This window comes from Solanum lycopersicum, chromosome 10 (genome assembly GCF_036512215.1).
Source record: "Solanum lycopersicum chromosome 10, SLM_r2.1".
Lineage (NCBI taxonomy): Eukaryota > Viridiplantae > Streptophyta > Magnoliopsida > Solanales > Solanaceae > Solanum > Solanum lycopersicum.
This window is the reverse complement of record NC_090809.1, coordinates 54,768,141-54,840,229: the sequence shown is the minus strand read 5'-3', so window position 1 is coordinate 54,840,229 and position 72,089 is coordinate 54,768,141. Positions and strand designations below refer to the sequence as shown.

General features: G+C 31.8%; 3 protein-coding genes and 2 pseudogenes across 3 annotated transcripts; all 5 read left to right on the top strand.

The window, feature by feature from the left end:
- The first annotated feature begins 19,537 nt into the window (after positions 1-19,537).
- On the top strand, positions 19,538-20,208 carry LOC138338926 (mediator of RNA polymerase II transcription subunit 20a-like). The gene is made up of 3 exons (XM_069290013.1): positions 19,538-19,585; positions 19,701-19,820; positions 19,987-20,208. The coding sequence occupies exons 1-3, from the start codon at positions 19,538-19,540 to the stop codon at positions 20,206-20,208; spliced, it is 390 nt and encodes a 129-aa protein (XP_069146114.1).
- A 3,502-nt stretch (positions 20,209-23,710) lies between these two features.
- Positions 23,711-47,896, top strand: LOC101245597 (mediator of RNA polymerase II transcription subunit 20a-like). The gene is made up of 5 exons (XM_004248818.1): positions 23,711-23,724; positions 23,818-23,960; positions 24,256-24,434; positions 24,550-24,639; positions 47,675-47,896. Exons 1-5 carry the CDS (start codon positions 23,711-23,713, stop codon positions 47,894-47,896), a joined length of 648 nt encoding a protein of 215 aa, XP_004248866.1.
- Positions 47,897-53,724: 5,828 nt separating this feature from the next.
- LOC138338925 (uncharacterized) lies at positions 53,725-54,270 on the top strand. Its single transcript, XM_069290012.1, has one exon. It carries the CDS (start codon positions 53,725-53,727, stop codon positions 54,268-54,270), a length of 546 nt encoding a protein of 181 aa, XP_069146113.1.
- A 7,346-nt stretch (positions 54,271-61,616) lies between these two features.
- LOC101246192 (mediator of RNA polymerase II transcription subunit 20a-like) lies at positions 61,617-62,947 on the top strand (annotated as a pseudogene).
- A 781-nt stretch (positions 62,948-63,728) lies between these two features.
- On the top strand, positions 63,729-65,005 carry LOC101246485 (mediator of RNA polymerase II transcription subunit 20a-like; annotated as a pseudogene).
- The last annotated feature ends 7,084 nt before the right edge of the window (positions 65,006-72,089 follow it).

The window sequence follows — 72,089 nt, the reverse complement described above, 5'->3', positions numbered from 1 at the left end:
CCTCAACCTATGCCCGAAATCCCAAAGACAGACTTATACTATACTAACGTCCTATTGCCCCCTGAACTTATTTTATAAGTAATTTTCTACCCCTCTTCAGCCTACGTGACATTAACTTAAAAAAAGCCAACCAGCGTAGGGCCCACAAGATAGTGCCACATCGGCCGAAAAGGGGTAGAAAATTATTAATAAAATAAGATTAGGGGGTAATAGGACCTTAGTATAGTATAAGTTTGTCTTTAAGATTTCGGACCTAAGTTAAGGGGATACTTGTGGATTATCACATAAAATTATTATATATATACATACATAATATATATATACATACATTATATATATATATATATATACATAATATGTGTGTATATATATATATGTATGTATGTATGTATGTATGTATGTATGTATATGTATATACACAAACACACATTATATTTATTGATTTCGAAATCTGATTTTTTAAAAAAGAAATTATTTGTAACTTTAATTATTTTATTTGTAACTTTTACTATATTTCATTTCGGGCAATGTTATCAAATTCTTTGCGATTATCTTATATATTTTCTTCGTTTCCTATACCTAAACTTTAATTAGTGCATCATTTCTTTTAGTTCATGCAAAAATAAAATCTTTTTTAATTTTTTTGACAGTTCATTGATTTTATTTTCCCAATAACATGCAACCAAACAAACATTATTATGTATTTAATATATATTTAAATAACATCCTATCCCTTCTAGTTTTCTATTTACCAAAAATCTCTTAAAAATTTAGTTTACGGGATACATTATGAGTAGTACAGGATACATAAGTGATTATACATTCCAGTTGATAGTTATAGCATTTAAGAAGAAAATAATAACATAAATTTGTTTTTAATAACTATAAATCCCATAATTCACACTCGACAGCTTGTAAACTTTCAATATCATTGCATAACTGATTGACAAATTCAAATTTCAAATTAGAGTACCTTCATCAAACAAAAACTATCCTGATAAAGTTGATTTAGATTCTAAGAACTCGAAAAAAACAACTTTAGAAGATGAATATCTCAATTTTGTTACAGCATTCTGGAATTTAGGTAGGCGATGTTAATTAAGGTTGATGGAATTGTCGTTGCACAATCAATTTCATTTATGAATCTGAAAACATTGATATTAGCAGAGTTGAAGATCGACTGTGTTACAAAAGATATTGAAATTCGATACATCGTAGAGGGAAACTCATGTCCATTGAAAATAAAAAATGTTATGGGTGTGAAACTTTATTTAGAAGTAAAAAGGAATCTCCTGGAATCGGCATGTATCTGCTATGTATTTATACAACCAAGAAAATGGTTGGGGAGACACATATTTTTAATTGTTCATCCGGGGAAATCGTATGCGTGGAAGGTACACAAAGAGATACTGAAGCTCTTGCTCTGGTGGAATCGAGAATTTGTGACTTTGATTATATTCCAGAATTAAATGTTACAAATTACATAATTGATTCTAATAGTGATGTGAAGACAGAGATATTGTATAAGGATAAAGGAACACTCATCGTTGTAATGAATAAATATAAAATAAAGAACAACTTCAATTTTTGAGTGAAAAATCGGATAAAAAAGGTTTGAAATGGTTTTTTTCTCTAAATTTGATTTTTTTTCTTTTAGATTTTGTATATAATTAGTATAATTTTGTTTGTTATTGTGTTTGATACATAAATTTAAATAGTATGTGTATCGTAATGATAAGTTTGTGTGTGTTTGATGATATAAACAAATTGGTAATTATTATGATTATTAGTATTGACAGTTGATTTAGGTGTGTATTGATAAAATTTATTATGTGATAGATAAACGTTTTGTAAAAAAGTGGTTGTGTCCTTTGTTATGGCTAATACATTAGTTATGAGCAACTGTAACATTGATTTTGTTATATGAATTAATCTGATGAAAAAATTTGGACAGTTATATGTTGGTTTGCTTCAATGATTATTGTAGTTGGACTTTAAAGTCTTTTTTAGAAAGAAATCTGATGTATTCAAAGTGTGATACTTCAATAGTGAACATACATGTCCGATGCGGGAAAGGATACTAACAAAAGTACAAAGAACAATTGAATTTATTAGTGGTGTGAATGCCCCTAAATTTGTATGCCTCAAGATGTAATTGAAGATATTTGTGCATTATATGGGGTTGAGATATCATACCAGCAAGCATGACGTTCTAGAGAACGTGCACTATAAATGCTCAAGGGTAAGCCATCAGAAGGATATAAGCAGATGCCAAGACACATATGGATGCTAAATAAAGTATATCAAAATTCATATATAAAAATGCAAAAGACGGAAAATAATCAATTCATGTATCTTTTTATAGCCCTAAGACCGTTGATAAGAGGGTTCAACTACTGCATGCATGTAGTTGTAATGGACGTTACACATCTTGGCGGGGGCTTATAAAGGTACTTTTGTATCAGCGAACATACTTGATGGTGTAGGTACGACTATTGTAATACTAATGTATTGTAAATCTTGTTTTATATTTATACTTATTGTATCTTAGTGTAAACGTTATTTATCATAAAGTTAAATGTGTGTTGCTTTGTAATTAGGTTGCATATTGTCATTGGCATATGGTGTTGTGGACACTGAAAATGACTGTTAGTGGACATAGTTCTTCGAACAATTAAAAAATGCATTTGGCGAGCATGAAAACGTGTGTATTATATCAGATAGAAATGAAAGTATTATGAAGAGTGTAACCATTGTGTTCCCAAATGTACCTCATTGTGCATGCATATGACATCTTTGGAAGAATGTATGTTCAAGCGTCAAAAGGAGTAATAATACACTAACTGATATATTTTACTCAATGGCAAAGTCATACGGAATGGAAGATTTTGATAAATTAATGCCTAAAGTGGTGAAAGTTGATCATAGGGTGTATGAGAAGTGGTGAAGAGTTTATTCGATCGTAAACGAAGGTAGAATATGACTTCAAACATCGCAGAGTGTATCAATGGTTGCCTTGTTAATGCACGTAGGTTAACTATAATAGACTTCTTGAAGGAAGCTAGACTTCTATTTGGTAGTTGGAATTGTAAAAAATAGAGAAATAACGTCATATACAAAGGACACATTGGGTCGAAGATTTGAGGATATATTGATTGTAAACACATCTAAAAGTTCAAATATGAAGTTATTTATAAATATTCCTAACTTTTGTTTTATGTACTAGAAACTCGAAATATTTTCACTGATAAGCATTGATTGGGAAATGATATATAAATGGCATATTATGTAATGTATCACTAACTTATTATTAATTTCAGGTTGTTCCATCGTCTGAATATATTTTCTCAATTTATGAAGGCGGAAGAAGATAAATTGTATGCCTTGAGCAGATACGTTGCGCACACGCAATTGCAGTTTTGAAGCACAAAAATGTTACAGATATGCACCCATATTGCTCCGATTATTACAAGCCTGGTGCATTAGAAAAAACATACGAGATTGTAATGGTTCCAATGCCAGATAAGGAGGATTGGACCGTTGCCGACTATGTTTTGGATGAAATTTTCCGGCTACCTAGGTATAGAAGGTTGGCTAAAATACCAAGGAAGCGAAGAAAGAAAAATACGGATAAGAAGATAACAATGAACAAGAATTCTTGTTGGCAATGTGGACTAGAAGGACACAATAGGAGAACTTGTACTTTCTTACCGAAAGAGAATTAAAATAATTTTTTAAAATAGGACATTCGTGTTCATGATTAATAAATTCCACTTATATGTAATTTTCACTTTAGTATTTGGATTGAATAAAGTGTATTGGTTACACAATTTATTTGTTGTTTAACTAAATGCATTTTTTTAGAATTGTGTGGCAAACTTATACTAAATATAAAATTATTCTTATATTGTTAAATAAATAAACAAATCTGATGTATAAATTATGAAAAATAATTAATGTGTAAATGAAAGAAATATTGATTCAATACCATAATCATGATTTAAACAAATTTAAGTGTCTCAAACTTGGCTTTTTCAAGTGTGTACTATATGTATCATATACACTACATTATTATATCATATACAATATATAATAGTAAAAAAACACACACTAAAACTATTAAAACTATATTAGATACAATTATAATTTTGATATATTTTTCCTTAGCACTATTGTTGCCTTTCAATTTAATAGTATGTTGTGATTTGTTTGTTGATGTATATGATGTATCATATAATTCAAGTGTCTGACACATAAATGCAATTGACATACATGAATAAAATTTCAATTACAAATATACATAAAACTTATGTATCATATACATTATTTCATAAGTAAACTATCAAAATACTTAAACTCAAACGATGATGATTGTGGAGATTAATGTTATAAAGCAAAAAATGTATCTAAAGCAATATATTGAAAGCACGTAACGTTAATAACTAACAAAAACTGTAATACAATTAAGTATGTAGAGAAACACATAAAAAATAAATTGTCTTCAAAACGAAAAAACATGAAAAATTGGCCATGCTATCTCTACTAAGTACTTATTTATGTTAACAAAGTCTTGTTCATTTGGTGTTGTAAATTGACCCTTAGGCTTTGGTGGATCGTCATTCTCACTTGTGTGTTCACCCTTGACCTTGTCGCTGTCGTATCTCCATAACAATGTTGCGTATCTATTGCATAGATTATTTGCAAGATGGCCATCAGTATCAAGTGGTATAACAAGTTGGTCACTCAAAAACTCTACAAATGTAGCTACATATAATCAGCAGTCCCCACAACAAAATGCAGAATATAAATTTGTAAAAACAACTTACACATATTATTGTAGTCCAGAATTTAAATACTTACAGACTATCGTCTTCTTGTTGCATGATGCCTTCAGCGTATTCAATGTTGAAAGGATTATGTAACTCTAAAAGTGTAGCACTTTGTTTGTCCTTATATGCATCAAGTGCTGGCCATTTAGTCCGCTCAGTTTTTACAAAGAAATCACTGTCAAGGAGGTAAGAAGGTAGCATCCTTGACGATTTTGTATCTCCTTAGAATATACTCGTTTTCTTATGCCTACAGAAGAGTAATATACGCGCATCAACCTTTGATTCAATTCAAAAATAGTTAACACCCAATGAAAATTTCCCTCATAATTAATTGGAATATAAACATCGTCCACAAGATGCCATGGCAATCAAGCTGATATTGAAAATCTTTTCTTGATGATTATTGACCTCTCATATGTTGATACTGCTCTCGTTCGATCAATGTGTTCTTGGGTACTAATATTATTATCAGCCTCATTGTTATAATACCTTTCATGAGTACTATTGATATGTTCACTAGATAAACAATTGGCAATTGTGTGTCTGTATTGATTCATGCTGCGAAGTTTTGATTTTTTACGAAAGTAGTAAAAAATAACATCGATGTGCTACAAAAAAAATTATAAACGTCATTATACATTTGAAAGAAATAATAATAATAAAATGTTAGATACTGAAAGTGGTATATGATATTGATATGTCTACAACACATATTAATTGAATGTACCATATACATTAAGACCCTATATATGATACATTTGCAGACAAATGAAATTTAAATATATATGACAAAATTACTTGATTAGTCCAGCAGTTTTAGGGCTGGGACATGACATAAAATCAATTTTTATTTGACGGATATGCAACAACATAATCCATCATTTCAAAATCCAAAGAAGAGGCTCTTGCTTTGTACTTACCCTCTGATGGTTTCCTGTATTATTAAGTGTAAAGAAAATATGTTATTTAAAAGTGGAACAAGAGTTTGTAATTTCAATATTGAACAAATCAATAAAAAAACATATAAAACTTACTTTTTAGCATGAGTTTTGAGAAGAAGACACGTAGTAACTCACTCAACAAACTCATCAATCAGATATGAAGGATCTCGGTTTGTGATCTCACATCCTTCAAATGGAAAATTTGGATGAATTACATCCTCTATGGCCTCTTCTCCTTTTTCACATGACCTAAATGAAGTTAAATAGGGAGATTTGCAGTTTTTTGAAGGCATCCTGATACGTGCATGAGGAGTATTTGTAACGCTTCGGGCAACAATCTTTGCTATTGAAATATCAATGGGTAATTAAGTGTCCGAAAGAGAATTTTGATTGTCGGTTAACTCCTGTGAATTTGCAGCATTAACTAGTTTAGCATGAAATAGACAATCTTCCTAGATCAACAATAAGTGTATTCATGACTTCTCGAGTATCAGATGATATTGTACCACATGTTGCAGAATCCTATAAGATTTAAATTGATAATTAAAAAGGTTTGATAAACCATATGATATTTAAATGATATATGAAACATAAATTACCGATGTATCAAATATAATAGATCTGGCCCAGACTCATTGGTGTTGTGTTGAACATTACTGAAGCATCTTCGTTCATTGTTCCTTCGAATAAATGATGAGGCATTTGTGATGATGGATCATCCTGAATAACAACGTACTGATTAGTGTAGGATACATTATAGTCTAAGTATTCTGAATCATGCAACATGATGTAATGTCCATCCTCTATAGCCTTTATTTGATCCCCATCGTACCATGTTACAGTTCCTACATGTACCAATTAAATGTTAGAAGTAGAAAAAAAGCAGTGATAGAAGAAAGAGACACTACAGACTCCTTTTGGCCTTCTAGAGTAGTAGTTTCCAGAGATGCATATCTAGATACGAAAAGTTCATTCTCATATTTTAACGTCTACTATGGTGATATAACATCAGAAGTACACATGTATGCATCTGTCAAAAATGTGTTCTAGAGGCTTGGAAATTATCCCAAATGAAATAGCCAGCGAGTATGTCAATATATCAAATAATATGACACTATAAAATATATTCTCCCTTGGCGATGATGCACCAAACCACAAAGGAGCGTAGAAGTAGCAGTAATGACGCCTAGTTCAACGTCTTTTTTTTTAAAGGAGTGCAACAGAAAGACATGATGACATCCTTGTTGTAGATAATAGGCAAGGTAGCTTAGTATCTAGAATATGAACATATATTGATGTGAGATTATGTAGATATACCATCTTTTAATTGTATCTCGATCCAGTGTTGAATTCGAGTGCAGAGCTACGTAACAATCTACATGTGAGATTATGTAGATATATTATTTTTTAACTGTAATTGGACCGAAAAAACATACACCAGCGAAATTTGTTGTGATAATCAAACTTCTCTTCCTATTACCTGAAATCCGGTTTATCATAAAAGAATCAGGTTGGATGTCATTTCTTCGGGAGAAGATTCAGGAAAACTTGATTTTCACTGGTTTTCTGAAGGTTGAAGAGCAACTAGCTGATTTGTTCACAAAAGCATTGAATGGAGCTCGAGTTAACTACATACGTTCAAGCTAGCCATGATCAATATCTATACTTCTACTTGAGATGGTGTGTTACAGAATATTATATATTGTAAATATATTCTCTTACCTTATATATATATATATATATATATATATATATTGTTGTCAATCTGTGTTAAGAAAATCAGAAATTACTGGTTATAATAAATCATTCAGAAACACGAAGTAACTGAGATTTTTAGAACCAGTAAATAAGATGAACAGAAATTTATTTGTAAAAATAATTTAATCTATAAAACTTACAAGAATCTGGAATACTCTTTTTGATAACTTAGGAAGAAAATCAAGTCCACTGAATTCACAGTGTCCCCTTAAGGAAATTATTCCCCTCTAGTATCTGAGGTTTGATTTGAAATATAACCTCCTAAGGTAAAATGATCTTAATCAGTAGAGTAATGATACCAAAAACTCTACTGTCAGTGAATCAATCAACAGCAGGAAAGTACACGAAGAAATATGTGTTTTTTAATAAGAAGGAAGATCAGAAAATTCGTTAAAAATATTCTGAAGACTGAATGGTATTTATAGGCAAGAAGAATATATTCTGAAAGGTTGCAACCCTTTCAAAATTGACACGACCATTAATGAAAGGTTGCAAACTTTCAAATGGTATTGACTATTCCTGAAAGTTGCAACCTTTCAGAACAGTCATGGCGGGAATTTTTTAAATATAACGGAATTTAAAACGGGTCACGCGCGTGGATCCGAGTTGAGTCGGGTTAACTAAAAAGTTGAAAATATTTCGGTTAATTTTTGTTATCAACTAATTAATTGAAAATAATTTTTGGCCATTTAATTAATTAAATAAATAATTAAAATAAATTTTTCCAAAAAATTATCTCTCGATCGATCATTTGCAAAAGCCAAAGCCGAAGTCGAAGCGAGCGGCAACAACGACGGCGCGAGGGGGGTCCCTCTTTCCAACCCTTTTAACAATTAATAGGAGTGTTTATTTATTTAAACTCTCCTATTTTCATTTCCATTACCGATGAGGAACTATTGCCTTTTTTATTAAAGCATTAGAGGACTTTTCAAGTTCTCATTCTTTCAAGTTCTTAACTTTTCAAATTCCTCTCCTTCCCTCTATTTCCCATCAATTCCTTCTACATACCCAACAATCCCCCACATTGATGGGGAATAGTTATAACATAGGAATGCATGGACAATTGTGCACTTTACAAGCAAGGATTAATTGCATCTGGATAAGTAGGTTTCCCCTTGGACTTTTCGTAGTGAACATATGTCGGATATACTTGGTCAATCGGTAGATGTGATATCTTTGAGCCGTCGAACTTTGGTGTATACCTAGACAACCATATGTCACACAATTAACCCTTTACTGTTTATGATTCTTACGGTTGTGTTCGTTTCAGCCATGAACACCTCCTGGTTTCATGAGTGTATAGAGAATAGGCTTTTGACATAAAATTCTCTTTGAAGCGGCTTCCACTTCACACTCACATAGGTGATTTCTAACCGTGTCATCTCGTAGATACACTATTTGGTCAAATCTACCAAACTTAGCAAATCATTAAAAACTTTAAGCTTTATTACCTCATTAGCAAGCCTTAAAGTCTTAACCTTTTCCTGAACATTATCTTCATCATGAGAATAGATTGAGTTAATTGACAATGTTGAACCGTCAGCCACAATTTTGTTTTTCTCCTTGAATCTAGCTCTTGGGATCTCCAGTATGCTAGATAGAGTTACCATCATGCTTACTTGTCCTAATCCATAAACCCATTCCCTTAGATGATCTTTCAACTGCCTCTCTCACTAGGCCTTTCATTAGTAGATCTGACACATTATCGCTTGTGTTTACATAGTCAATTGTGATAATTCCACTAGAGAGCAGTTGTCTTATGGTGTTATGTCTACGTCGTATATGACGAGATTTCCCATTGTACATAACGCTCCGTGCCCTACCTATTGCTGCTTGACTATCGCAATGTATGCAAATTAGTCCAACAGGTTTGGGCCAGAATAGAATATCCTCTAGGAAATTCCGGAGCCATTCCGCTTCTTCACCAGCCTTATCCAAAGCAATGAATTCAGATTCCACTGTGGAGCGAACAAAACATGTCTGTTTGAATGATTTCCAAGAGACTGCTCCTCCACCATGTATGAATACATAACCACTCGTGGATTTTGCATCATCTGACCCAGTGATCCAATTTACATCACTATATCCTTCAATCACAGCAGGATATTTATTATAATGCAAAGCATAATGTTGTGTCCATTTTAGATAACCTAACACACGTTTCATAGCCATCCAGTGAGTTTGATTCGGATTACTAGTGTACCGACTCAGTTTACTAATAGCACATGCTATATATGGTCGCGTGCAATTCATAATATACATCAAACTTCCCAACACTCTAGCATATTCCAATTGAGAGTCACTTTGACCTTCATTCTTTTTAAATGTACAACTTATATCAATTGGAGTTTTTACTACATTGAAATTCAAGTAATTGGACTTATCTAATACTTTTTCAATATAATGAGATTGAGATAATGCTAGTCCCTGGGAGTTTTGATAATCCTGGCCCCTAAGATCAAATCAGCAACTCCTAAGTCTTCCATATCGAACTTGATGGAGAACATGCGCTTAGTAGCATTTATATCGTCAATTTCTTTACTCATTATTAACATGTCATCAACATACAAACAAACAATGACTTCATGATTCATAACATTTTTAATGTAAACACATTTATCACATTCGTTAATCTTGAATCCATTTGCCAACATTATTTGATCAAATTTAGCATGCCATTGTTTGGGTGCTTGCTTGAGTCCATAAAGTGACTTCACAAGTCTACACACTTTCTTTTCTTTACCAGGAACTAGAAACCCTTCAGGTTGTTCCATGTAAATTTCTTCCTCTAACTCTCCATTTAAGAAGATTGTCTTTACATCCATTTGGTGGATTTTAAGATCATGCACTGCTGCTAGTGCTATTAACATCCTAATTGATGTTATCCTTGTCACTGGAGAGTATGTGTCAAAGTTGTCCAGACCTTCTTTTTGTCTGTACCCTTTGACTACCAGTCTAGCCTTATATTTGTCAATAGTCCCATCAGGTTTCATTTTCCTTTTAAAGATCCATTTTGATCCTAAAGGTTTATTTCCTGGAGGAAGATCAGTCAATTCCCAAGTGTGATTGCTTAAAATTGATTCAATCTCACTATTGACTGCTCTTTCCAATAAGTTGACTATGACAAAGACATAGCTGCTTTAAATGTTTATGGCTCATTTTCAAGCAATAGTGCTACAAAATCTGGTCCAAAAGAAACAAATTTTCGTTGTCGAGTACTTCGCCTAGGTTCCTCACTAGTTAGAATATTTTCCATTGATTCTTCTTGTGGTCGTTTAGGTCTTTCACTTGTTAACTCACTTTCAGTTTATACGAATAAATGTTTTCAAAAAACTCTGCATTATCTGATTCAATTATCATATTAACATGAATCTCAGGATTATCAGATTTGTGAACCAAAAATCGACAGGCTTTACTATTCACAGCATACCCAATAAAGACACAATCTATTGTTTTGGGTCCAATTTTAACCCTCTTAGGTAAAGGAACCTCTACCTTGGCTAAACACCCCCACACTTTGAAATATTTCAAGTTGGGTTTTCTTCCTTTCCACAACTCATATGGAATTGATTGTGTTTTTTCGATGGGGTACTCTATTGAGTATTTTATTAGCTGTAAGGATGGCTTCCCCCCAAAGATTTCGCGGTGAACCAGATTTGATCATTAAGGCATTCATCATTTCCTTTAATGTTCTGTTCTTCCATTCTGCCAAACCATTTGACTGTGGTGTATAAGGTGCAGTAGTTTGATGAATAATACATATTCCAAACATATCTCTGCAAAAGGAGATTCATATTCTCCACCCATATCACTATGAATCATTTTTATCTTTAGATTCAATTGGTTTTCCACTTCATTTTTGTATTGCTTAAATGCATCAATTGCTTCATCCTTACTATTAAGCAAATATACATAACAAAATCGAGTGCAGTCATCAATAAAAGTTATAAAATACTTTTTCCCACCACGAGATGATGTTGACTTCATATCGCATATATCTGTCTGAATTAAGTCTAAAGTTTTAGAATTTCTTTCAACAGACTTGTAAAGATGTTTAACAAACTTACTTTCCACACAAATTTCACATTTCGACTTATCGCATTTAAAATCAGGCAATACTTCTAGATTAACCAATTTTCGCAAGGTTTTGTAATTTACATGTCCCAAACGGGCATGCCATAAATCACTTAACTCCAATAAGTAAACAGAAGTGGATTTTTTATTAATATTGTCAATAACCATTACATTTAGTTTGAAAAGATCCTCATTAAGGTAGCCCTTTCCTATGAACATTTCATTCTTACTTATTAAAGCTTTATCACTAACTAGGACACACTTAAACCCGTTCTTAATGATTAGTGCAGCAGAAACTAAATTCTTCCTAATAGTAGGGACATGGAGAATATTGTTTAAAGTCAACACTTTGCCGGATGTCATTTTCAACATTACTTTCCCAGTTCCTGCAATCCTTGTTGTTGCTGTGTTTCCCATGAATAAATCTTCATCGTACTCAGCAGGAGTGTATGTTTCAAAGGCTTCTTTTGCAGAGCAAATATGTCTAGTAGCACCTGAGTCGAGAAACCACTCATTGGGATTTTCAACTAAGTTACACTCTGATATCATTGCACACAAGTTATCTGCATCTTCCATCTTTTCCACGATGTTTGCTTGACTTTTGCCTTTGCCTTTGTTTTTGTCCTTTCTTGGAGCATGACAATCAGAAGATCTATGACCAGCCTTGCCACAATTATAACAGTTGCCTTTGAATTTCTTCTTGGCCTGTTCTGACTTCTGCCTGTTGGACTTCTTTCTCTTTTTGTCTTTGGTAGGAGCTTTTTCAACAATATTAACTCCAATGATTGTTGAACTCTTACGCGACTTCTTTTCGGCATTTCTGTTATCTTCCTCAATCTTGAGACGAATCACAAGATCTTCAAGCTTAATTTCTTTACGCTGTGCTTTAGATAATTCTTGAAATCATTCCACGAAGGAGGCAACTTCTAGATCATTGAAGCCACTTGAAAAGCTTCATTTACTACCATATCTTCAGCAATCAGATCATGGAGAATAAGTTTATGTTCCTGCACTTTTGATCCAACAGTTTTACTATCTACCATTTTATAGTCTAAAAACTTTGCGACCATAAACTTTTTCAAGCATGCATCTTCTGTCTTATATTTCTTCTCAAGTGCATTCCACAACTCTTTTGAAGTTGTTATTGCACTGTAGACATTATATAAGTCATCCTCTAAAGCACTCAAAATGTAACCTTTACATAGGAAGTCTTATTGTTTCCATGCTTCAACAATCATAAATTTTTCCCTGTCTGGCATATAATCAGCAGGTATTGGAGTATCTTCACTTGCAAATTTCTGCAGACCAAGAGTGGTAAGCCAGAAAAATACTCGTTGCTGCCATCCTTTCAAATTCACACCCGTGAAATAACCCGATTTCTCTGCTTGTGATACAAGAGTTCAGGTTTGTGCACCAACAGTCACTGTAACACTAGTGTTTTTCCATTTCTAATAAAAAAAATTGATACAATATAAGTAAGCACTAAATTATAATTGCAGACTTAAGGGAGTATAAAATCACAAAGATTTTTGTCTCCACCAGAAACACAAATTTAAATAATTTCTTTAAGATTGTTGCCAATCTGTGTTAAGAAAATCACAAATTACTGGTTATAATAAATCATTCAGAAACACGAAATAACTGAGATTTTTAGAACCACTAAATAAGATGAACAGAAATTTATTTGTAAAAATAATTTAATCTGTAAAACTTACCAGAATCTGGAATACTCTTTTTGATAATTTAGGAAGAAAATCAAGTCCACTGAATTCACAGTGTCCCCTTAAGAAAATTATTCCCCGCTAGTATCCGAGGTTAGATTTGGAATATAATCTCCCAGGATAAAATGATCTTAATCAATAGAGTATAGATACCAAAACTGTACTGTCAACAAATCAATCCACAGCAGGAAAGTACACGAAGAAATATGTGTTTTTTAAGAAGAGGGAAGATCAGAAAATTCGTTAAAAATATTCTGAAGAGTGAATGGTATTTATAGGCAAGAAGAATATATTCTGAAAGATTGCAACCCTTTCAGAATTGAAACGACCATTAATGAAAGGTTGCAAACTTTCAAATTGTATTGACTGTTCCTGAAAGTTTCAACCTTTCACAATAGTCATGACGGGATTTTTTTTAAATATAACGAAATTTAAAACGGGTCACGCGCGCGGATCCGAGTCGGGTCGGGCTAACTAAAAAGTTGAAAACATTTCGGTTAATTTCTGTTATCAACTAATTAATTGAAAATAATTTTTGGCCATTTAATTAATTAAATAAATAAAATAAATAAATTTCTCCAAAAAATTATCTCTTGATCGATCATTTGCCGAAGCCGAAGCCGAAGCGGGCGACGACGACGGCGCGAGGGGGGTCCCTCTTTCCAATCCTTTTAACAATTAATAGGAGTGTTTATTTATTTAAACTCTCCTATTTTCATTTACATTACCTATGAGGGACTATTGCCTTTTTTATTAAAGCATTAGAGGACTTTTCAAGTTCCCAACCTTTCAAGTTCTAAACTTTTCAAATTCCTCTCCTTCCCTCTATTTCCCATCAATTCTTGCTACATACCCAACAATCCCCCACATTGATGGGGAATAGTTATAACATAGGAATGCACGGACAATTGTGTACTTTACAAGCAAGGATTCATTGCATCTGGATAAGTAGGTTTCCCCTTGGACTTTTCGTAGTGAACATATGTCGGATATACTCGGTCAATCGGTTGATGTAATACACACACATACTTCTAAACATAGTGAATACAAGTTTTGTCGGTTTATGAAGGGTGATTAAGGCGTCATGCGGAAGCTTATAATTTGAAAATCATATGACGATAAATTAGACAACAAATAAACTCATATTAAAATCATATTATTAATATAGTTTGATCAAGCGACCTACATATTATAAAACTAATATTGAAAAACATATATATATTTAAAAAATCTCTCTATAAAGAAGACTCTAAATTATTACAATTGTGGATGCTACTGTATTCTTGATATGAGAAGATGTGTTTTCAATTTATAGAGTTTCATGTTCCAAATATGGAAGAAAAATATATTTTCCTTCATGTAAAGTAAAAATATTTATGGTAACATTTTATATTTTCTTTTAGGAATAAATAAATTTCAAATAAGGTAAGAAAATCAGGGCAAAACCCTAACAATTTCTTCCATTCCCATATTTCAAATAACATTATGGTACAGAATAAATAGTATTGTACTTAATTTGCTAAAATAATTGTTTTGTGTGAGGAAATCACAAGATAAGTATCCCGGTAAATGTTGGGCTTCTTAATATCAAGCTATAATGCACACTTTCTTGTTTAAGCAGGGCTAACCATTTTAAAGTGCTATTACTCTGCGTGAGCTCTTAGTTAGGATAGTTTGAGAATTGAAAAAAAATTACAGTATCTTCTTTGTGCTAAAATTAGTAGGGACTAGGGGAAAAAATTTTGTTCTAAATTTTTGGCTATTTATAAAGTAAGGAAAAGTTTTATGCATTTTTTTCTCGTAAGTCTAAGTGCCACAACAACTTTAAGATGAAGAGGAATCATTCAAATGCATTATGAGTATTTTTATGAGGAACCAAAGCCAGATAATAATCAATCCGAATTTGTAATTATAAGGAAATTACTGATACAAATACAATGTCTCTTGGCAAAAACAGTTGGGCTCATGTGAATCCATGGATTATAATATCGATATGCCTTTGCTTGTTACCTTCATCATAAGCATATTACTCTATACGGGTGCTAGGGCTTGATTAATAAGATATCAAAGGGGCCCGACAAAATATAATAGGCTACTACTTTAGGCTTATGCTGCTTCTTCATAAGCATATTACTCTTACTAGGTCATGTTCGAATTAACATGGACTATTAATTCCTAGCTATCTTTGAATTCATAGACATCACTAGCTTCTGCCATCACCCCAAAATCACGGATCACCCTTCCGAGTCATCAGCAGCTTCAGATTTGTCACCATCATTAGCTTCAAATTCGTCACTTTCAGTAGTGCCTTCACTAGCATTTTGTTCCTGGGAGCAGAGAATAATAAGGTTTCCAATTGAAAATACTGTACAAGGAAGTTGGTTCAATTGACAAACTTAAATAAGTATCTGAATATTACTATTACTATAAAGTTAAGATAGAAAGAGAGCACTAGATTAAATTAGTTATTCAATTAGTGGAGCAAGACAAACCTTAGAATTGAATCTTTGTTGTATCCATTCATTCAAATCATCTACTTCCACCCTGTCATCGTAGTTCACTCATGCAAGACCCGATGTACTCACAGATACTCCCTGTTGGATAACTGTCTTTATTACAGGGCACTCATCAATCTTCACATCTCTGAGAAAAGGAAATTCGAGAGCACACTTCGTTAGAAAGAAATGCCCAGCTTAGGCAGTCTTTCAAGCTGCAGCTCTTCCAACAGGAGAAATAAGGGCTCATTACTCATGATTTCTTCTCTTTGTTAATCCTCTTGTCTGATCACTTTTTCCATTGACACGCAATTTTCTGTCAATAGTATTCGTAGATTCTGAGCACCTCTGGTCACTGATGGAGAGATTATTTTTCTTTATTATGACTATATATAACATATTAAATATATTTATGTCATTTTAAAAAAATATTTTAATAAGATTACTCGTGAATTAATTTGAGCCGCATATCAATTCAATTTTTTTATGAAATGAAATGAGTTGGTGAAATAAAGTTGAGCTAATAGATGGATAAATTTTGATCCATCCAAACTTGAATGAATTCGGTGGATTGAATGGCTTGAGCTTTATTTTGACACCACTACTTTAAAATTTTGATTGAAGATCTTTTGATTGAAATGAGTTCTATTCATATGCACGCCCTTTCCTCCAATCTACCTTTAACAACAAATGCAACAATGACAACATTTTCAATATAACAAAGGGAAAAGAGTCTGATATACCCCTTAACATTGTTATTTGGAGCTGATATACCCCTTGTTGTAAAATTTTCTCATATATACCCCTACTTATAAACAAATGGCTCACATATACCCTTTTCCTCTAACGGAAATGAAAAAAAAAGATAATTTTAATCTAACTTTTAATTATTTTTTTCTACAATATATATCCCATATGAGTAAATTTAATCCTCGTCAAACATATTTTTTTGACTTTTTTTTTGTTTCAATGACTAATTTAGAATTATTATTTTGATAATCAAATTTATTTATGTTTCACTAATATTCTTGTAAAACTTATTATAGATGACCAAATTTTTTTCTTCGAATACAAAACTCAAATTACAATATAGACAAAAAAAATAGTTTAAATTTTTTTTCTTTAAAAAAGGAATGAAAGATAAAAACAAAATAAGAATAAGAAACTCAAATAATTATAATAAAAGAAGTCAAAAAAGAATTTATGTATTAAAAAAATTAAAATATACCTTGAACTTTGATAGAAGAATCATATATACCCCTAAATAATTTTTTAAAAAAAATTAAAAGTAATAAATATAAATTTAAAACTTATTTTTTTAACTTCCTTTAAATGAAGGGTATATGTGAGCCGTTTGTATAACAGTAAGGGCATATATGAGTCACTTTCATAACGAGGGGTATATCAGCTCCAAATGAAAAAAGTTGAGGGGTATATCAGACCCTTTTCCCTGTAACAAAAGATGAATTCTCTTTGTAGTTCATCACTTTCCAATAACTTCTTGATGATAAAATAACATTCATCAATATGTAAGTCTAAAAGATGAACGTAAAACATCTAAAATTCTATCGAAGATGAAATTGAGGTCTACTACATTTTTCCACATACAAAAAAGATTCAACAATTTATTGTCTTTGGTATTACAATACATATATCTAATTTCTTCACCAAATTTCTTTAATTGGTATATGCCATTTGTTCTTTTGTATAGAGAATTAGTTTTAATGTATAACTTTTTGGCATTATTAGGGACTTTCAATCATTTTAAGAGTAGGACGACTTAGCAATATTTTTTGCCAAACACACCAGTTTTTTATTATCGATTTCATTACCTCTATTCATAATTGTAAGAATTTATGTATAAAATTAATTTTTACACTTAAATTTACATATTATTAATTTTAATTAAGCTAATCCAAAAGGTCACTTTGTATGATTTTGAAGTTGAATGATCAGACATTAGTTGATCTGCACTTCCTGCCCGATCGATCTTTCACTGGTCAGAATTAAAAGAAAACTTATAAAAGGATAATTACACAAATAAATTCTTTTAATTACCATAATATTATGTAATATTCCGAATGCGATAGGTGATGTGGAAAATAGTTTAAACTCTTTTTAACTTAAGTCAGAAGTTAGTAATTAAAAGCATGCAAGGTAGATAACAACTTTTGAAAGAAATTATTTGACTCCCAATATTGAATTGTATTATATAAGATGAAATAAAGATAGTATATAATATATTTTACCATAAACAATTCATATTCGGCGTATGAGTGTTTTGATTTGTTTAATCCTTCAAAACATCTTTTTTTAAATTGGCTTATTAATTAATAAAAATAAATATGTAAACTAGGTAGTACCATTCTAGGGAATTTTTATTAAGAAATACATTTAAGGACAAATATAGATTAAGAAAAACTATTGACTCTACAAGGAATGAGAACACTATTTAAATTACTTAAAAAACACAAAAAAAAAATATTAAATCATATAAAATGAAACAAATATTGTACAAACTTTATTTTAATGAAAATAATTCATATTCATTCATGAAATTTTTGACGATTTTTTCATCCTTCAAAGCATAAATTTTTTTTCTTAGAGAAAAGGCATATTAATTAAGAGAAATAAATATATTAATATTGACTAGATACATCCAGACAAATATAATCTTGACTTACATTTTAGAATTAATATTTATTATTTTCTCTTTCTATGTTCGATGCTAATTAGGAAAAACTGTTAATTCCACAATATATTAAAGGGAAAAAAAATACTATTTTGATTATCTATCAAGTTTGACCATACAAGGTAACTTTGATGAAATTTTAGTAACAAAAGTCAAATATGACTTTGATTTTTTGTTCAAGATACTTGTCCACTATAATTACAACTTTATGCTTTCAGACAATTTCAAACTATAAAATAAAGATTTTAAGATTCATTTTCTTATATTTCCTTGTATTAGCAAGAACTTTTTCTTCTTTTTGAACAAATTTTTCCTTAAGAGGAAAAAGAAAATTGTAGTTGCAATCGACAACATGTCAATCAAATGGTAATGATTTTGAATTCACTAGAAACATAACATTTTTGAATGATTTTAATATGTATGTTTAAGTGTACAATTTGTTACCTTGTTTGTTGTTAGGGTTTTGTGTTGGCAGCCAAATGCAGGTACTACAATCAATAGTCAAATGCTGATAGAAGTATCTAAATGTGTTGAGAGCATTAATGGTGTTAAAGAAGGAGAATGGAAAAATACATTTTGCTTCTATAAGCCCATGCTCAAAGGTATTTCATCATCACTTAATAAATCATGTCTGTAAACGCAATATAAAGAGATGAACTTCCTTTTTTCTCTCCTTTTAAAGAATTATAAAGATTGGACTTGGGAAGTCTTTCTCCTCTGTAAGATAGTGTATTAAAAAATGAAGAAGTATTGAATTTTTTTGGATCAAGAATAGATCTAAATGTAAGATAATCTATATATCTAGCATTTTTAGCTTAAACATCCTTTCATTTTAAGAGTACTTTTATAGCGATATATGATATTTGATTGTTGATGATTTTTTTCCCTTTTACTAGAACAAGCAAATGCATCAGAATTTCCCCAACATTTTTTCGGGGCTTCACTTCAAGAACAACCCTACAAGTTTTACATGGCACTTAGTAAGAATAGACTGATTGTGGAAGCAGAATCATGAATGCAAAAGATAATGGAGAACCTACAATCTTACAGAATAAAGTTTGCACATAATTGTGAGGTTTGTATTATATTGAGATCTGCAAATTATTGTTCGTATTGAGGATGATATACTTATATAACACCATCAAAATCTTTTGTTAAAAAATACTCATTAAAATATTTGTATGATACAGGGGTTTCAGTATCGACTTGGTGACTTCCTAGTGCGAGTAGGAAAAGTTGTTCCAATGGATTCTGAGAACTTGAGGGGATTACTTTTAGAGATTTTATTCTCAGTTGAAGCTTTTTATGATGTAGTTAAATATTTTTAAAAATTTAAAAGACATAGTTATGTTGTAAAATATTATGTTTTTTTACACTTCACGCAGAGGAATTCAATAATTGTTCTTTACCTAAATAAAAAATAATAATTATTTTTATGAGAATGCTTGCCTCATAAGATGTTTGTTTTTCTTGTAGATGGAGTATCTTCCGATTTCCTCATGGAAAACATCACATCTGATTATGAGTGAATTCTTTGAGATATTGAAGGAAACTCTTGGGAAAAAGTCATTACAAGGTCATTTTGTGCATGCTGAACAAAATTTTTCAGAGTTTGGCCTCTCTGATCAATACACTTCACGGCATACTGTTGTACAATATGCTAGCATCTGGGCTCAAATGTCAACAACGGCTCAATAAGCCCAACCAACAAGAAATTAGAATATTTGTTGACTTTATAAGATTTTTGCTTAGCTTTATAAATGAGTTGGTTATTTTCATAAATAAATTGGGAATATGCACATCAATAGTAAGCAATCTTGAAGATACTATATGATTTGACATCAATGTAATTCCTTTTCCTTTTTAGTGGGTGTTATGGAAATTAAATGATTTCTTTTGTTTGAAGAATTGTTCTTTAAGATTATATAGACTTTTACGCTTTTGAGATTAAACTTTTTTGCTCAAATGGAAATATGGTATATATGTTAATATTATTTATAAAGTAAAATAAAGCATGTAAATAATTTATTTAGAGAGGAATTTTGTTAGTTCAATTGTTTGACTTCATAAACTTTTATCATGACTCCACATAATCTAATTTTTCATTTATTTCATTTTGTTTGTGAAAAGCAAATCACCACAAGTATAATGTTTCAAGTTATAAAGCACCATTGTAACCCCGTATTCCTGATCACCCCAAGTATAATGTTACAAGTTCTAAAACACCATTGTAACCCCACCCATATTCCTAATCACCACATGTATAATGTTACAAGGCCTCTTCCTAGAGGATATGTAATATGAAGCTAGACGATGCAAATCTAGCTCACGATCATTTTTGAACTCAAAGTGTATATTTATCAAAACATATAATAGAAGTTGAAACTAATAAGTATAATATAAGTTTGCACCAAACATGAAGTTCAGTAAGTATTGTATATGATAGAATGTGTAACGATATTTGCCTTCGAATGAGCTAGTATAAAGTGTGGTTATCAATGGTGATCGTGATAACAATGGTGTTTGGTGATTGATAACAATAATGGTGATGGTTAGTGATTATGGATAGAGTGGTAAATTATCTAGACAAGATATAAATACTTTGTTCAACACCTAATGATTAATTAAATGCTTAAATCCTAATGATAACATATGCACTTGATGACCTAAGGTCTAAATCATTCAGATTCAAGTTGCAAAATCGGTCATTTCACTTTACATGGTGATGAGTATGAGATTTAAAAATATAGGAGACAAATCGATATTGACGAGATAAACTCAGTGTTAGATGTTATTTGGTGAGATGCAAACAATAGCTTGTGTTCTACAAAAGGAAAATCAAATGTTATGTAATACCAAGATATGTAGAAAAGTCTCAAATTCACAAAAAATTTCATATTCAGAGTGAAATTTCAGGAAGATGCATCGCGTTATTGTGATGAAAGAAGTGATTAATGGTCGTGGTTGGTGAGTGTGACAATGAATATTATCCACAAAAGAATACATCTTAATGATTCTAAGACTTTCTTCAAGATCTTAATGATTAAAGACCTGTTCAGACTAATTAAATGCTTAAATCTTTTAATAAAATATGATAAGTAAAATAGTGTCACTTCCATCTCCCTTTAAAGGAATACAAATTAGTGAGAATCAGAAAACCCCATTTATTATAAGATGCATGCTGAAAAAATTGCTAATGTAGAGGTCTATAGCATAATATTTCGTTGGAAACTAGACAATACAAGTCGAAAACATAGATTGTTTGCCGATAATAAATCAGAGAATTAAGGTACTAATAGCTCTGGGACTATTACTATGCACGTCAAAAAGTGTCTACTTATTAGTCTTTAAGTCCGTTGTGATATAGGTAGTTCAGTTCTTTAAAGCCATAATATCAGTAGCCACACACTTGTTATTTATTGGGTGGAGTTTGAAGCTTCTCGCTTCTGATGCATCCTAGCTGAGTCATAGGATCCTCCAACTCCCATTTAGTCTTTCACTTTCCTGAATTGGGAAGGTGTGACTTCCATCTAAGTTGAATGTCTTTGAGCGTTATATCTGTATTCAACTTTACACCACAACAAACAATATTCACCTGCACAAAATGATTTAAGGACGATTCAATGGCAAAGCAGTACTGTAGTGATACTTTCAACATAACTTCATGTAGTATAAAATAAAAATTTGTTTTACTGTCCTAGCTATTTATATTTGTTCGTCTTTTAATCCGAGAGATCATCAATTTTTTAAGTTCCTTTATCTTTGTTAAGTAAGAATTAATATATTTATTTAAATAAGATGGAAAATTTTAAAACAAAATTCTAATTCCTAAATTTTATATAACTAACTACTTCAAAGAAATGTAGAATTTAGCTTATAAAATTATCACCTCAGCATGATCATTCAAATTTAGTTTTTGTGCAATGCACTTCTTTCGATTAAAGTTACAGTAATGTTACTATCCCTGCAAATGATGCAAAATCACTCATTACATTTTACATTGTGATGAGCATGAATTTTAAAAATATAGGGGACAAATCAATGTCGCATGTGCAAAAACATACTTGAGATGGGTATTGGGCCTGTCAAGGGGAGGCAATATAAGTCCCTTCATGCCAAGAGTAAAAGAAAAAATTTATGTCAAATCAATGAGAAAACAAACTTCGGAGCGATGTGCCTGGTATATTGGTACTTACTTGCCTCCCTGTGGTACAAGTTTAAACTATAAAGATGAAAGCTCTTTCTATTTTTCATCAAAAGCTTGGTTTTCTTGTGTTGAAGGCTCTCTTTCTTCAGTCTAGTAATTAAAAGCATGCAAGTTAGATAAGAACTTTTGAAAGAAATTATTTGGCTCCCAATACTGAATTGTATTATATAAGATGAAATAAAGATAGTATATAATATATTTTACCATAAACAATTCATATTCGGTGTATGAGTGTTTTGATTTGTTTAATCCTTCAAAACATCTTTTTTTAAATTGGCTTATTAATTAATAAAAATGAATATGTAAGCTAGATGGTACCATTTTAGGGAATTTTTATGAAGAAATACATTTAAGGACAAATATAGATTAAGAAAAACTATTGACTCTACAAGGAATGAGAACACTATTCTAATTACTTAAAAAACACACAAAAGAAAATTAAATCATATAAAATGAAACAAATATTGTACAAACTTTATTTTAATGAAAATCATTCATATTCATTCATGAAATCTTTGACGATTTTTTCATCCTTCAAAGCATAATTTTTTTTTCTTATAGAAAAGGCACATTAATTAAGAGAATTAAATATTTTAATATAGACTAGATACTTTCAGACAAATATAATCTTGACCTACATTTTAGAATGAATATTTATTATTTTCTCTTTCTATCTCGATGCTAATTAGGAAAAACTGTTAATTCCACAATATATTAAAGGAAAAAAAATACTATTTTGATTATCTATCAAGTTTGACCATACAAGGTAACTTTGTTGAAATTTTTGTAACAAAAGTCAAATATGACTTTGATTTTTGTTCAAGATACTTGTCCACTATATAAACAACTTTATGCTTTCAGACAATTTCAAACCATAAAATAAAGATTTTAAGATTCATTTTCTTATCTTTCCTTGTATTAGTAAGAACTTTTTCTTCTTTTTGAACAAATTTTTTGTTAAGGATAAAGAAAATTGTACTTGCAATCGACAACATGCCAGTCAAATGGTAATGATTTTGAATTCACTAGAAACATAACATTTTTGAATGGTTTTGATGTGTATGTTTAAGTGTACAATTTGTTACTTTGTTTGTTGTTAGGGTTTTGTGTTGGCAGCCAAATGCAGGTACAACAATAAATAGTCAAATACTGATAGAAGTATCTGAATGTGTTGAAAGCATTAATGGTGTTAAAGAAGGAGGATGGAAAAATACCTTTTGCTTCTATAAGCCCATGCTCAAAGGTATTTCATCATTACTTAATAAATCATGTCTGTAAACGAAATATAAAGAGCTGAGCTTCCCTTTTTCTCTCCTTTTAATGAATTATGAAGATTGGACTTGAGAAGTTTTTCTCCTTTGTAAGATAATGTATTAAAAAATGAAGAAGTATTGAAATTTTTTGCATCAAGAATATATCTAAATGTAAGATAATCTATATATCTAGCAGTTTTAACTTAAACATCCTGCCATTTTTAAGAGTACTTTTGTAGTGATATACGATATTTGATTGTTGATGATTTTTTTTCCTTTTACTAGAACAAGCAAATGCATCAGAATTTCCCCAACATTTTTTTGGGGCTTCACTTCAAGAACAACCCAACAAGTTTTACATGGCACTTAGTAGGAAAAGACTGATTGTGGAAGCAGAATCATCAATGCAAACGATAATGGAGAACTTACAATCTTACAGAATAAAGTTTGCACTTAATTGTGAGGTTTGTATTATATTGAGATCTGCAAATTATTGTTTGTATTGAGGATGATATACTTATATAACACCATCAAAATCTTTTCTTCATAAATACTCATTAAAATATTTTTATTATATAGGGGTTTCACTATCGACTTGGTAACTTCCGAGTGCGAGTAGGCAAAGTTGTTCCAATGACTTCTGAGAACTTGAGGGGAATAGTTATGGAGGTATGCAAATACTTTTAGAGATTTTATTCTCAGTTGAAGCTTTTTGTGATATAGCTAAACGTTTTTTAAAAATTTAAAAGAAAAAGTTATGTGGTAAAATATTATGTTTTTTTACACTTCACGGAGAGGAATTCAATTATTGTACTTTACCTAATTAAAAAAAACAATTATTTTTATGAGAATACTTGCCTCATAAGATGTTTGTTTTTGTTGTAGATGGAGTATCTTGCGATTTCCTCATGGAAAACATCACACCTGATTATGAGTGAATTCTTCGAGATATTGAAGGAAACTCTTGGGAAAAAATCATTACCAGATCATTTTGTACATGCTGAACAAAATTTTTCAGAGTTTGGCCTCTCTGATTGTTGTGTGGAATTTGAGATAATACGAGAAACTATAAACGCGAAAAACAAGACAACAGATTTACGTGGTTCACCAATAAATTGGCTACGCCCACGGGAAGAGAGGGAGCAGTTTTATTATGGAGAGGCAAAAACAGAATTACAGAATAGGGTTTCCCATAGCGTCTATATATAGTGCTAAGCTACGCCCTAACAGGCTTGGGCCCAACATACAGAATCAACAGAAAATTAAGGGCCCAATACAACAACATTGTATACCGTCGGGCCCCCAGGCCAGGGGGCGCGTCACCCCCCTGGACCCCCTGACTCGCTGACCGGTCAGCGAGACCCCCGTCCTTTCTGTTTGTAGCGGGTCCGATTCAAGGCATTCAACAAATCTCCACCTTGACTTGAATTCTCCGAACAGATTCTTCAGACGCACTATGATAGTGCCAGGCCTCCCCCTCTTCCTCAGAGTTGCCCCGCAGGGCAATTAACAGCTTCTGATGTTGAGCAAGTCCAAACAGTGTTGAAACTTGCTCTGTGGAACCGGCTTTGTGAACATATCAGCAGGATTATCAGTAGTTCCTACTTTCTTCACCTTGATTCTCTTCTCACTTCTCAGAAAATGATACCTTACGTCAATATGCTTGGTTCTCTCATGATGGACTTGATCCTTGGCTAGACAAATTGCGCTCAAACTGTCACAATACACCGTAGCCTTATCATGATGCAGACCAAGATCACTAACCAGCCCTTTCAACCAAATCCCTTCTTTTGCAGCCTCTGTCTAGGCCATGTACTCCGCTTCCGTAGTAGACAAAGTCACTGTAGGTTGCAAAGTTGCCTTCCAACTGACGACAGATCCTCCAAGGGTAAACACATAGCCAGTCATCGATCTTCTTGTGTCAACATCTCCAGCATAGTCTGAATCAGAATAGCCAGTAACCAAGCACTGAGTATCACCTCCATAAATGAGACCAACGTCAGATGTACCTCTAAGGTACCGGAAAATTCTCTTCACAGCCTGCCGATGTTCTCTCCCTGGTTGTCCCATGAATCTGCTCACTACACTGACTTCATGTGCTAAATCTGGCCTTGTACAGACCATAGCATACATCAAACTTCCTACGGCACTGGCATAAGGGACGCGTGACATATACTCCTTCTCTTCTTCTGACTGTGGAGTGAACATGGCAGTGAGATGGATATTGGCAGCACTGGGGGTATCAATGGGCTTAGATGAAGACATGCCAAACCTCGCCAAGACCTTCTGAATGTAGCTTCTCTGTGACAAGAAAACTTTCCTTCTCTCTCTGTCTCTAATGATCTCCATCCCTAATATCTTCCGAGCGGCTCCCAAATCCTTCATCTCAAACTCAGCACTAAGTAAACCCTTCAGCTTCTGAATGTCATACTTCTTCTTTGCAGCTATCAACATATCATCTACATAAAGCACCAGATAGATGAATGAATCATCATTGAGCCTATTGTAGTAGACACAACAATCATATGAGCTCCGAGTATAGCCCAACTTCACCATATAGCTGTCAAACCTTTTATACCACTGCCTTGGGGACTGCTTAAGTCCATATAAGGACTTCTTCAACTTGTAGACGTGATTTTCCTTCCCTGGAACTTGGAAACCATCCGGCTGAGTCATGTATATCTCTTCCTCCAACTCTCCATGTAGAAACGCTGTCTTCACATCAAGTTGTTCAAGCTCCAGATTCTGATGTGCAACTATCGCTAGTAACACTCGGATGGAAGTATGTCTGACCACTGGTGAGAAGATCTCATTGTAGTCCACTCCCTCTCTTTGGTTGAAACCTCTGGCAATAACCCTGGCTTTATACTTGACTCCTTCTGCTGGTGATATCCCTTCCTTCTTCTTGAAAACCCATTTGCAAGTAATAATCTTTCTCCCCGAAGGCTGTATGACCAGATCCCATGTCTGATTCTTGTGTAGGGACTCCATCTCATCTCCCATAGCAGCAAACCATTTTTCAGAATCAGAACTTAAAATGACTTCTTTGTAAGTAGACGGCTCAGATGTATCTACCTCTTCAGCAACCTGTAGTGCATAACCCACCATGTCCTCAAAACCATACCTCGTAGGTGGCCGAACCCTCCTTGGCCGATCTTGAGCTATACTCTGATGGATATCTGATGGCATAGATTCTGGAATATCAGTTTCTGTCTGTGGCTCTTGATCCTCCTCTTCAGGTTCCTTTAAATCGCTCTCGTTCTGAATGACTTGAAACTCCACCTGTTTGTCAAGACTCCCAGTTTCTGACGTAGTTGTAGGCTTCACAATGGTTCTAAGCAGAGAACTTTCATCAAAGACAACGTTCCTGCTCATAATAACCCTCTTTTCTGCTGGAGACCAGATTCTGAAACCTTTCACTCCATCTGCGTAGCCCACAAATACTCCCTTTTTAGCTCTTGGTTCTAACTTACCTTCACTGACGTGATAGTAAGCCGTACAACCAAAAGCTTTCAGATTTGAATAATCAGCAGCTTTTCCTGACCACATCTCCATAGGTGTCTTGCACTATATGCCTGTATGTGGTCCGCGGTTAATCAAGTAGCAAGTTGTACTAACCGCTTCTGCCCAGAATCTTCTATCTAGCCCAGCATTAGAGAGCATGCACCTTGCTCTCTCCAGAAGTGTTTGATTTATCCGCTCAGCTACACCGTTCTGCTGTGGTGTATTTCTGACTGTACGATGTCGAGCAATCCCTTCATCCTTACAGAATTGATCAAATTCAGACCAACAGAATTCCAGCCCATTATTAGTTCGCAACCTCTTGATCTTCTTCCCTGTTTGATTTTCCATCAAAATTTTCCACTCCTTGAACTTCTGGAAGGCTTCACTTTTATGCTTTATCATGTACACCCAAGTCATCCTTGAGTAGTCATCAATAATGGACACAAAAAATCTGCAGCCTCCCAAAGACTCAACACGGCATGGACCCCAGCAATCAGAATGGATATAATCAAGTGTGCCTTTTGTTCTATGAATGGCCTTTGGAAACTTGTTGCGATGTAGTTTTCCAAAAACACAATGTTCACAAAACTCTAGGCTCTTAACCTTATGACCAGCAAGTAAATCCTCCTTTGACAGAATTTGCATCCCTCTTTCACCCATATGACCAAGTCTCATGTGCCATAACTTAGTCATATCCTTCTGGTGAAATTCTGACGATGCAACATGGGCTGAACCTGTAACCGTGGAACCTTGTAGAAAATACAAAGTACCACGCATGACACCTTTTAGAATCAAATTTGAACCCTTCCAGACCCGCAAGACTCCATCTTTTCCCGACCAGCTGAATCCCTTGCTGTCCAAAAGACTGAGAGATATCAGATTTTTCGTCATCAATGGAACGTGCCTGACCTTGTTCAATGTGCAGAAGCTACCGTCATGTGTCCTTATCTTGATCGAGCCTGTCCCAACCACCTTGCAGACAGAACTGTTGGCCATCGAGATGCTACCTCCGTCTACCTGCTCATAAGTCGTGAACCACTCTCTCCTAGGACAGATGTGATAGGATGCCCCAGAATCGAGAACCCACACATCTAAATGATGAGTGTGCTCATCCGCGACTAGGGCAATATCTTCTTCAGAATTGGTGTCTTCTTCAGCAACAGCAGCAGACACTGATTGTTTTTCCGATTGCTTCTTCTTCTTTGGACAACCAAATTTCCAATGTCCCTTCTCCTTGCAGTAATTACAAACATCATCCGGCTTTGCACCCTTCGACATCGGCTTATTTTTCTTTCCGCCGTTTTTCCTTCCCTTTCCACTACTGGTGAACAGACCGGAAGGCTGTATGTCCGTACTTGTGCCGTTAGCCTTATGCCGTAATTCCCTGCTATGAAGGGCCGATCTAACTTCTTCCAGTGACATAGTATCTTTTCCAACAATGAACGATTGAACAAAATTCTCAAACAACATTGGGAGAGATACTAACAGAATCAGGGCAGCATCTTCATCCTCGATCTTCACATCGATATTACGCAATTCTAATAGCAAAGTATTCAATTGCTCTAAGTGTTCCCTGAGTTGTGTACCTTCAGTCATTCGTAAACCGAATAGACGTTGTTTCAGAAGCAGCTTGTTGGTTAGAGATTTTGTCATGTACAAACTCTCCAACTTCAACCACAGACCAGCAGCAGTCTCTTCATCCGAGACATCCGTGATGACGTCATCCGCGAGACACAGCATGATCGTCGAGTGCGCCTTTTCCTCCAGAATCGCCATCTCAGGAGTAACGACGGCGTTCTTGTCTTTCGACAACGGCGCCCAGAAGCCTTGCTGTTTCAACAAAGCCCGCATCTTGATCTTCCATAAACTGAAACTGTTCCTCCCTGTGAATTTGTCGATTTTCACGTTCAAAGCAGACATCTCGAATTCTCCAAGAACACCGATTAACCGAGAGGCTCTGATACCAATTTGTTGTGCGGAATTTGAGATAATACGAGAAAATGTAAACGCGAAAAACAAGACAACAGATTTACGTGGTTCACCAATAAATTGGCTACGTCCACGGGAAGAGAGGGAGCAGTTTTATTATGGAGAGGCAAAAACAGAATTACAGAATAGGGTTTCCCATAGCGTCTATATATAGTGCTAAGCTACGCCCTAACAGGCTTGGGCCCAACATACAGAATCAACAGAAAATTAAGGGCCCAATACAACAACATTGTATACACTTCACGGCATACTATTGTACAATATGCTAGCATCTTGGCTCAAATGTCAACAATGGCTCAATAATCCCAACCAACAAGAAATTAGAATATTTGTTGACTTTATAAGATTTTTCCTTAGCTTAATAAATGAGTTGGTTCTTTTCATAAATAAATTGGGAATATGCACATTAATAGTAAGCAATCTTGAAGCTAATATATGATTTAAGATCGATGTAATTCCTTTTCCTTTTTAGTGGGTGTTATGGAATTAAACGATTTCTATTGTTTGAAGAATTGTTTTTTAGGATTATATGGACTTTTAAGCTTCTGAGATTAAACTTTTTTGCTCAAAAGGAAATATGGTATATATGTTAATATTATTTATAAAGGAAAATAAAGCATGTAGATAATTTTTTTAGAGAGGAATTTTGTTAGTTCAATTGTTTGGCTACATAAACTTTTATCATGACTCAACATAATCTCATTTTCCATTTATTTCATTTTTTTGTGAAAAGCAAATCACCACAAGTGTAATGTTTCAAGTTATAAAGCACCATTGTAACCCTGTATTCCTGATCACCCTAAGTGTAATGTTACAAGTTATAAAACACCGTTGTAACCCCACCCATATTCCTAATCACCACATGTATAATGTTACAAGGCCTCTTCTTAGAGTATAGGTAATATGAAGCTAGACGATGCAAATCTAGCTCACGATCATTTTTGAACTCAAAGTGTATATTTATCAAAACATATAGTAGATGTTGAGACCAATAAGTATAATATAAGTTTGCACCAAACATCGAGTTCAGTAAATATTGTATATGATTGAATGTGTAACGATATTTGCCTTCGAATGAGCTTGTATAAAGTGTGGTTATCAACGGTGGTCATGGTAATGAAGGTGTTTGGTGATTGATAACGATAATGGTGATGGTTAGTGATTGTGTATAGAGTGGTAAATTATCTAGACAAGATATTAATACTTTGTTCAACACTTAATGATTAATTAAATGCTTAAATTTTAATGATAACTTATGCACTTGATGACCTAAGGTCTAAATCATTCAAATTCAAGTTGCAAAATCGGTCATTTCACTTTACATGGTAATGAGTATGAGATTTAAAAATATAGAAGACAAATCAATATTGACGAGATAAACTCAGTGTTAGATGTTAATTGGTGAAATGCAAACAATAGCTTGTGTTCCACAAAAGGAAAATCATATAATTATGTAATACCAAGATATGTACAAAGTCTCAATTTCACAAAAAATTTCATATTCAGAGTTAAATTTTAGGAAGATGCTTCGCGTCATTGTGATGAAAAAAGTGATTAATGGTCGTGGTTGGTGAGTGTGACAATGAATGTTATCCACAAAAGAATACATATTAATGATTCTAAGTCTTTGTTCAAGATTTTAATGATTAAAGACATGTTCAGACTAATTAAATGCTTAAATTTTCTGATAAAATCTGATAGGTAAAATAGTCTCACTTCCATCTCCCTTTAAAGGAATACAAACTAGTGAGAATCAGAAAACCCCATTTATTATAAGATGCATGCTGAAAAAATTGCTATTATAGAAGTCTATAGCATAATATTTCATTGGAAACTAGACAATACAAGTCGAAAGCATAGATTGTTTGCCGATAATAAATCAGGGAATTAAGTTAATAAAAGCTCTGGGACTATTATTATGCACGTCAAAAAGTGTCTACTGATTAGTCTTTGAGTCTGTTGTGATATAGGTAGTTCACTTCTTTAAAGCCATAATTTCAGTAGCCACACACTTGTTATTTATTGGGTGGAGTTTGAAGCTTCTCACTTCTGATGCATCCTAACTGAGTCATAGGCTCCTCCAACTCCCATTTAGTCTTTCACTTTCCTGAATTGGGAATGTGCGACTTCCATCTAAGTTGAATGTCTTTGAGCTTTATATCTCTATTCAACTTTTTACCACATCAAACAATATTCACCAGCACAAAATGATATAAGGACGATTCAATGGCAAAGCAGTACTGTAGTTATATTTTCAACATAACTTCATGTAGTATAAAATAAAAATTTGTTTCACTGTCTTAGCTATTTATAGTTGTTCATTTTTTAATCCGAGAGATCATCAACTGTTTAAGTTCCTTTATCTTTGTTAAGTAAGAATTAATATATTTATTCAAATAAGAGGGAAAATTTTAAAAATCCCAATTCCTTAATTTTATATGACGAACTACTTCAAAGAAAGGTAGAATTTAGCATATAAAATTATCACCTTAGCATGATCATTCAAATTTAGCTTTTGTTCAATGAACTTCGTTCAACTAAAGTTACAGTAATGTTACTATCCCTGCAAATGATGTAAAATCACTCATTACATTTTATATTGTGATGAGCATGAGTTTTAAAAATATAGGGGACAAATCAATGTTGCATGTGCAAAAACATACTTGAGATAGATATTGGGCCTGTCAAGGGGAGGGAATATAAGTCCCTTCTTGCAAAGAGTAAAAGAAAAAATTTATGTAAAATCAATGAGACAACAACCTTTGGAGCGATGTGCCTGGTATATTGGTACTTACTTGCCTCCCTGTGGTACAAGTTTAAACTAGAAAGAGGAAAGCTCTTTCTGTTTTTCATCCAAAGCTTGGTTTTGTTGTGTTGAAGGTTCTCTTTCTTCGGGTCTAGTAATTAAAAGCATGCAAGGTAGATAAGAACTTTTGAAAGAAATTATTTAGCTCCCAATATTGAATTGTATTGTATAAGATGAAATAAAGATAGTATATATTATATTTTACTGTAAACAATTCATATTCGGTGTATGAGTGTTTTGATTTGTTTAATCCTTCAAAACATCTTTTTTTTAAAAAAAAATTGGATTATTAATTAATAAAAATAAATATGTACACCAGATAGCACCATTCTAGGGAATTTTTATTAAGAAATACATTTAAGGACAAATATAGATTAAGAAAAACTATTGACTCTACAAGGAATAAGAAACTTTTTGAATTACTTAAAAAACACAAAAAAAATATTAAATCATATTAAATGAAACAAGTATTGTACAAACTTTATTTTAATAAAAATAATTCATATTCATTCGTGAAATCTTTGACGATTTTTTCATCCTTCAAAGCATAAATTTTTTTCTTAGAGAAAAGGCATATTAACTATGAGAAATAAATATATTAATATTGACTAGATACATTCAGACAAATATAATCTTGACCTACATTTTAGATTGAATATTTATTATTTTCTCTGTCTATTTTCGATGTTAATTAGGAAAACCTGTTAATTCCACAATATATTAAAGGAAAAAAATACTATTTTTATTATCTATCAAGTTTGACTATACAAGGTAACTTTGTTGAAACTTTAGTAACAAAAGTCAAATATGACTTTGATTTTTGTTCACGGCACTTGTCCACTATAAATAAAACTTTATGCTTTCAGACAATTTCAAACTATAAAATAAAGATTTTAAGATTCATTTTCTTATCTTTCCTTGTATTAGCAAGAACTTTTTTTTCTTTTTGAACAATTTTTTTGTTAAGAGGAAAAAGAAAATTGTACTTGCAATCGACAACATGTCAATCAAATGGTAATGATTTTGAATTCACAAGACACATAACATTTTTGAATGATTTTGACGTGTATGTTTAAGTGTACAATTTGTTACTTTTTTAGTTGTTAGGGTTTTGTGTTGGCAGCAAAATTCAGGTACAACAATTAATAGTCAAATATTGATAGAAGTATCTAAATGTGTTGAGAGCATTAATGGTTTTAAAGAAGGAGGATGGAAAAATACCTTTTGCTTCTATAAGCCCATGCTCAAAGGTATTTCATAATTACTTAATAAATCATGTCTGTAAACGCAATATAAAGAGATGAGCTTCCTTTTTTCGCTCCTTTTAATGAATTATAAAGATTGGACACTGGAAGTTTTTCTCCTTTTTAAGATAATGTATTAAAAAATGAAGAAGTATTGAAATTTTTTGGATCAAGAATAGATCTAAATGTAAGATAATCTATATATCTAGCATTTTTAACTTAAACATTCTGTCATTTTTAAGAGTACTTTTGTAGCGATAAACATCCTGTCATTTTTAAGTGTTGCTAATGAGCCCTCTTAAATATTAAAATATTGACATTTTGAAAAAAATTTCGTTAAAAATTAATTAAAATTATAATAAAATAGAATACTAAAACTAACAACAGGAATCTAAACTTGAAGCCTTAAACCATGCGTATAAATATCACAAAGTTCAAATCCTCACATTAAATTTATATTTTTTTAATGATTCTTCATTACCTTCTTCTTCTTGTTACTTGAGTTTGATGTGCTTGAGGCGAGGGCCTTTTAGAAAAAACTTATCAAGCTCGGTGAGATAGTGATAAGGTCTACGTACACTCTACCCTCCATACACCTCACTGAGTAAAGTTTCACTAGCATGTTATTGTTATTGTTGTTATACCTATGATCTTTAAAAAAAATGCAGTAATTTCAAATGAAATTCATACAACCAAAATTTTACCTGAAGTCAGCTAGTTATTTAACCGATATACATATACAATTTACCTTTCTTCCCTCTCTCGCTCACTTTTCTCCTATCTCTGTCAATCTCTTTCGTATCTCTTCTCCCTCTCTCAATCTCTCTTGACATATATACAAATGCATATATATATATATATATATATATATATATATATATACACATATATATACAGTTATCTGACCGGTATACATATACAATTCATTTCTCTACCCCCTCTCGCTCGCCTTTCTTCTCCCTCTCCCAATATCGCCGGCCATATACATATACATATGTATAACATATAATTATCCAACCAATATATATACACGATTCGCCTCTCTCCCACTCCCTGCCCTCTCCCACTTGTCTCTCTTCCAATCTCGCTCGCCTCTCTCCTCCCTATAACATGTAGTTACAAATTGTAATTATCAAACTATAGTTGTGAAGAGTAATTAGGTTATTTTTGAGTGGCTATATATGAAAGTTCAACTTCTTATAATTATAAACGGTGTGTATTTTAATTTTAATTTATGTGACGTAATATTTTATATTGACTTGTATTTCCTTAATTTGTGAATTGTGATAGTCGCACGTAATTGCATTTATGCTTTAAGTAAACGCATTTGATATATGCGATTTACGACTCTTTGTTTAGGGAAAGAACACTTGACCTATTTCTCGTGCTTGTCCTCCCATACACTTTTTCGTTTTGTTTATTCTTGTTAAACTTACATATACAAAGATGTCATTAGGATAAAACAAGGATAAATTAGTTGTTACAAATAATATTAGATATATTTTAAGAATTATATAAATAATAAATCGAGTTTAGTCAGAAAACTATTTGTTCATGTGATTATTTTTCAATATAAATACTTTTTCAATAGTTTAGGTATGAAATTAAAAAAAATAGTTTAGATGTTATTTTATATATATTTCTTCAATTAGAACTTTCCACATTATGTTTATGACCGCATGACATACATCTCGATTTATTTTATTTAAAAATCCTTAATTTCTTAAATTTTGTGTCCAACCAATCCAACATAGTTAGTTAAGGTAGACATGCTAATAATCGTTTTAGCACATTCTATATATTTGAATCAATTCACATAACTATTTATTTCATCAAATCAATTCAAAGCAATCATCAAATTATGTTCAAAGTTTGCCATCTTATCCTACAGATAAAAATAAGACATTTTTAAAATAATTTATAAATCAGAAAAACAATTGTAAAGCTATATTAAGAACCTAACATAATACTCTTTTTAGTCTGTATCAAAAAGATTGTCCTCTTTCTTTTTTTGGTAACATTTTAATTTAAACTTTCCACGTGGCAGGTTTAAGGCCACAAGATTAAAAGACAGTTTTGTACATTTCACGTAACTTTAATTTAGGACCACAAGATTTAAAAGTCTTCTTTATTTTCTTAAACTTCGTGTCAAGTTAATCCAGTTCATTCTTTTTAAAATGGAGGGAGTATAATACGTTAACTTGACTTATTTGTACATGATGAAGTTTTCTGAATAATGAGTCACACTAATAAGAACTTTATTGAATATTGTTGGAATATGTAAAGCATTCGTTACGACAAGATTTATTTTATAATCACATGTGGTCAGTTCAAAAAATTGAGGAATATGACTTTAACAGAGTATCATAATCGACAATCATATTTTGAAGGTAAAAACTTTACTGATAATAATGTTTTATAGTTAAATTTGTAGGATTTCATGACCTAAGATTCAAAGGCGAAATCACACATTTTCATGCAATACAGATTGCCCCCAAACCATTCATTCACAAATTTCAACGTACTGATGGATTATTCTAAAGGATGGAGGTTCGTGGGCTTGGGAAATACGCTTTAAAGGAGCTCCCAACTGTGAACCACCTTGTATGGATGATAACTTGGAGTGTGGGAGGTTCAATGTTGTGAACCAAGCTAGCTCTACAAGGGCCTATGATTTAGAATTGAGAAATGAGATTGGGCCGAGTAAAATATTGGAGTGTTGTATTTGGGATCCAGGATAAATTAGCATATGTTTTAAAGATAAAATGAGTTGGAAAGAAGGTTTTATGCATATTGAAGAAAATATTTGTCTTCTCCTCTTCTTTTAGAATCTAAGTCCTCATCTTTATTCTTCTTCTATCTTTAATTACCTGTTATTTCAATATTTCCAGTAGTTTGATTATTTCAATTACAATCTTAAGGTTGTAATCATGATCTAGTGCTCTTATTAATATAGTGAGGATTTCGGTTTGTTACACTAGTGCTTTCATTTTCGTAATCTGATGGAAACGGTGATATTGGAACAATTTTGTGGCATCGGCAATCAAGAGGGCTGGCTTTTTCGGGCGGAGCAGTACTTCACATTCATTGGCTTTGACGAGAATTATTGGTTACGTCTTCCTTCATTCTATCTTAATGGTGAAGCTCTAAACTGATTCAATTAGGTTGATACTGGGCAGGAGGGCAATCTTCTGATTATTTTTTTTGTTTGGTATAGGTGCGCACAGGATATACGACAGTTTGACTTTGTCTCTTGAGAGTGTAATTTTTCTGGGTTGGATGATGGGGTCAAACACGATTTCTTACCGTGCATTTCTACACTCTACAATTACTATGATACATAATGAGGTAGATAGTGATCCAACGATTAGTAAAAGTATAACAATATCTTTTCAGGGCAAAAAGATTGTTGAAGTTCTAAGTCTTGGTAACTTTTCTTTAGAGGATGAGGTTTCCATTCCAATAAGTGTGATGCATTATGTTGACGTATATCTTGAAGCTTGAAATGGAAAATCTGTTGAGGAATTTGACGGTCAACATAAGTTGAGTCCATTTCCATTTGCTTTTCTTGCTGATTTTCTGACTCTAAACACTCCAACAATTGTGATCCTTTTGCCTCGGATCCAGGAATACATTTTGAGTTCAGGGCTCTAACAAGTTTTACAGTATACAATGCAAAGGAACTATTATTGCTTAGAAGTACTGACATGTTATTCTTAATTACGTATTCAAACTCTATGAATATAGTGTGAGATCCTGGACTACAATGGTGTGTAAATTTGTACTTGCTAAATTTGTTCATATGTCTGTCAATTGCATATACACTAGTCTTACATCGATATTATTATGATGTTAAATATGAGGTTTTGGCGGACAACTCCAAGCACACATCAGTTTTACATATGGCCAACTCCAAGCACACATCAATTTTAAATCTTCACTATATAAATGTGCTTGCTACAATGTTACTGGAGTGGGAAGAGATTGTATTTAGGAGTGGATATAAGGTAATATTTCAGGTTGAGTCCCCTACTACAGGCTACACACTTTATGGGTCCTTCAGATGATATAGTGCACTGCACATCATAGATTACATCATGGCTTAGATACTCCATTAGTTTTGTTATCCTCTTGAACAAGTGTATGGTTGCAGGGCAGGTTGTACATGAACTCCATTTGGTAATGTCGAAGATTTTTACCGCAAATCAGAGAGAGTGTGGTTGTTGGCTGATATCAGTTTCAATGCAGAGGTTTGGGGGAAGGTTAGCTTCTAACACTATTCATCAGCTCTTGAAGGTGAATATTTCAATTGATCATAAAGGAACCAATATGAAGGCAAAATGGAGTACGAAGGGAATTGCAGCTCTTGTTAGCCATATGTGTTGGTTGCTGTTAGAAAATATGTCAAAGGTCTCTTATGTTACTGCTAGTATTGCTTCCATAAGTTTGGGTCATATGTTTAGGTGCATTTCTCTTTTGGACATATTTCAAATTATTAAACATCCCTGCCATGTTCCAAAGCTAATCAAGAATTATGCAACCATGTCTAGACTTTTCCAAGATGCCAACCAAATTATGATATGGTTCCTACATAGTTTTTCCTGTTCTAGCCGATTTTATTATACTCCATATTGCTGGATGATGTATCCTGACTCGAACCTTGAGAACGAGGTTCTTTTTGGAGACAGGTGTGTTGTTGTGAACCAAGATAGCTCTATTAGGGTTTATGAGTTAGAACTGAAAAACAAGATTGGGCCGAGTAAAATATTGGAGTGTTTTATTTGGGATCCAGGCCCAATTATAATTTTGTTTATAGAAAAAATGAGTTGGAAAGAAGGGTTTATGCATATTGAAGAAAATGTTTGTCATCTCTTCTTCTTCTAGAATCTAAGTCCTCATTTCCATTCTTCTTCTATCTTTAGTTACTCTTCATTTCAATATTTCCATTGTAATTTGGTAGTTAGTTTATTTCAATTAAAATCTTAAGGTTGCAATCCTATTCTAGTGCTATTATTAATATAGTGAGGATTCCGGTTTGTTACATTGGTGTGTATTGTTGTGAACCAAGCTAGCTCTATAAGGGCCTATGAGTCAAAACTGAGAAATGAGATTGGGCCTAGTAAATAATTGAAGTGTTTTATTTGGGATCCAGGCCCATTAGCATTTGGTTTAAAAATAAAAAGAGTTGGAAAGAAGGGTTTATGAATATTGAAGAAATGTTTGTCTTCTCCTCCTCTTCTAGAATCTAAGTCTTCATCTCCATTCTTCTTTTATCCTTAATTACTCGTTATTTCAATATTTCCATTGTAATTCGATAGTTTGATTATTTCAATTTTTTGAATCTGAAGGTTGTAATCATGTTCTAGTGCTCTTATTAATATAGTAAGGATTTCGATTTGTTACGTCCAACGAGTCAATGAGGAGTAAAGGTAAGTGTTTCTCCATTAGGGCGAGATGCCAGCCACTTTGGCGACTCGCTGAACCCCTTTGGCGAGGTTCCAGGATCGCCGACTGATCCAATGAGATTCATAAAAAGGTTTCCCATTCAGCGAGGGTAGAGGACATTCGGCACATCACCCTTTGACCCCCAAACCACCGAAAGTTGCAACAAGCCATCCAAGGAGAAGCCAATGAGCAGGGCTATCGCCAAACTCATTTGGCGGATCATTGAGTTGTTTGGTGAGCCCGATTTGGCTTGACCATTGGACTATTTTAGGGTCACTTTTGGGCTCATTTATGTAACAAGTCCTAACACTTTAAATAGGTGTCTTAGGGTTCATTTTAAAGGATACTGATTATGAATATTGTGGTCGTAAACCTGAGTGTTGAAAGCTTTGTAAGATTTTGTTGAACATTGTTTAGAAATGAGGGTTACTTGGGTTATTGATTCCCTCGAGCTGGTCTTCGTAAGAGTTGGGTTCTTGATGGATTAATGAGGTGAGGCCATGAGGTTGCTCTTTATTTCCTCTTTTTGTGTCTATCTATTAATCCAAATTTGGTACATGTTAGGATCTAGATTTGAGGTTGTTGGAAGAAGTTAGAAATTTCTACTACTTAAGCAAAACAGAAATAGAAGCAAAAAAATTATTTTTTTGTAGGACCAAATTATTGTTTCCCTATATACATATTTAGGGAAAATGCACAAGTACCCCCTCAACCTATGCCCGAAATCCTATAGACACACTTATACTGTACTAAGGTCCTATTACCCCATGCACTTATTTTATAAGTAATTTTCTACTCCTTTTCAGCCTATGTGGCACTAACTTGAAAAAAAAAGTCAACCAGCGTAAGACCCACAAGATAGTACCACGTAGGCCGAAAAGGGGTAGAGAATTATTAATAAAATATGTTCAGGGGGTAATAGGACCTTAGTATAGTATAAGTGTGTCTCTAAGATTTTGGGCATAAGTTGAGGAGATAGTTGTGCATTATCTCATAAAATGATTAGAAGCTTGCTCACAGTAAAATAGGAAGAAAGAAGTTGAGTCCATCGCCACCTCCCAATAGAAAATGATTTCTGTTGATATTATATAAAGGGAAGATCAAGAGTAGAAAATTGATGGCTTCAACGTCCGCCAACTAACTTCCTATTGCATCATAATGATTATTCAGTAATTGAGAAGTTAATGTGCCATTCAATATCATCAAATGAACACCAACATTAAGCAAATTAAAGCTTCAAATAATAAATTAATGTGAGTAATGTAGAACCATAACATTATACTCAACAACAACATCCCACTGGTCCTATTGAACCAATAAATCTTCTGTTGGCGATTCCTTAAACCAACAAAAAAAAACCCCAACAATTGGCATTTCACGGTACTTTTGAAATGCATTACGGCCAAGAATACTCAATGTGCTCCCATTATACTTTCCAGTTGTGAACACAAAAATTTAGGGTCATGAGAAGGGCACTCTTATCTTGATCAGTTGAACCATAAATCCCTTGGGCTCGACCCACTATTGTTGAGTTAGACTCTGGTCCGACTGTTAGTGGGTCGCCTATCATTGTAACAGATCCAAAGGAAGTTGGGTATTTGGCAGTCATGTTTGATTGGGCTATTTGGACTGCAGTTGGAATTTTCGCACTAACTTTGTTGTGAAAATAGAAATGAAATTTAGTTACCTTTTGCTTTGCATGAGGAAGTTTCTTGAACCATTTTTCAATAGCCTAGGAACCTAATTCAACACCTTGAGCCATTGGCATGGCCATAACAAATACGAAGCAAAGCAATAGAACTAGACTTGTTTTTTCCATCTCTTAATTTCTTGAGAAATAATGCATTAATCATATACAAAGAGCTTGATATATATATGGAGTGTGTGAGTAGAGTGTTCGGTGGTGGAGCCTGATTAATATTTGATGTACTGTCATATATTAATATTCACGCGGTTCAATATTAGGTTGTACTATTTATTCTCCATTTATTCTCTGTAACCTAAAATACTTTGAATTATTTATATATACACCCATCCCCGTAGAAGTTAACTCATAGGGTGTTACTGATATACCGTGGTTTCACGGTATTATTAATGCTTTTCCTGAAATTTAGTGTGTCCAAAAGCCTTTTTATGCTAATCTTTTATATAAGTTTCTCCTTATTTGCAGAAAATTTTTCCAAAGATGAATGCGGAGGTTTTTGAGCAAAGAAATGCAGAACAGACCACCTACGGAGCTTGTGACGGTCCGTGGTGGCAGCGTAGTGCAGCTGCTAAAGGAAGATGGGGAAGTCTGACCAAGTGTGGGGTTACGGAAAACGTGACACACCGTCGTAGCCATGACGGTCCGTCCTGCAGGTTTGTCATGAAGATAAGAGAAGTAGCCCTAGTACCCATATTCTAAGAGTTCAAGTGTTTTGGAAATGAGACCCTCGACGGACCGTTGTGCTCGTAACGATCCGTCATACCTGCTGTCGAGGATGATGAAGAGAGCAGCAGAAGAAATTTCATTAATTATGGGACGACGGAGTCCATGATAGTCCGTCGTGACCACGACGATCTGTCGCAATGTCCGTCGATCCACCCGCGTTTTGAAAGATTTTCAGCTAATAGAGTCCTTGTTTAATTAGTTTTTTATTTTCTATAAATACTTCGAAAACCTCGTTTTTGAGGTTAGACTCTGGATCATTGTTAGACCTTTGAATATTGTGAGACTCTTGATTATTTTGTAGACTCTTTGAGAGATTATTGATTATCTTGAGACTTTTATCATTGATTGTTGGTGACTTTTGCTGATTAATCAAGTGAACTTTCGGATTTTACTCTTTCTCATCGTAGTAACTGCATGAATTCTTATATCACATATTTGAATATTGTAATTATGACTATGAGTAACTAAACTACATAACTAGGGTTGTGGGAACCATAGGCAAATAATGAGGTAAACCCTAACTAAAATAACAATTCTAGAATAGTGTCTTGCATGTGTTGATAATTCTTTCGCTTAGAAGTATTTTTAACAGATGGCCAACGTTAGAACTCACCTTAATGTTACTTGCCGGACCAAGGAGGTAGATAATAGGAAAAGAATTGTCAACATAGATTTAGTGTATACTATCTAATAGGCTAGTATTGATTGGTACGAGGTAATAACTTAGTCAAATATCGAATATGATGCTTAATATGAGGTAAAGAAAAGAGTTAGTATAGCAACTCACGTAGCCGGACCAAGGTGCGGAGTCAAATATTCTAGATACCGGACCAAGGATTTAGAAATATATAACTTATCACTTTACATGCAAGATACTAGGAAAGAATTGTTATAGTTAGAATTATCAAGTTATGAACCTGTGGGGAACACGTAAACCCTACTTACCTTCATTAATTGATTAAACTCCAACATTTGTAGCTGTTAAGTGTCTCTTTCAATTTCGCTAGTTATTTTCATTTACTTAGAAATAGAAAAGCCCCCTTTTATCATTTTTTCTTTCCAAGGAAGTAATTGACTGAACAATAGTAGTAATATATTGAAGTTAAGTCTAAACTATTTTCCTCGTGGGAACGATCCCAACCTCACTAGTTGGGTTATTTACTTGACACGACTGCTTTACTTCTTATTAGTTACCTTTTGCTTTGCATGAGGAAGTTTCTTGAACCATTTTTCAACAGCCTTGAAACCTAATTCAACACCTTGAGCCATTGGCATGGCCATAACAGATATGAAGCAAAGCAATAGAACTAGACTTGTTTTTTCCATCTCTTAATTTCTTGAGAAAGAATGGATTAATCGTATACAAAGAGCTTGATATTTATATGGAGTGTGTGAGTAGAGTGTTAGGTTGTGGAGCCTGATTAATATTTGATGTACTGTCATATATTAATGTTCACGCGGTTCAATTTTAGGTTGTACTATTTCTTCTCCATTTATTCTCTGTAACCTAAAATACTCTGAATTATTGATATATATACCCTTCGCCGTGGAAGTTTACTCACGGGGTGTTACCACGAAATATTAGTTTCTTTCTTTCTCTCTCTCTAGATCTCTCATCTCTCTTTCGAAAGTTCTTGTGTTCTTTATTCATCAAGTGTGTGTGTGTGGATTTGATCCTAACAACTGGTATCATAGCTAAGGAGATTCAACACGATCACTGAAGATGAATAGTTTGAAACTTTGAATCGAGAAGTTTGATGGATCCAATTTTAGTTTCTGGAAGATGCAGATAGAAGATTATCTGTACCAGAATGATCTTCACAAACCGTTGACCGGGGTGAAGCCGGAATCCATGACGGAGGAGAAGTGGAAGATCAAGGATATCCAGGCTCTAGGGTTGATCCGGTTGACTTTTCAAGAAATATGGTGTTCAACATCGTGAAGGAGAAGACTACGTCTGATCTGTTGAAGGCACTGTCCAACCTGTATGAAAAACCATCGACGATGAACAAGTTATATTTGATGCGTAGATTATTCAATTTACAGATGTCTGAGAATGAATCTGTTTATGATCATATAAATGAGTTCAATATGATTGTGAGTCAAATTAGTTCTGTGGATATTAATTTTGAAGATGAAATTAAGGCGCTGATTTTGATGTCATCTCTGCCCGAGTCTTGGGATACTGTTGTTGCTGCGATTAGCAGTTCTCGTGGATCTGAGAAACTGAAGTTTGATGAAATCTATGATGTCCTTAGCAAAAGTATTCGCAAACGAGAAGTGGGAGATTCATCGGGAAGTGCTCTCAGCGTTGACTGAAGGGGGAGAAGTAAGACGAAAGGCCAAAATCAACATGGTCGATCAAAGTCAAAGAATCGAGGAAAATGTTTGAACAGATCAAACGTGACTTGTTGGAACAATGGAGAAAAAATGCACTTTGGGACGAGCTGTACCAAGCCAAAGAAGAAACAAAATCAGAAATCGGGAGGTGATAATAATTATGTAAATTCAGCAGAAGACATTGGGGATGCTCTAATTCTTAGTGTGAACAACCCGGTTGTATCACGGTTGTGGAGCCTAATTAATATTTGATGTACTGTCATATATTAATGTTCACGCGGTTCAATTTTAGGTTGTACTATTTATTCTCCATTTATTCTCTGTATCCTAAAATACTCTGAATTATTAATATATATACCCATCTCCGTGGAAGTTTACTCACGGGGTGTCACCACGAAATATTGGTTTCTTTCTTTCTCTCTCTAGATATTTCATCTCTCTCTCTCGAAAATTCTTGTGTTCTTCATTCATCAAGTGTGTGTGTGGATTTGATCCTAACATAGAAGACAATTTGTAGTGTTAAATTAAGATTAAATAATAAATGTAATTTAATCAAAATATAGTTTTAGTCACTTATTTTCTTAACAAGTAGTTTTGTTAGGTGATACGGTCCACACTTTTGAGAGTTTAAAGTTAAAAGCTTGTACCATCAATATAACGGCACTCATATATATTATAAGAATGTGACTGTTCTGATCCACTAACCTTGTACACATCCGGTCTCCACGACTCAACATATCATCCCCTTTTAATGTCAATCCGACTCCTTTAGCGATCTCACCGTGAATTCTTTTAGGGTCTGATTGTTGACTAACAATTACTATAATAACATCATTGAACATCCTTTCTTGCTTCGCCTTCTGTCTGATTTTGTTAGCCAGTCTTGTCTTACCAACACCACCCATACCACATATCCCAATCATAGTGACCCCCTCATCTTTCAAAGCTGCCATGACCTCATCTTCTTGGAATTTTCTAGAGTCAAACACCCCATCACTGTTACTAGGTATACCTCATGACTTTGAACTGGACGATCAAAGAAGAAAGTATTTGGACTGGTCACTTCACTTTGCAGTTGAATCAACTCCAGTGTAATTTTCTTAGCTCTCCTACTCACCGAGTAACATGACTTCAAGTTTGGACACCAACCATAAAAGCAACCCCTTTCAACCTCAGTTGTACCTTGCCTTACAGTTTTCACATGTTCAGTAGTTGTATCAGCACTAGTTAACCAAGCTTCGCCATTGTGTGAAATGCGTTGTAAGTTTATCCGGGCAACTTCCGCTCTTTCCTGGACCTTAATTTTGATATTCTTCAGCTTCTTACAATTTTTATGCATACATCTTATGTTGCTCTTGTAGTAAAATAAATACCCAATCCCTCGCGCAATTGGATGCATCAAGCAGTCCGTTACCTTTTCCATAATAATAGATAACAATTCCATATCTGATTATTAATTAATTATGAACTCTGCTATATATATATATAAAGAGAGAGAGACACTAGTTTTCTGTTAAAGGAAAGCTTAACAAACAGAATAATAATGAAGAATTTGTATTATGACAATGAAAACTAAAAAAGAACTGGGGTCATTATTAAAGTAGGAATGTTTGATTAGATAACATTTCAAAAAATCTTATGCCATATGGAAGACAAAGAAATGTAGATAAAAAGTAAAAGTATATGTTTGCTTTTGGAATTTTCTCTGCAATTGATCAAGTGAGTCATGTTGAAGCCCTTGTTCTCTACTATTGAAGTGAAAATAACTTTTTGCTATTTTTCAAATTCTCAGAAATTTTGAAATTCTACTTGAAGTTAAATTTTAGTGTGAGTTTTATGGTCAAATGTGTTTCTCGGAGTTGAATTCCCAAAAAAAGTGAAAAATTTTCATGGTCTAAACATCTCCTATTCTCACTTTTCTGTATTTTCCTTCCTTTTTTTTTTACCCTTTCTTAGTTAATATTATTTTTATGGATAACAATATTAATATATCTCGAACTCTGAGGTAGAGGTAAAGCTTGTTTATTCTATACCCTCATTAGATTCACCGTGTGGACTACACCGGATATGTTATTGGTTTCAACTAGATTTATCCTCAATAATTGTAATATAGAAATAATTTTACAATGTAAGAATATCATATTCAATATAAATTAGTAAAGCACCCAATTTAGGTGCTTTATCAAAAGTGAATACATTTTCTAAGTCGTAATCCTTTTTAACCAGTTGTTGATTGGGCTTGGGTCCCAAATCAACCTTTTTGAGCTACATTCCAGTTCTATTGCTTCTTCCCGCCCAATAAACAATTGGTTGTGTAACATTGGGATGGAGCTTGTTCATAACACAAAAGCTATTGGGTTCACGTGAACTGGAAACAAGTACTTGTTACTTCCCTAGCTTCCGAATGTAATTAAGACGAGTTTATAAATATGTGAATTATTGATTATTCAAAGGATATTTGAGTTGAAATAGAACGACTAAAATGAGATAGAATGTGGATGATAATAACTTATCCCGCGCTTAATTCTCACTAATACTTAATCCTTTATCTTGTTCTTTTATGTTTTTAGTTCATAATAAAAATATTACTTTTCTTTATTATGACTATATATAACATATTAATTAAAGAAATGTCATTTTTTAAAATATTTTAATAATATTACTCGTGAATTAATTTGAGCCACATATCAATTCATTTTTTTATGAACTGAAATGAGTTGGTGAAATAAAATTGAGCTAATAGATGGATAAAAATTTTATCCATCCAAACTTGAATGAATTCAGTGGATTGAATGGCTTGAACATTATTTTGTCACCACTACTTTAAAATTTTGATTGAAGTTCTTTTGATTGAAACGAGTTCTAGTCATATGCATGCTCTTTCCTCTGATCTACCTTTAACAACAATTGCAACAATGACAACATTTTCAATATAACAAAAGATGAATTCTCTTTGTAGTTCATCACTTTCAAATAAGTTCTTGATAATAAAACAACATTCATCAACGTGTAAGTCCAAAAAATGAACGTAAAACATCTAATATTCTATCGAACATGAAATTGAGGTCTACTACATTTTTCCACATACAAAAAAGGTTCAACAATTTATTGTCTTTGGTATTACAAAACATATATTTAATCTCTTCACCAAATTTCTTTAATTGGTATATGCCATTTGTTCTTTTGTATAGAGGATTAGTTTTAATGTATAACTTTTTGGCATTATTAGGGTCTTTCAATCATTTTAATAGTAGGACGACTTGACAATATTTTTTGCCAAACACATCAATTTTTTATTATCGATTTCATTACCTCTATTCATAATTGGAACACTTTATGTATAAAATTAATTTTTACACTTAAATTTACATATTATTAATTTTAATTAAGCTAATCCAAAAGGTCACTTTGTATGATTTTGAAGTTGAATGATCGTACTTTAGTTGATCTGCACTTCATCCTGCCCGATCGATCTTTCACTGGTCTGAATTAAAAGAAAACTTATAAAAGGATTATTACACAAATAAATTCTTTTAATTACCATAAAATAATGTAATATTTCGAATGCGATAGGTGATTTGGAAAATAGTTTAAATTCTTTTTTAACTTAAGTCAGAAATTTGTAATTAAAAGCATGCAGGGTAGAAAAGAACTTCTGAAAGAAATTATTTGACTCCCAATATTGAATTGTATTATATAAGATGAAATAAAGATAGTATATAATATATTTTACTATAAACAATTCATATTCGGTGTATGAGTGTTTTGATTTGTTTAATCCTTCAAAACATCTTTTTTTTAATTGGCTTATTAATTAATATAAATAAATATGTAAACTAGATAGTACCATTATAGGGAATTTTTATTAAGAAATTCATTTAATGACTAATATAGATTAAGAAAAACTATTGATTCTACAAGGAATGAGATGTTTTTTTTTTGTAGATGGAGTATCTTTCAATTTCCTCATGGAAAACATCACATCGTATAATGAGTGAATTCTTTGAGATATTGAAGGAAACTCTTGAGAAAAAATCATTACCGGGTCATTTTGTGCATGTTGAACCAAATTTTTCAGAGTATAGCCTATCTGATCAATACACTTCACGACATGCTGTTGTACAATATGCTAGCATCTTGGCTCATATGTCAACGACGGCTCATTAAGCCCAACCAACAAGAAATTAGAATATTTTTTGGCTTTATAAGATTTTTCCTTAGCTTCATAAATGAGTTCGTTATTTTCATACATAAATTGGGGATATGCACATCAATAGTAAGCAATCTTGCAGCTACTATATGATTTCAGATCAATGTAATTCCTTTTCTTTTTTAGTGGGTGATATGGAAATTAAATTATTTGTTTTGTTTGAAGAATTGTTCTTTCAGATTATATGGACTTTTAAGCTTTGGAGATTAAACTTTTTTGCTCAAAAGGAAATATGGTATATATGTTCATATTATTTATAAAGGAAAATAAAACATGTAGATAATTTATTTAGAGAGGAATTTTGTTAGTGACATTGTTTGGTTACATAATCTTTTATAATGACTCCACATAATCTCATTTTCCATTTATTTCATTTTTTTGTTAAAAGCAAATCATTACAAGTATAATGTTTCATGTTATAAAGCACCATTATAACCCGGTATTCCTGATCAACCCAAGTATAATGTTACAAGTTATAAAACACCATTGTAACCCCACCCATGTTCCTAATCACCACATGTATAATGTTACAAGGCCTTTTCCTAGAGGATAGGTAATATGAAGCTAGACGATGAAAATCTAGCTCACGGTCATTTTTGAACTCAAAGTGTATATTTATCAAAACATATATTAGAAGTTGAAACCAATAAGTATAATATAAGTTTGCACCAAACTTCGAGTTCAGTAAGTATTCTATATGATAGAATGTGTAACGATATTTGCCTTCGAATGAGCTTGTATAAAGTGTGGTTATCAATGGTGGTCGTGATAACAAAGGTGTTTAGTGATTGATAACGATAATGGTGATCGTTAGTGATTGTGGATAGAGTGGTAAATTATCTACACAAGATATTAATACTTTGTTCAACACTTAATGATTAATTAAATGCTAAAATCTTAATGATAACATATGCACTTGATGACCTAAGGTCTAAATCATTCATGTTGCAAAATCGGTCATTTCACTTTACATGGTGATGAGTATGAGATTTAAAAATATAGGACACAAATCGATTTTTACGAGATAAACTCAGTGTTAGATGTTATTTGGTGAAATGCAAACAATAGCTTGTGTTCTACAAAAGGAAAATCAAATAATTATATAACACCAAGATATGTACATCAAGTTCACAAAAAAATTCATATTCAGAGCTAAATTTCAGGAAGATACTTCACGTCATTGTGCTTAAAGAAGTGATTAATGGTCGTGGTTAGTGAGTGTGACAATGAGTATTATCCACAAAAGAATACATCTTAATGATTCTAAGACTTTGTTAAAAATCTTAATGATTAAAGACCTGTTCAGACTAATTAAATGCTTAAATCTTATAATAAAATCTGATAGGTAAAATAGTCTCACTTCTATCTCCCTTTAAAGGAAAACAAATTAGTGAGAATTAGAAACCCCATTTATTATAAGATGCATGCTGAAAAAATTGCTAATATAGAAGTCTATAGCATAATATTTCGTTGAAAACTAGACAATACAAGTTGAAAGCATAGGTTGTTTGCCGATATTAAAGCAGATAATTAAGGTACTAATTGCTCTAGACTATTATTATGCACGTCAAAAAGTGTCTACTTATTAGTCTTTAAGTCAATTGTGATATAGGTAGTTCACTTCTTTAAGCCATGATTTCAGTAGCCACAGACTTGTTATTTATTGGGTGGAGTTTGAAGCTTCTCGCTTCTAATGCATCCTAGCTGAGTCATAGCCTCCTCCAACTCCCATTTAATCTTTCACTTTCCAGAATTGGGAAGGGGTGACTTCCATTTAAGTTAAATGTCTTTGAGCGTCATATCTCTATTCAACTTTTCACCACAACAAACAATATTCACCTGCACAAAATGATATAAAGACGATTCAATGGCAAAGCAGTACTGTAGTGATATTTTCAACATATCTTCATGTAGTATAAAATAAAATTTTGTTTCACTGTCCTAGCTATTTATATTTGTTCGTCATTCAGTCCGAGAGATCATCAATTGTGTAAGTTCTTTTATCTTTGTTAAGTAAGAATTAATATATTTATTTAAATAAGAGGAAAAATTATAAAAACTCCAAATTCATTAATTTTACATAACTAACTACTTCAAAGAAATGCAGAATTTAGCTTCTAAAATTATCACCTCAGCATGATCATTCTAATTTAGCTTTTGTGCAATGAACTTCTTTCGACTAAAGTTACAGTAATGCTACTATCCCTGCAAATGATGCAAAATCACTCATTACATTTTACATTGTGATAAGCATGAGTTTTAAAAATATAGGGGACAAATCAATGTTGCATGTGCAAAAAACTTACTTGAGATGGATATTGGGCCTGTCAAGGGGAGGCAATCTATGTCCCTTCCTTCCAAGAGTAAAAGAAAAAAATTATGTCAAATCAATGAGACAACAACCTTCGGAGCGATGTGCCTGGTATATTGGTACTTACTTGCCTCCCTGTGGTACAAGTTTAAACTAGAAAGAGGAAAGCTCTTTCTGTTTTTCATCCAAAGGTTGGTTTTCTTGTGTTGAAGGCTCTCTTCTTCGGGTCTAGTAACGTGTTTTTTCTTACATGTTCTTCTGTTTTTGCTCCTCTTTTTCTTCTTATCTCTTTGATATTGTCCACTGTAATGGACTTTCATATTTCAACATTTGTTGTTGATACTCTTGAAGCAAGTTGGGGCATCTTCAAAAGACATACTCTTATTTTGAGGTTATGCTAAATATATATTTACGCAATTGAACAGAAAATAGCTGACAACTACCTTAAGTGCAGACGCAGTTGAAGGGAAAGCTGAGGTTTTTTTCTCAGGACATGTGATGATCCATTAGAGATTTTGTCCTGTCTGTTGCCTGCAGAATCAATTTTTTTCCGGAGATTACTTTGAGACTAGATTAAAATAAGTTGGAGTAAATAACATGAAGAGCTACAAGAGAAACCATAGATGCATAAAAGTATGAACACATCCGAACACGAAGTTGGAGATGCGTTGAGGTGTCTAGATGTGCCTCGTCAAAGTTTGAGTGTTCAGTAGCAAGTTGAGGCCAAGTTAGGGATAATTTCATTACAAAAATATTTGACTAAATTGTTTCGACATGGTCTAAACCATCTCATAACCATTTGGAAAGGAAATAGTTGCATTTCAATATCATGATATCGAGTAGCTCTTGTACCGCAAACGAACTAGATAAGTTTTGATTGTCTATTCATAGGGTACCTTTATATTTGTACCTATTATTATCGTGTAATTATAGATTCCTATATAGTTTGCAAGCATCTTTAATTGTTACTCTTTCATGACACAAGGTCTAGTCCTCATGTTTCATATTTTTGCAAATCTTATTGGGGTTATTATTTAACTTAGTTGATGATAAATTAGAAAAAAATTAAGGTTAGAGTAAAAGTGCATCACTGAAATTTATATTTTGGAACCAAAGAACTTCTAACCATACGCAATAGGTTTCATGAACAGTATTATAAATAATATTGCTAGCACCAACAAATGTGCTAAATGATTGAATGGTCCGCATCCAAGGGCGTGAATACTAAGGTTGAAATCCCAGCGAGAAAATAGTATAAGTTGAACCTTGGTTGGTAAAATTACCCAGTAACTATGCTGGTGAGATATAGAAGGTATTCTGTGGAATATATAAAGTGTGCACAAACTAACCCTAACACAAATATTTTTTTATTTTTTTTAAATAATGAACTGCGTAGAAAAGTTCATAACTAACCCGAGAATATCTGTCGCTTGAACAAAAAAAGAAAAAATAATTTTTTTATATATAAGAGAAGATCAAATCTAGCCTATGTTGAATCTATCACTTGAGCAACAAAGAAAAAATCGATTAATAAATTAATCTATTGAGAAAATACTACATCATACTATGTTGAATGTGTCACTTGAGCACTAAAAGGTAAATCAATTTTTTTTTAAAAATCTATTCAGAGAAACTCAAACCTAACCTAATTTTAAATTCTCATTTGAGCAGAAAAAGAAAACCAATAAAACATATTCATCTTTTGCTAAAAGTTCAAACCTAACCTGAATTTAATTTGTAACTTGAGCAGCAAAAGGAAAAATCAATTAAAATTTGATTTATTAAGAAACATCTAATATGAATTGATTTTTCACTCCAATAGCAAAGAAAAAATCAATTAGAAATTGATAAGCTCATATTGTACTTAAGTTGAATCTGTCACTTAAGCAACAAAGAAAAAAAATAAATGAACAATTGATCTACGAAAAAAACTCATGACTAATTTGAGTTGAATCCTTGAAAAAAAAAGAAAATATCAATAGTGAGTGGAGCCGTTTATTAAGGTTCAGTCTGGGTCAACTCGTGATTTGATTGAATTAGACACGGATTTTTGGAGCCCATTTAAAAATTGGACTCTTTAGCCCAACCTAAATAATCCCATTAGCCTTGGGGGCTTGAACTGTATGAGTTGGCTCAACCCATGCATTAAAGAATAAATTAGCAAATTAGTCAAAAATCTTTACATAATTATTAAAAATATTCATATTTTATAAATTTTAGTAAAAATGTCAAAATGTCATTATTTTAGAAAATATTGTGTATTCTAATTTAGACCAAGATTTTTTTATAAAAGAAAAAATGTTGAGTCAGCATGATCCAAATAAAATAAAAGTGAGAGAATATTAATCAATTGATCAGGTATATCAATAATGCTATACATATATAATAAAATCAATTAAATTGTGGAATTTAAATTACATATTGCAGCAGTCAGTAATCCCTACAATTTAGTTTTGTGGTACATAAAAAATCCCTACAGTTAGGTGTGACATAATTAAGTCACAAGAATTTTTTAAATGTCAAGCGTGGTCATTTGCAAGGGTTTATTAGGGGATTTTGAACCCCACAAATTGATATCAATAAAATTGCACTTCTTACTAGAAATAGACAGGCTGTGGAATCTCATATTAAATGGAAAATTCATTCAGGTACTTGCAGCTTCTGGTGGGATAATTGGTTAGGGAATGGTGCAATAGCCAATCACTGTGACAGCATTTCCAGCCTAAACAATAGTCTAGTGTCTGATTTTCTAAATAATGGCATTTGGAAAGAAAGGTTTGTTAGACAAAATGTGCCTCCTTTGTTGGTGCCTGATATTCTTCAAACAAACTTCATTTATAATACAAATATTGATGTTACTGCTATTTGGACACCTGAGGAGAATGGAAAATTCACTATTGCATCTGCATGGGAGGTTATTAGAAAGAAAAGACTTAAGGATCCTATTAATAACATTGTTTGGCATAAGCATATTCCTTTCAAAATGGCCTTCTTTATTTGGAGAGCTTTGAGGGGCAAGTTACCAACAAATGAAAACTTGCAGAAATTTGGAAGAGCTGAGGCTGAATGATATTGTTGTTATAGGAAAGGCAAAGATGACATCAAACATATATTACTCACTGGCAATTTTGCTAAATATATTTGGAAATATTATGCAGCTAAACTTAGTGCAATGCAAGCAAATACAGACTTGAGAAGCCGGCTACTATATTGGAGGAATCTGCCTGTTCAAAATGAGGTATATAAATTAATTATTCAGATTTTACCTAACTTTATTTGTTGGAATTTGTAGAAAAACAGGTGTGCTGTGAAATATGGAGGGAAAAAATCAAGCATACAAAGAGTACAATATGGTATTTTTAAAGATACCATGCAGGTTATAAAAGTAGTTTTTCCTAACATACCATGGCAGCCTAAGCTGGGACAGTTTGATCAAGGTGGTGTATCAACTATCAACAGCAGCTTAAAGTAACCATGGTAAGTTGGAGAAAACCAGATGATGGCATTTACAAGATAAATACTGATGGAAGTGCACTACAAGAATCTGGTAATATTGGAGGAGGAGGAATAGTAAGGGATCACCAAGGTAACTTAATCTATGCATTTTCCTTACCTTTTGGTTTAGGCACTAACAATATTGCAGAGATAAAGGCAACATTATATGGACTGGATTGGTGTGAACAACATGGTTATAAAAGTATTGAGTTGGAAGTAGACTCAGAACTGTTGTGCAAATGGATAAACAATACAGTAGGCATACCTTGGAGATGTCAACAAACAGTCCAACAAATTCAAGACATAAGCAGAAAATTGGATTACTTTCAATGCAAACATGTCTATCGAGAAGCCAATAGCACTGCAGATTTGTTAGCAAAGTGGTGTCATAATTTGAATATACTACAACACTTCTATACTACTCAACAACTATTTGGATCAATTAGAGAAAGTTACATATTGGACAAGATGGAAATAAAGAATTTTAGAAGAAGAAAAACAAAGAGAATCAAGCATCCTCCTTAGCTTTAATGAGGAAGTAAAGAATTGGATTCATCCAAATGTTACTTAAACCTATTCATTTACTATATGATAGTTAGCAAAATAGGTTTTTTCCTTTTTTATTCTTTCATGTAAAGGGAGAGTCTCCCTAATTCATGCATTCTTAGAAAATTGTATTAAAAAGAGGAGTCCTCTTTTAGGTATTTAATTTTGATAGAGTGCATCTTATTGTATAAAGGTTGAATTGACTAATCTTAGTAGGTAAGTAAATTCTATACCTACCAAATGATAGAAGGTAAGGTTTATGCCCCCCTTCTTGTAATTTTTTGACTTTATTAATGATAAGATCACAAGGGTCGGTTATTTTTTAAAAAAAAACTGCACTTCCCACAAATATAAATTTTATATTAAAATTAACGGGAGTTTTAACCCCCTGCAATTTATGAAGATGTGACTTTTTACATCATTTTGCTAGAAAAATTGTATGTTAAGTAATAAAGACTTATCAATTTGTACATCATAGTTTAGGCCTAATCCATGGGTGACCCCTTAAAATTGGCACAAAATGACCCCTTAAAATTGGCACAAAATTTCACTTAGAAACCTCAACTGGACGATGTTTATTTTAAACCACTCATGTAAAATCTCGTTGTTGTCATTTTGAAGTCAATGTTGTATTCCTTGGAGAATTCAAACCTTGTACCTAAATAGAGGAAGATAGGAGCTCACCAACTTAGCTGCCATAATCCTCAATAGCTTAAGTATTATTTTTAAGGATATATAGTTTTAGGAATCTTTCTCCCCATTTATCTTAATCACGCATATACATCTTTGTTGTGATTTGAGATATTATGTTAACCATTCTTATATTCATTTGTTTGTAATTCAGAGGATATTGCATACCAGAATCGCTCTTTTATTTAATTATTACAAACGCCATTTAGCTGGCTTATTGACAATGTTGGTATCCTTGTGATCTGCACGATCATCATTCCCACAACGTATAAATTTTCTAGAAATTTATTGTCTCTTGAATAAATGTTGTTTAAACTAAAGGCGACATTTCTATGTAATTCAGGCAAATATTATGAAGTGAAGTTAATTCTAGACTAAAATCAAACTTGTCTATCTAGAAATTTGTTTCCCAGAAAAATGATTCTCAAAATATATTATCCCTGCGTTCTAAGTATTCTGAATCATGCAACATGATGTAATGTCCATCCTCTATAGCCTTTATTTGATCCCCATCGTACCATGTTACAGTTCCTACATGTACCAATTTAATGTTTGAAGTAGAAAAAAAGCAGTGCTAGCAGAAAGAGATACTACAGACTCCTTTTGGCCTTCTAGAGTAGTAGCTTCCAGAGATGCATATCTAGATACGAAAAGTTCATTCTCATATTTCAACGTCTACTATGGTGATATAACATCAGAAGTACACATGTATGCATCTGTCAAAAATGTGTTCGAGAGGCTTGGAAATTATCCCAAATGAAATAGCCAGCGAGTATGTCAATATATCAAATAATATGACACTATAAAATATATTCTCCCTTGGCGATGATGCACCAAACCACAAAGGAACGCAGAAGTAGCAGTAATGACGCCTAGTTCAACGTCTTTTTTTTTAAAGGAGTGCAACAGAAAGACATGATGACATCCTTGTTGTAGATAATAGGCAAGATATCTTAGTATCTAGAATATGAACATATATTAATGTGAGATTATGTAGATATATCATCTTTTAACTGTATCTCGATCCAGTGTTGAATTCGAGTGCAGAGCTACTAATTAATTAAATTGTTATAAAATATTTAAATATTTGATTGTATAAATTTAATAAAAATGTTAATGACTTTTAGACTTCTTAAGATTAATTTCTAATTAAATATCTAACTAATTAATATTTATCATTTATAATGTATATGTATATAATAATTATAATTTTTTTAAATGGTTTCTACCTAAATTGCTATATTTTTTCTCTTCTCATAATTTTTTCCTTAACCCCTCTCATGAATAATATAATTCATGTGGATAAAGTATTATCCTTAATGATAAATAACGAAATTCAATAATTTAAAGGTTGTAAATCTGCAAAATGGAGACACACGTTGATACTGTCCTCTTGACTATTATTAAAAAATGACTCTATCTTCACAAATTTAAATTCATTAACGCTTATTACGTGATAAGAACTTTAGTTGTTCTTTCTACATGGTTTGCTAATTTTAATTTTCTTTTTCATATTCTTCATTTATTTTTTATTATTTGTTAATTACTTATTCACTTTTATACTCTTAATATTCATAACTATCATTTTTTCATATTCATAACCTTCAAATATTTAAACTAAAACTTTAAGATTTCTTTTGATATTCCTTCTATTCTATCTATATAAATTCAACATCTTTATCTCATGAAACTCCTACCAAGATTATTAGGCTGTCATTTTTATTCTATAGTTAAAGTAGATGAAGAAGCCTCCTGAATTTTGATAGGATATGGAAGGAGTCGATAAGAACTCAGAGAGTTATGTACTGATTTTTTCATGTCTACATTATATTTTTTCTTAAATCTGTTTCTTTTTATCTTTTTTTTTTCTCTTTTATACTTCTTTATTTAGTTTTCTATGAATGTTATATTGCGTAAGTTTTTATTCTTATTTTGTAATTGTTACATTTTATTATTCATTAAATTTACATATATATTTCCATTAAACTTTAGTCATTCAAACGTATCTACAAAAATTCACATGGAACACGTGCGAAGCACGTCCTCAGAAACTAGTATATATATATATATATATAATATTCTCTCTCTCTCTCTCTCTCTATATATATATATATATATATATATACACACACATACTTCTGAACATAGTGAATACAAGTTTTGTCGGTTTATGAAGGGTGATTAAGGCGTCATGCGGAAGCGTATAATTTGAAAATCATATGACGATAAATTAGACAACAAATAAACTCATATTAAAAACATATTATTAATATAGTTTGATCAAGCAACCTACATATTATAAAACTAATATTATAAAACAAGACTCTCTAAATTATTACAATTGTGGATGCTACTGTATTCTTGATATGAGAAGATGAGTTTTCAATTTATAGAGTTTCATGTTCCAAATGTGGAAGAAAAATATATTTTCCTTCATGTAAAGTTAAAAATATTTATGGTAACATTTTATATTTTCTTTTAGGAATAAATAAATTTCAAATAAGATAAGAAAATCAGGGCAAAACCCTAACAAGTTCTTCCATTCCCATATTACAAATAACATTATGGTACAGAGTAAATAGTATTGTACTTAATTTGCTAAAATAATTGTTTTGTGTGACGAAATCACAAGATAAGTATCCCGGTAAATGTTGGGCTTCTTAATATCAAGCTATAATGCACACTTTCTTGTTTAAGCATGGCTAACCATTTTAATGTGCTATTATTCTGCGTGAGCTCTTAGTTAGGATAGTTTGAGAATTGAAAAAAAATACAGTATCTTCTTTGTGCTAAAATTAGTAGGGACTAGGGGAAAATATTTTGTTCTAAATTTTTGGCTATTTATAAAGTAAGGAAAAGTTTTATGCATTTTTCTCTCGTAAGTCTAAGTGCCATAACAACTTTAAGATGAAGAGGAATCATTCAAATGCATTATGAGTATTTTTATGAGGAACCAAAGCCAGATAATAATCAATCCGAATTTGTAATTATAAGGAAATTACTGATAAAAATACAATGTCTCTTGGCAAAAACAGTTGGGTTCATGTGAATCCATGGATTATAATATCGATATGACTTTGCTTGATACCTTCATGATAAGCATATTACTCTATACGGGTGCTAGGGCTTGATTAATAAGATATCAAAGGGGCCCGACAAAATATAATAGGCTACTACTTTAGGCTTATGCTGCTTCTTCATAAGCATATTACTCTTATTAGGTCATGTTCGAATTAACATGGACTATTAATTCCTAGCTATCTTTGACTTCATAGACATAACTAGCTTCTGTCATCACCCCAAAATCACGGTTCACCCTTCCGAGTCATCAGCAGCTTCAGATTTGTCGCCATCATTAGCTTCAGATTCGTCACTTTCAGTAGTGCCTTCACTAGCATTTTGTTCCTGGGAGCAGAGAATAATAAGGTTTCCAATTGAAAATATTGTACAAGGAAGTTGGTTCAATTGACAAACATAAATAAGTATCTGAATATTACTATTACTATAAAGTTAAGATAGAAAGAGAGCACTAGATTAAATTAGTTATTCAATTAGTGGAGCAAGACAAACCTTAGAATTGAATCTTTGTTGTATCCATTCATTCAAATCATCTACTTCCACCCTGTCATCGTAGTTCACTCATGCAAGACCCGATGTACTCACAGATACTCCCTGTTGGATAACTGTCTTTATTACAGGGCACTCATCAATCTTCACATCTCTGAGAAAAGGAAATTCGAGAGCACACTTCGTTAGAAAGAAATGCCCAACTTAGGCAGTCTTTCAAGCTGCAGCTCTTCCAACAGGAGAAATAAGGGCTCATTACTCATGATTTCTTCTCCTTGTTGTTCCTATTGTGTGATCACTTTTTCCATTGACACGCAATTTTCTATCAATAGTATTCGTAGTTTCCGAGCACCTCTAGTCACTGATGGAGAGATTATTTTTCTTTATTATGACTATATATAACATATTAAATAAATAAATGTCATTTTAAAAAATATTTAAATAAGATTACTCGTGAATTAATTTGAGCCACATATCAATTCAATTTTTTAGAACTGAAAGGAGTTGGTGAAATAAAGTTGAGCTAATAAATGGATAAATTTTGATCCATCCAAACTTGGAATGAATTTGGTGGATTGAATGGCTTGAGCTTTATTTTGACACCACTACTTTAAAATTTTGATTGAAGATCTTTTGATTGAAATGAGTTCTAGTCATATGCACGCCCTTTCCTCCGGTCTACCTTTAACAACAAATGCAACAATGACAACATTTTCAATATAACAAAGGGAAAAGGGTCTGATATACCCCTCAACTTTGTTATTTGGAGCTGATATACCCCTTGTTATAAAATTGGCACATATATACCCCTACTTATAAACAAATGGCTCACATATATCCTTTTCCTCTAATGGAAATGAAAAAAAAAAGATAATTTTAATCTAACTTTTTATTATTTTTTCCTACAAAATATATCTCATATGAGTAAATTTAATCCTCGTCAAACATATTTTTTGACTTTTTTTTGTTTCAATGACTAATTTAGAATTATTGTTTTGATAATCAAATTTATTTATGTTTCACTAATATTCTTGTAAAAACTTATTATAGATGACCAAATTTTTTCTTCGAATACAAAAATCAAATTACAATACAGACAAAAAAAATAGTTTAAATTTTTTTTTTAAAAAAAAGGAATGAAAGATAAAAACAAAATAAGAACAACAAACTCAAATAATTATAATAAAAGAAGTCAAAAAATAATTATGTATTAAGAAAATTAAAATATACCTTGAACTTTGATAGAAGAATCATATATACCCCTAAATAATTTCTTTAAAAAATTAAAAGTAATAAATATAAATTTAAAACTAATTATTTTAATTTCCTTTAAATGAAGGGTATATGTGAGCCATTTTGTAACGGTAAGGGTATATGTGAGCCGTTTGTATAACGGTAAGGGCATATATGAGTCACTTTCATAACGAGGGGTATATCAGCTCCAAATGACAAAGTTGAGGGGTATATCAAACCCTTTATAACAAAAGATGAATTCTCTTTGTAGTTCATCACTTTCCAATAACTTCTTGATAATAAAATAACATTCATCAATATGTAATTCTAAATGATGAACGCAAAACATCTAAAATTCTATCAAAGATGAAATTGAGGTCTACTACATTTTTCCACATACAAAAAAGGTTAAACAATTTATTGTCTTTGGTATTAGAATACGTATATCAAATCTCTTCACCAAATTTCTTTAATTGGTATATGCCATTTGGTTTTTTGTATAGAGAATTAGTTTTAATGTATAACTTTTTGGCATTATTAGGGACTTTTAATCATTTTAAGAGTAGGACGACTTAACAATATTTTTTGCCAAACACATCAGTTATTTATTATCGATTTCATTACCTCTATTCATAATTGGAACAGTTTATGTATAAAATTATTTTTTACACTTAAATTTACATATTATTAATTTTAATTAAGCTAATCCAAAAGGTTACTTTGTATGATTTTGAAGTTGAATGATCGTACATTAGTTGATTTGCACTTCATCCTACCCGATCGATCTTTCACTGATCAGAATTAAAAGAAAACTTATAAAAGGATAATTACACAAATAAATTCTTTTAATTACCATAATATTATGTAATATTCCGAATGCGATAGGTGATGTAGAAAATAGTTTAAACTCTTTTTTAACTTAAGTCAGAAGTTTGTAATTAAAAGCATGCAAGGTAGATATGAACTTTTGAAAGAAATTATTTGGCTCCCAATATTGGATTGTATTATATAAGTTGAAATAAAGATAGTATATAATATATTTTACCATAAACAATTCATATTCGGTGTATGAGTGTTTTGATTTGTTTAATCCTTCAAAACATCTTTTTTAAATTGGCTTATTAATTAATAAAAATAAATATGTAAACTAGGTAGTACCATTCTAGGGAATTTTTATTAAGAAATACATTTAAGGACAAATATAGATTAAGAAAAACTATTGACTCTTCAAGGAATGAGAACACTATTTAAATTACTTAAAAACAGAAAAAAAGATATTAAATCATATAAAATGAAACAAATATTGTACAAACTTTATTTTAATAAAAATAATTCATATTCATTCATGAAATCTTTGACGATTTTTTCATCCTTCAAAGCATAATTTTTTTTCTTATAGAAAAGGCATATTAATTAAGAGAAATAAATATATTAATATTGACTACATATATTCAGACAAATATAATCTTGACCTACATTTTAGAATGAATATTTATTAATTTTTCTTTCTATCTTCGATGCTAATTAGGAAAAACTGTTAATTCCACAATATATTAAAGGAAAAAAAATACTATTTTGATTATCTATAAAGTTTGACCATACAAGGTAACTTTGTTTAAATTTTAGTAACAAAAGTCAAATATGACTTTGATTTTTTGTTCAAGATACTTGTCCACTATAATGACAACTTTATGCTTTCAGACAATTTCAAACTATAAAATAAAGATTTTAAGATTCATTTTCTTAGCTTTCCTTGTATTAGCAAGAACTTTTTCTTCTTTTTGAACAAATTTTTCGTTAAGAGGAAAAAGAAAATTGTACTTGCAATCGACAACATGTCAATCAAATGGTAATGATTTGGAATTCACTAGAAACATAACATTTTTGAATGATTTTGATATGTATGTTTAAGTGTACAATTTGTTACTTTGTTTGTTGTTAGGGTTTTGTGTTGGCAGCCAGATGCAGGTACAACAATCAATAATCAAATACTGATAGAAGTATCTAAATGTGTTGAGAGCATTAATAATGTTAAAGAAGGAGGATGGAAAAATACTTTTTGATTCTATAAGCCCATGCTCAAAGGTATTTCATCATTACTTAATAAATCATGTCTGTAAACGCAATATAAAGACATATAAAATTGGACTTGGGAAGTTTTTCTCCTTTGTAAGATAATGTATTAAAAAATGAAGAAGTATTGAAATTTTTTGGATCAAGAATAGATCTAAATGTAAGATAATCTATATATCTAGAAAATTTAACTTAAACATCCTTTCATTTTAAGAGTACTTTTGTAGTGATATACGATATTTGATTGTTGATGATTTTTTTCCCCTTTTACTAGAACAAGCAAATGCATCAGAATTTCCCCAACATTTTTTGGGGGCTTCACTTCAAGAACAACCCGACAAGTTTTACATGGCACTTAGTAAGAAAAGACTGATTGTGGAAGCAGAATCATCAATGCAAACGATAATGGAGAACTTACAATCTTACAGAATAAAGTTTGCACTTAATTGTGAGGTTTGTATTATATTGAGATCTGCAAATTATTGTTCGTATTGAGGATGATATACTTATATAACACAATCAAAATTTTTTCTTCAAAAATACTCATTAAAATATTTGTATGATATAGGGGTTTCAGTATCGACTTGGTGACTTCCGAGTGCGAGTAGGCAAAGTTGTTCCAATGAATTCTGAGAACTTGAGGGGAATAGTTATGGAGGTAGGCAAATACTTTTAGAGATTTTATTCTCAGTTGAAGCTTTTTATGATGTAGCTAAACATTTTTAAAAATTTAAAAGAAATAGTTATGTTGTAAAATATTATGTTTTTTTACACTTCACGGAGGAATTCAATTATTGTACTTTACCTAATTAAAAAAAATAATTATTTTTATGAGAATGCTTAGCTCATAAGATGTTTGTTTTTCTTGTAGATGGAGTATCTTCCGATTTACTCATGCAAAACATCACATCTGATTATGAGTGAATTCTTCGAGATATTGAAGGAAACTCTTGGGAAAAAATCATTACCAGGTCATTTTGTGCATGCTGAACAAAATTTTTCTGAGTTTGGCCTCTCTGATCAATACACTTCATGGCATACTGTTGTGCAATATGCTAGCATCTTGGCTCAAATGTCAACAACGGCTCAATAAGCCCAACCAACAAGAAATTAGAATATTTGTTGACTTTATAAGATTTTTCCTTAGTTTTATAAATGAGTTGGTTATTTTCATAAATAAATTGGGAATATGCGTATCAATAGTAAGCAATCTTGAAGATACTATATGATTTTACATCAATGTAATTCCTTTTCCTTTTTAGTGGGTGATATGGAAATTAAATGATTTCTTTGGTTTGAAGAATTGTTCTTTAAGCTTTTGAGATTAAACTTTTTTGCTCAAAAGGAAATATGGTATATATGTTAATATTATTTATAAAGGAAAATAAAGCATGTAGATAATTTATTTAGAGAGGAATTTTGTTAGTTCAATTGTTTGGCTACACAAACTTTTATCATGACTCCACATAATCTCATTTTCCATTTATTTCATTTTTTTGTGAAAAGCAAATCACCACAAGTATAATGTTTCAAGTTATAAAGCACCATTGTAACCTTGTATTCATGATCACCCCAAGTATAATGTTACAAGTTACAAAACACCATTGTAACCCCACCCATATTCCTAATCACCACATGCATAATGTTACAAGGCCTCTTCCTAGAGGATAGGTAATATGAAGCTAGACGATGCAAATATAGCTCACGATCATTTTTGAACTCAAAGTGTATATTTATCAAAACATATAGCAGAAGTTGAAACTAATAAGTATAATATATGTTTGCACCAAACATCGAGTTCAGTAAGTATTGTATATGATAGAATGTGTAACGATATTTGCCTTCGAATGAGCTTGTATATAGTGTGGTTATCAATGGTGGTCGTGATAACAAAGGTGTTTGGTGAATGATAACGATAATGGTGATGGTTAGTGATTGTGGATAGAGTGGTAAATTATCTAAACAAGATATTAATGGTGTTAAAGAAGGAGGATGGAAAAATACCTTTTGCTTCTATAAGCCCATGCTCAAAGGTATTTCATCATTACTTAATAAATCATGTCAGTAAACGCAATATAAAGATATGAGCTTCCTTTTTTCTCTCCTTTTAATGAATTATAAAGATTGGACTTGGGAAGTTTTTCTCCTTTGTAAGATAATGTATTAAAAAATGAAGAAGTATTGAATTTTTTTGGATCAAGAATAGATATAAATGTAAGATAATCTATATATCTAGCATTTTTAACTTAAACATCCTGCCATTTTTAAGAGTACTTTTATAGCGATATACGATATTTGATTGTTGATGATTTTTTTTTCCTTTTACTAGAACAAGCAAATGCATAAGAATTTCCCCCAACATTTTTTGGGGGCTTCACTTCAAGAACAACCCGACAAGTTTTACATGGCACTTAGTAGGAAAAGACGGATTGTGGAAGCAGAATCCTCAATGCAAACGATAATGGCGAACTTACAATCTTACAGAATAAAGTTTGCACTTAATTGTGAGGTTTGTATTATATTGAGAGCTGCAAATTATTGTTCGTATTGAGGATGATATACTTATATAACACCATCAAAATCTTTTCTTCATAAATACTCATTAAAATATTTGTATTATATAGGGGTTTCAGTATCGACTTGGTGACTTCCGAGTGTGAGTAGGCAAAGTTGTTCCAATGAATTTTGAGAACTTGAGGGGAATAGTTATGGAGGTATGCAAATACTTTTAGAGATTCTATTCTCAGTTGAAGCTTTTTATGATGTAGTTAAACGTTTTTTTAAAATTTTAAAGAAATATTTATGTTGTAAAATATTATGTTTTTTACACTTCATGGAGAGGAATTTAATTATTGTACTTTACCTAATTAAAAAAAAATTATTTTTATGAAAATGCTTGGCTCATAAGACGTTTGTTTTTTTTTTGTAGATGGAGTATCTTCCGATTTCCTCATGGAAAACATCACATCTGATTATGAGTGAATTCTTCAAGATATTGAAGGAAACTCTTGGGAAAAAATCATTACCAGGTCATTTTGTGCACGCTGAACAAAATTTTTCAGAGTTTGGCCTCTTTGATCAATACACTTCACGGCATACTGTTGTACAATATTCTAGCATCTTGGCTCAAATGTCAACAACGGCTCAATAAGCCCAACCAACAAGAAATTAGAATATTTGTTGACATTATAAGATTTTTCCTTAGCTTTATAAATGAGTTGGTTATTTTCATAAATAAATTAGGAATATGCACATCAATAGTAAGCAATCTTGAAGCTACTATATGATTTCTTTTCTTTTTTAGTGGGTGTTATGGAAATTAAATGATTTCTTTTGTTTGAAGAACTGTTGTTTAAGATTATATGGACTTTTAAGCTTTTGAAATTAAACTTTTTTTCTCAAAAGGAAATATGGTATATATGTTAATATTATTTATAAAGGAAAATAAAGCATGTAGGTAATTTATTTAGAGAGGAATTTTGTTAGTTCAATTGTTTGGCTACATAAGCATTTATCATGACTCCACATAATCTCATTTTCCATTTATTTCTTTTTTTTTGTGAAAAGAAAATCACCACAAGTATAATGTTTCAAGTTATAAAGCACCATCGTAACCCCGTATTCCTGATCACCCCAAGTATAATGTTACAAGTTATAAAACACCATTGTAACCCCCCCCCCCCCATATTCCTAATCACCACATGTATAATGTTACAAGGCCTCTTCCTAGAGGATAGGTAATATGAAGCTAGACGATGCAAACCTAGCTCACGATCATTTTTGAACTCAAAGTATATATTTATTAAAAAATATAGTAGAAGTTGAAACCAATAAGTATAATATAAGTTTGCACAAAACATCGAGTTTAGTTAGTATTGTATATGACAGAATGTGTAACGATATTTGCCTTCGAATGAGCTTGTATAAAGTGTGGTTATCAATGGTGGTCGTGATAACAAAGGTGTTTGGTGAATGATAACGATAATGGTGATAGTTAGTGATTGTGGATAGAGTGGTAAATTATCTAGACAAGATATTAATACTTTGTTCAACACTTAATGATTAATTAAATGCTTAAATCTTAATGATAACATATGCACTTGATGACCTATGGTCTAAATCATTCAGATTCAAGTTGCAAAATCGGTCATTTCACTTTACATGGTGATGAGTATGAGATTTAAAAATATAGGACACAAATCAATATTGACGAGATAAACTCAGTGTTAGATGTTATTTGGTGAAATGCAAACAATAGTTTGTGTTCTACAAAAGGAAAATCAAATAATTATGTAACACCAAGATATATACAAAGTCTCAAGTTCACAAAAAATTTCACATTCAGAGTTAAATTTCAGGAAGATACTTCGCGTCATTGTGATGAAAGAAGTGATTAATGGTCGCGGTTGGTGAGTGTGACAATAAATTAGTGAGAATCAGAAAACCCCATTTATTATAAGATGCATGCTGAAAAAATTGCTAATGTAGAGGTCTATAGCATAATATTTCGTAGGAAAGTAGACAATACAAGTCGAAACCATAGATTGTTTGCCGATAATAAATCAGAAAATTAAGGTACTAATAGCTTAGGGACTATTATTATGCACGTCAAAAAGTGTCTACTGATTAGTCTTTAAGTCTGTTGTGATATAGGTAGTTCACTTCTTTAAAGCCATAATTTCAGTAGCCACACACTTGTTATTTATTGGGTGGAGTTTGAAGCTTCTCACTTCTGATGCATCTTAGCTGAGTCATAGGCTCCTCCAACTCCCATTTAGTCTTTCACTTTCCAAAATTTAGAAGGTGTGACTTCCATCTAAGTTGAATGTCTTTGAACTTCATATCTCTATTCAACTTTTCACCACAACAAACAATATTCAGCTGCACAAAATGATATAAAGACAATTCAATGGCAAAGCAGTACTGTAGTGATATTTTCAACATAACTTCATGTAGTATTTGTTCGTCTTTTAATCCGGAGATCATCAATTGTTTAGGTTCCTTTATTTTTGTTAAGTAAGAATTAATATATTTATTCAACTAAGAGGGAAAATTTTAAAAAATTCCTAATTCTTAAATTTTATATAACTAACTACTTCAAAGAAATGCAGAATTTAGCTTATAAAATTATCACCTCAGCATGATATCATTCAAAATAAGCTTTTGTGCAATGAACTTCTTTCGACTAAAGTTACAATAATGCTACTATCCCTGCAAACTATGCAAAATCACTCATTACATTTTACATTGTGATAAGCATGAGTTTTAAAAATATAGGGGACAAATCAATGTTGCATGTGCAAAAACTTACTTGAGATGGATATTGGGACTGACAAGGGGAGGCAATCTAAGTCACTTTCTGCCTAGAGTAAAAGAAAAAATTTATGTCAAATCAATGAGACAACAACCTTCGGAGCAATGTGCCTGGTATATTGGTACTTACTTGCCTCCCTGTGGTACAAGTTTAAACTAGAAAGAGGAAAGCTCTTTCTGTTTTTCATCCAAAGCTTGGTTTTCTTGTGTTGAAGGCTCTCTTTCTTCGGGTCTAGTAACTTGTTTTTTCTTGCATGTTCTTCTATTTTTGCTCCTCTTTTTCTTCTTATGCTCTTTGATATTGTCCATTATAAAATATTTTAATATTTGTTGTTGCTACGCTTGAAGCAAGTTGGGGCATCTTCAAAAGACACATACTCTTATTTTGAGGTTACGCAAAATATATATTGACGTAGTTGAACGGAAAATAGTTGACAACTACCTTAAGTGCAGACGCAGTTGAAGAGAAAGCTGAGGTTTCTTCTCAGGACATGTGATAATCAATTAGAGATTTTGTCCTCTGTGTTGCCTGCAGAATCAGTTTTGTTTCGGAGATTACTTTGAGACTAGATTAAAATAAGTTGGTGTAAATAACATGAAGAGCTACAAGAGAAACCATAGATGCATAAAAGTATGAACACAACCGAACACGAAGTTGGAGATGAGTTGAGGTGTCTAGATGTGCATCGTCAAAGTTTGAGTGTTCAGTAACAAGTTGAGGCCAAGTAAGGAATTATTTCATTACAAAAATATTTGACTAAATTGTTTCTACATGGTCTAAACTATCTCCTAGGGTACCTTTATATTTGTACCTATTATTATCGTGTAATTATAGATTCCTATATAGTTTGCAAGCATCTTTAATTGTTACTCTTTCATAATACAAGGTTAGGGTCCTCATGTTTCATAATTTTTGCAAATCTTATTGTGGTAATTATTTAACTTAGTTGATGATAAATTAGAAAAAAATTAAGGTTAGAGTAAAAGTGCATCACTGAAATTTATATTTTGGAACCAAAGAAATTCTAACCATACTCAATAGGTTTCATTGAACAATATTATAAATAATATTGCTAGCACCAAGAAATGTGTTAAATGATTGAATGATCCCCATCCAAGGGTGTGAATACTAAGGTTGAAATCCCAGCGAGAAAAAAGTATAAGTTGAACCTTGGTTGATAAAATTACCCAGTAACTATGCTGGTTAGATATAGAAGGTATTCTGTAGAATATTTAAAGTGTGCACAAGCTAACCCTAACACACATATTTTTTTTATTTGTTTTACAAAAAATGAACTATGTAGAAAAGCTGAAAACTAACCCGAGAATATCTGTCGCTTAACAAAAAAAAAAAAAAAAATTTTATATATAAGAGAAGATCAAATCTAACCTATGTTGAATCTATCACTTGAGCAACAAAGAAAAAATCGATTAATAAATTAATCTATTGAGAAAATACTACATCATACTAAGTTGAATGTGTCACTTGAGCACTAAAAGGTAAATCAATTTTTTTTTAAAATCTATTCAGAGAAACTCAAACCTAACCTAATTTTAAACTGTCATTCTAGCAGGAAAAAAATCAATAAAATATATTCATTTTTTGCGAAAAGTTCAAACCTAACCTGAATTTAATTTGTAACTTGAGCAGCAAAAGGAAAAATCAATTAATAATTGATTTATTAAGAAACATCTAACATGAATTGATTTTTCACTCGAATAGCAAAGAAAAAATCAATTAGAAATTGATAAGCTCATATCGAACTTAAGTTGAATCTTTCACTTAAGCAACAAATAAAAAAATCAATAAACAATTGATCTACGAAAAAAACTCATGACTAACTTGAGTTGAATCCTTGAAAAACAAAGAAAATACCAATAGTGAGTAGAGCCGTATATTAGGGTTGAGTCTGGGTCAACTCGTGATTTGATTGGATTAGACCAAGATTTTTTGAGCCCATTTAAGTATAGGACTCTTTAGCCCCACCTAAATAAGCCCATTAGCCTTAGGGGCTTTAACTATATGAGTTCGGTTAGCCCGTGCATTAAAGGATAAATTAGCAAATCAGTCAAAAATATTAACATAATTATTAAAAGTATTCATATTTTATAAATTTAGTAAAAATGTCAAAATGTCATAATTTTAGAAAATATTGTGTATTCTAATTTAGACCCTATTTTATCTCACCTGAATTATACCTTTTCCAATTCATTCGCTCTCATATGTTTTTTTAATAAAAATATTTTCTCTCACACTGATTTCTCTCTTCCAATTCTTCTTCATCTTTTAACTCTCACTTCTCTTTTCCGTTCTTTTTGTTTGTTTTTTTTCCTGAAATTTGGAAATATATCTCTAAAGATATTGACAACAATCCTTTTGATTAAGGTATGCATTTGTTTACTAATCTTTTATCTAATTTTTTAAAAAATTTTATTTGTAGTTGAGTATCAAATCTATCAACTTTTGTTTTTAGGGTTTGAAAAATATAAAATCACTCCCTAATGGTTGAATCTAAGAGGATTACAAGAGTGCAACTTAATCAACAATTTTCTAACGACTTTTCATCTTTCAATATATATATTACTCAAGAAATAACAGACAATGTAGGATCCATTATTAAAACAACGAAAGAGAGATGATCAAAGAGTTTGTGTTTTCATCTTTTTGTATCACTATTAATAAAAGAAAAATAAAATTAGGTGTACAAGATTTTGAAAACTTGTTGAAGACCAAGTTGAGGGTAGAATAATTTTCAATTAGTTTGTTTTGTATTTATAGTTCATTTTAAGAATTTGGTATTCCTTCTCAGTTTGTATTCAAATCATTATGTATGTTATCAATATTTGTATTAATTAAAAATTTCTTGTTGCATAGTTTATAAATCTTGTATTTGTCCCTAATTTTTATTCATCCTAGCGCTGGTTGAATTTTTTTTCAAGCTAGTGCCACGTAGGGCGAAAAGGGGTAGAAAATTACTTATAAAATAAGTCAAGAGGGGTAATAGGACCTTAGTATAGTATAAGCGAGTCTCTGGAATTTCGGGCATAGTTTGAGGGGTATTTGTACATTTTCCCTTGTTTTTACAATTTTTTCTTTAAATTTTTGTATCTTTTCTCAATTCGTATTCAAACTACTGTGTATGCTATTAATATTTGTATTTATTCAAAATCTCATGTTGCATAGTTTATGAATCTTCTTTTTCCTAATTATATTCATCTCGAAGGTAAGCCAACTAGTTATGTATTTTATTTAAGAATGATTGCAACAAATATTCTCGTATTCTTTTTCAATTTTATATTTTATTCTCACTTTTTCATCATATTATTTTTATATTTTATACACCGTTATACAAAATGCAATACAAAAACAAGAATGAATAGAAATATAAATAATATACATATTAGAATGAATATGACTTTGGAAAAGAAATAAAATTCTGAAGAGAAATAAATACTGAAAAAATATAAGAATACAAATATGTTTCTTAAATAGTTACATATTTATTTGGCATACCTGTTGGAACGAATACAAACAAATCAAGAGATACAAGTTTCATTATACAAAATACAACACGAAAACTAGAACAAATACAAATACAAATGGTATACATGTTGGAATGGATATGATTTAAGCAAAATTACAAAATTCTGAAGAATAACATAAAATACATTGTGAGAAAAATATTCCAAATAAAGATAAAACTATAGGTGTACAAATTTCTAAATGATAAAAATTTAAATTTAATTGATAAAACTATAACGTATTATCATAATGTTTCATAATAATTAGTGAAATTGGATATTGAATTTTTTGATTCTGTAATTTTCATAACAATAATTAGTGAAAATTGGATATTGAAAATTTTATAGATGTGGTACTTCTTTAATGTAGTGATTTTCATAATAATAATTAGTGAAAATTGGATATTTTTCATGGCAAATAAAAGTGTTCAGAAAAAAATAGATTAAGAAAATTGGATATTTAATTTTTTTAGAACAATGTGAAATGCTTGTTTTTAGAACATGATGAAAGAAGAAGAAAGAGATGGAAGTTGGTGTATTTTGATAAATTGTAACAGATGAGACACTTAAGCATTTGTTCCTTTTTTCAAAAATTATCTCTCAAAAATTCCTCCAATTTGTTATATAAGAATTGTATTTTTTAAATAAAAACATAAATAAGATATATAACAAACTAAAATTTTGACATTTTTACTAAATATTAAAGTGTTGCTAATGAGCCTCTTAAATATTAAATTATTGACATTTTAAAAAAAATTCCGTTAAAAATTAATTAAAATTATAATAAAATAGAATACTAAAACTAACAACAGGAATCTAAACTCGAAGCCTTAAACCATGCGTATAAATATCACAAAGTTCAAATCCTCACATTAAATTTATATTTTTTTAATGATTCTTCATTACCTTCTTCTTCTTGTTACTTGAGTTTGATGTGCTTGAGGCGAGGGCCTTTTAGAAAAAACTTATCAAGCTCCATGAGATAGTGATAAGGTCTACGTACACTCTACCCTCCATAAACCTCACTGAGTAAAGTTTCACTAGCATGTTATTGTTATTGTTGTTATACCTATGATCTTTAAAAAAAATATAGTAATTTCAAATGAAATTCATACAACCAAAATTTTACCTGAAGTCAGCTAGTTATTTAACCGATATTCATATACAATTTACCTTTCTTCCCTCTCTCGCTCACTTTTCTCCTATCTCTCTCAATCTCGTTTCCTTCTCTCCTTCCTCTCTCAATATCTCTTGACATATATACAAATGCATATATATATATATATATATATATATATATATATATATATATATATATATATATATATATATATATATATACAGTTATCTGACCGATATACATATACAATTCATTTCTCTACCCCCTCTCGCTCGCCTCT

Coding starts and splice junctions, on each gene's coding strand:
- LOC138338926 (XM_069290013.1), top strand. CDS start 19,538: ATGGAGAACCTACAATCTTACAGAATAAAGTTTGCACATAATTGTGAG. Junction 19,586..19,700: donor AGTTTGCACATAATTGTGAG/GTTTGTATTATA, acceptor TGTATGATACAG/GGGTTTCAGTATCGACTTGG. Junction 19,821..19,986: donor CAGTTGAAGCTTTTTATGAT/GTAGTTAAATAT, acceptor TTTTTCTTGTAG/ATGGAGTATCTTCCGATTTC.
- LOC101245597 (XM_004248818.1), top strand. Junction 24,435..24,549: donor AGTTTGCACTTAATTGTGAG/GTTTGTATTATA, acceptor TTTATTATATAG/GGGTTTCACTATCGACTTGG. Junction 24,640..47,674: donor TGAGGGGAATAGTTATGGAG/GTATGCAAATAC, acceptor TTTTTTTTGTAG/ATGGAGTATCTTTCAATTTC.
- LOC138338925 (XM_069290012.1), top strand. CDS start 53,725: ATGGTAAGTTGGAGAAAACCAGATGATGGCATTTACAAGATAAATACT.